This window comes from Camellia sinensis, chromosome 13 (genome assembly GCF_055761805.1).
Source record: "Camellia sinensis isolate YWXY chromosome 13, ASM5576180v1, whole genome shotgun sequence".
Lineage (NCBI taxonomy): Eukaryota > Viridiplantae > Streptophyta > Magnoliopsida > Ericales > Theaceae > Camellia > Camellia sinensis.
Window position 1 is genome coordinate 13,957,954 of NC_138973.1, and position 72,089 is coordinate 14,030,042.

The 72,089-nt window shown below is 33.3% G+C and overlaps 5 protein-coding genes across 40 annotated transcripts in view; 3 read left to right on the top strand and 2 right to left on the bottom strand.

Annotated features, from left to right (window-relative positions):
* The first annotated feature begins 9,759 nt into the window (after positions 1-9,759).
* On the top strand, positions 9,760-14,327 carry LOC114315920 (uncharacterized). 2 transcript variants are annotated; one of them, XM_082901514.1, is made up of 3 exons: positions 9,760-11,434; positions 11,603-11,747; positions 13,926-14,327. In XM_082901514.1, the coding sequence occupies exons 1-3, from the start codon at positions 10,897-10,899 to the stop codon at positions 13,927-13,929; spliced, it is 687 nt and encodes a 228-aa protein (XP_082757640.1). In that variant the 5' UTR covers positions 9,760-10,896; the 3' UTR covers positions 13,930-14,327. The 2 variants fall into 2 exon arrangements, with proteins under 2 accessions (XP_082757640.1, XP_082757639.1); XM_082901513.1 differs by having other exon boundaries at positions 10,657-11,434; positions 13,933-14,327.
* Positions 14,328-17,107: 2,780 nt separating this feature from the next.
* LOC114306636 (peptidyl-prolyl cis-trans isomerase CYP95) lies at positions 17,108-30,991 on the bottom strand. 33 transcript variants are annotated; one of them, XM_082901523.1, is made up of 17 exons: positions 30,901-30,949; positions 30,074-30,128; positions 29,880-29,963; positions 29,689-29,792; positions 29,084-29,163; positions 28,849-28,903; positions 28,538-28,626; positions 28,196-28,220; positions 27,772-27,810; positions 24,618-24,738; positions 24,298-24,425; positions 23,737-24,052; positions 22,609-22,730; positions 21,949-22,150; positions 21,152-21,859; positions 20,980-21,039; positions 17,108-17,780 (listed from the first exon to the last, which is right to left on the bottom strand). In XM_082901523.1, the coding sequence occupies exons 5-17, from the start codon at positions 29,156-29,158 to the stop codon at positions 17,465-17,467; spliced, it is 2,256 nt and encodes a 751-aa protein (XP_082757649.1). In that variant the 5' UTR covers positions 29,159-29,163; positions 29,689-29,792; positions 29,880-29,963; positions 30,074-30,128; positions 30,901-30,949; the 3' UTR covers positions 17,108-17,464. The 33 variants fall into 33 exon arrangements, with proteins under 33 accessions (XP_082757649.1, XP_082757651.1, XP_082757643.1 ...); XM_082901525.1 differs by having other exon boundaries at positions 29,084-29,166; positions 30,901-30,946; XM_082901517.1 differs by having other exon boundaries at positions 29,084-29,204; positions 30,901-30,946.
* A 5,617-nt stretch (positions 30,992-36,608) lies between these two features.
* LOC114306613 (ammonium transporter 2 member 5) lies at positions 36,609-38,800 on the bottom strand. The gene is made up of 3 exons (XM_028251880.2): positions 38,145-38,800; positions 37,633-37,918; positions 36,609-37,535 (listed from the first exon to the last, which is right to left on the bottom strand). Exons 1-3 carry the CDS (start codon positions 38,748-38,750, stop codon positions 36,991-36,993), a joined length of 1,437 nt encoding a protein of 478 aa, XP_028107681.1. The 5' UTR covers positions 38,751-38,800; the 3' UTR covers positions 36,609-36,990.
* Positions 38,801-42,289: 3,489 nt separating this feature from the next.
* MEF8S (Pentatricopeptide repeat (PPR) superfamily protein) lies at positions 42,290-47,750 on the top strand. Its single transcript, XM_028251903.2, has 2 exons — positions 42,290-44,942; positions 47,412-47,750. Exon 1 carries the CDS (start codon positions 42,495-42,497, stop codon positions 44,925-44,927), a length of 2,433 nt encoding a protein of 810 aa, XP_028107704.2. The 5' UTR covers positions 42,290-42,494; the 3' UTR covers positions 44,928-44,942; positions 47,412-47,750.
* A 21,878-nt stretch (positions 47,751-69,628) lies between these two features.
* DNMT2 (DNA methyltransferase-2) overlaps positions 69,629-72,089 on the top strand; it is a 6,104-nt gene continuing 3,643 nt past the window's right edge. Inside the window, exons 1-5 of one of the 3 annotated variants that reach the window (XM_028251901.2) lie at positions 69,629-69,842; positions 69,954-70,064; positions 71,341-71,434; positions 71,508-71,626; positions 71,762-71,884. In XM_028251901.2, coding sequence (XP_028107702.1) covers positions 69,762-69,842; positions 69,954-70,064; positions 71,341-71,434; positions 71,508-71,626; positions 71,762-71,884 — 528 coding nt within the window. In that variant the 5' untranslated portion in view covers positions 69,629-69,761. Of the gene's footprint in view, positions 69,843-69,953; positions 70,098-71,340; positions 71,435-71,507; positions 71,627-71,761; positions 71,885-72,089 lie in introns of all 3 variants that reach the window. The other 2 variants (XM_028251902.2, XM_082901544.1) reach the window with 2 other exon arrangements.

A 72,089-nucleotide genomic window follows, 5' to 3' on the forward strand; every position in this document is an offset into this window, starting at 1 on the left:
TTCTAATGTTTTAACATGCAGATTAACATTAAAAGCAGATTGTAAAAACGTAATTTTATAAATCTCTTTAACTGATAATTTTGGTATATTCCAACTTAAATCTAGTTTATTATTTTGTATTTCTAATTCTTCTTCATTAATTGCTAATCCTTGATTAGGTATTGAGGGCAAAGTTGTTGACCTAGAACTGACTGAAGAGTTACTTCTAAATAATCGACTCATTTTTCTTTAATTAAACTGTTTCACAAGAATCTTAATACATTGTCTAAATTTATCATGTTTTCACATACTAGGCTTTCACACATACCAATTTCGGAGGACCGCTAAAATCCAACACTGCCTAACCAAAGGACTGACCAAGGACAGGGACGAAAATTGGGTGGCTAGTAACAAAGTGGAAAACACAGATATAATTTTGACAGATTAAGATGACTGTAAACAGATTAATAGACAGAAAATAGAGTTGACTCAACAGAAGTAGCAAAGCAGTAAGCAAGAGATAGCAACATAACTTGGCTCTGATACCAAAAGGGATCGGAAACAGGAAGTAACACTAAAATAATAATAATAAACAGAAAACAGTAAACAGTTTAACAATAACTTCAAATAAACATTAATAAAACTTACAATTGTTTACTGGAATGAAGCAAGCAGTTTTTCAAAATACATAATTTGTAAACTGAAAACAATTTTATAAAATTACAGAGAAAGCTATTTTCTTGAGGAAGGAATGCTCGCAATTTTTCTAACTCTGTCTTATTCTTGACTGAAGATGCCCTTTTATAATCAAAAGAGACCACTGTTAGCCTTGTGAGTGAATAGTCTTGACTTGAAAGGAGCATCAGAAGCACATGGGAGTTGCCTGCTGCTTTCGCTGAGTGACTAAAGCTTTTACTGTGCTGAATTTGTCGATGGGATGAATCATGAATCATGATGAATAGTAATATTGACTTTTTGATGAATAGTGAACAGTAAAGTTGATTTTTTTGCTATTCATAGCTTGGAGGCATGTGAGAGGGAATCAATATAGATATATATATTAGCAGCTTTTCTCAAAAGACGAGTATTGATTGAAGCTGATAATTATAGCTATATAGAATCCAATGACTGAATTAAGCATATGGGTCCTGAGCATCTTGGAACTTGGGTCCATATATATGGATTTTGAGTAGTTGAACCTTTGAAAGAGTTTGAACTGTCTGAACCATCTTCTGAACTGCTGTTATCCGAGTTTGACTTGGCTTGGGCCATAAGGAGACGAGCCATTTGGAGGAGCTCATCTTTAGATGACTTGGACTTGGGCTTAACCTTTGATTTAGACTTATCCTTTGACTTGGGCTGGTCAGTACTGGGCTTTGCTGATTTGGAATTAATCTTTGAATTGGATGACTTGGGCTTGGAAGAACTGGATGATTGGCTTTCAAGATTGACTGGAGGAAGTTGGCTTCCTTGTGTTAATGGAACAGTTGGGTTCTGCAGAGCTTTAATCATGGCAGGTGTAGGGGCATGAATGTTGATTGGGAATTCAGTTTGAACAATTTCAACAATTTGTGGAATCTTGAAATTATCCCACTATTTAACCATATGTTGCCGGTAAAAAACATCATCAGAAATACCATATTGCCATTTGAATATCCAAGAGATTTTGTATTTGGATATAAAAATAAGTAATTGAGGAAATTTCCTTTTTCTAGGGAGTGAATGAGAAAATAGTGGAAAAATAGTTGACTTGATCCATAATGACTGATAGGAAGATTTCTGAAATGGCGCCATACTGAGTCCACCATCGCAGAAACCAAGTAGGTAATTCAGATTTGAACTTTTGATCAAATTGAAGAAACCAAGAGTGACTGTTTGACTCATTTTGATACAAGAGAACTTTGAACCAAGTATCAATGTAATCATAGTAATTGTATTGAATTGAATGACCAAGCAGATCTCGTAGTTGATAAGGAGAACCCTAATCAACCAAAGAAACAAAGTTGTGAATATAAAGTGAATGGTACACAATTTTACTTGTGTAAGTGTGATCATAAATGGCTTTAATCACAATTGACTGATGGTTGAACAAGATGTCTTTGTAGAAAGTAATTATTTTTTCTGGATGGAGAGGAATAAAATGCCATCCAGGAGGAAAATAGGATTTAACCAGATCATGAACAGTATGACTCTTTGGGTGACTAGGTTCTTTGAAAAAAAGATTAGTAGTGGTGGATTTAACATAATCAGATTGGGCTGATTTAATACGATTAGGAGGGTATGGAGTAACTGCTTGACTAGATGAAGCAAAAGGATCAGTAGTCAAAGCAGATGTATAATTAGGTTTAGGAATGTTACCAAGAATTTGGTAACGGTTAACCAATTCAGCAGGATAGTATTTCGTTACTAACTCTATGGGAGGCGGAACAAAAGGTTGACTAGTAGGGACCAAGGCTTTGGAAGGAGGCTGTGGACGAGACATCTGTGAAATAGAGGAGATAAATTAGCATCCACTGAGGATATCTAATTGATCAGTATGTTCATGTAAACAATTAATATAATGAGAAAGTTGTTGTTTCTGAGCTTTAATCCGATGAAATTGTATGTACTGGGCTCTTTTAGTAGGTAAATGGGTTGATTTGAGAAAGGCAAGGCGACGAACAGTATGTTTGACTAAGGTTTTATAGTGTTTAATCTGGTGTTTATGGTAAGGAATAGAGGGAATGGGCATGATGTAACTCACTATCCACCCTGTAAAAATTCTCGGGTAAGAAAATCAGGAATAGAATTTTGACAACCAGGTATATATTCAATTTCAAAATTAAAAATACTTAAAATAGATTGCCAACGAGCAAAAATTTGCTTACTAGCAAGATTTTGAACATCTTTTTCTAAAACATATTTAGCAGATTTGCAATCAACACGAAGTAAAAATTTTTGATTTAAAATATCATCTTGAAATTTACTAATACATAAAACAGTAGATAAAACATCTTGTTTAATAGTACTATAATTCTTTTGTGCTTTATTCCAGATACCAGAATGATAACGAACAATTTGTTCATATGACTAAGGAGTAATTTTCTAGAGAAGGATGTCACCATAACCAATATCAGAGGCATCAATTTGAATAATTTTGAATGAATTTTCAGTAGGAATACCAAGACAAGGAAGAGACTTGACATATTGTTTAACCTGTTTAACAATAGCAGTATGAGTAGAAGACTAAGGAGAAGGATTGTCTTTTAACCGATCAAACATAAGTTGACAAGTTTTCTTAAGGTCTTTGTAAAATTCAATGATTCTAAAAAACGTTGTAGTTGAGTTTTATCTAAGATTTCATCAGGAAATTTAGACGCATATTCAATGGAACGACTAATAGGTAAAATAGTATTCTGGTGAATATCATAACCTAAAAATCTGACTTTGGTTTAAAACAATTTAATCTTAGGAGCAGAAATGACTAGACCATGACTCTTAATGGTATAAAAGAATGCAGTAAGATGTTTCCAGTGTTCACTAACTGATTTTGAAAAAATAAGAATATCATCTATATCAACTATGGAGAAATGACTAAATGGATTGAAAATATCATTCATTATATTTTGAAATTCACTAAGAGCATTTTTTAACCCAAATTGCATGACATTCCATTCATAGTGACCAAAAGGCATAGTAAAAGCAGTTTTATATCTATCTTTAGGATGAATTTGCATTTGCCAAAAACCACTTTTTAAATCAAATTTACTAAAAATAGCAGCTTGACTAAGTCTTTTAATCAAATCTTTTTTATTAGGAATAGGATATCGAATCCATTCTAAAACTTTATTTAATGGTTTATAATTAATGACTAAGTGACGGACACCTCGTTCTAATTCAGCATATTTATTCACATAAAAAGCAGGACATGACTAAAGTGATTTACTTGGACTAATTATTCTATTTTTTAATAGTTCATTGATTTTTTTTTTTTTACACATTTCAAGTAATTCATAATTCATTTGAATAGGTCTAGATTTAGTAGGAATTTGACTTTCATGAAAATTCTTAATATATGGTACTGTGATTACATGTTTTTCTTATGCAAAAATGCAGTAGGTAAAGTAGAACAAACAGTAGTTTCTAATTTTAATTTAAATTCATTAATTTGAGAAATAATAACGGGATTAGTTAATTATTGATCAATTCGTTTGTAATTAATTTCTTCTTCAAGATATCTTAAATGACGAGTTAATCAATTAATCGTTTAAGAAATAGAACAATCTTTTAATTGATTTAATTCTAATATTTCAAGAAGAGATAAGAATTTAAAAGTAACAGGTTGACCTAAAACATAAGTAGTTATTCCTTCACTAGAGGTGGTAAATGGGTATAGTAAAAATATAAATGGTGTTCCTAAAATAGCTTTATCAGTCATGTTTTTAACCAAAACAAATGAAGTTTTAAAGCAAACATTATTTTGACATATATGAACTTTAGGTATTTTATATTTAATATGCATTTTACTACCATTAGCAGAAGTTAATTTTTCACGACATTTTTCATAATATTTAGTAGGGAGTAATCATTCTTGAATACAATTAAGATCGGCACCAATATCAATTAAAGCGATAACATCTAATTCAAAATTATTAACAACTATTTTAATTTTAGAATACCATTTTTGAATATGGATTTTATTAAGGAGATTTAATCTATTATCTTCATGATTATGAGATTGAGATTGATGTGATCGATTATCTAATAAAAGATTATCAGGGTTAGTAGGTTTATCAGATTCATGTTCAGATTCATTAGGAGAAACATTATTGGTTTGAAAATTATCTAAATTTTTATCAAGTTTTAATGCAATAATTTCATCTTCTAAATGTTGATCTTTATTTTGTAAATCTTTAATGGTTTGTTTAATCCAATTAATTTCTTGTTGTAAATCTTATAAGGTAACTTCTTTGTGTTTATTTTTAAATCTTTCTAAGGTTTTAGATAGACTAATAATAGGCTTATGAAACTTAGGTTTATGATTAGGTTTTTTAAAAAGTGTATATATATATTGTAATTGGCTTAAAATATATTAGTAGGAGTACCTATGAAATGTCTAACTATGGTATAGATTAATGTGTTAACACCATCAGGTTTATAGTAACCAATAGTTTCATCAAAGATAGGTAAATCATTTTCATCTTTTTTATTAACATGTAAAATAGATTCTCTTTGATCTTCAGTTAAGTATTTTTCCCACCAAGATTTGAGCATACTAGTAAAACCAGAAGTGATTAAAAAAGCAATTTCAGGTTGAGTGTAATCAGGGTAATTACTAAAATAACTATTTGCAACCATAGATAAATGATTTAACTTTTGAAGTATTTGATCTTCACTAAGACCATCAATATTCCATTCGTACAATTTTTTAGCAGATACAGAAAATTGATTATTAAGATTAGTTTCTTCATATTGGAGATCAGGAGGAGTAGGTCTAGAATACCAGTTTTTAGTAAGAGATGTAGGATTAGGCTTAGGATATTAAATTTTATTCAGATTAGAGGATTGAAATTGTTGAGCTAATTGATTAATTTCATCATCAGTTGTATTAGTTTCAGATTGATGAGAAACAGTATCGATACTAGGCTGTTGATTTAATACAGTAAGACATTTTTCAGTAGAAGGAGAGGCTTTCTCAGAAGTAGTTAATTTGGTAAGTAATTGTTCTATGGCTTTAACAGTAGTATTATCTTGAGTAACTAAACTATTTCGTTTGGAACGATAACTAGGTAGATTAAGCAAAGGTTGATCTAAGGATTGTTTAGTAGATTTATTATTAGCCGAATAATCATCTAAATTGGTTTCTATTTTATCTAATTGTTTACCAATTGTTTTTAAACAGTGACTAGTATAATTATTTTGTTCAATAACTTTTCTAATTTCAGGGTCAGTACTAGGCAGCTTAAAAGGAGCGGCTGGGACATCAGATCCTTGGTGTTCAATAATTATATTAAAGCCAAGTTATGTTGCTATCTCTTGTTTACTGCTTTGCTACTTCTGTTGAGTCAACTCTATTTTCTGTCTGTTAATCTGTTTCCAGTCGTCTTAATCTGTCAAAAATTATATCTGTGTTTTCCACTTTGTTACTAGCCACCCAATCTTTGTCCCTGTCCTTGGTCAGTCCTTTGGTTAGGCAGTGTTGGATTTTAGGGGTCCTCTGAAATGGGTATGTGTGAAAGCCTAGTATGTGAAAACATGATAAATTTAGTCAATGTATTAAGATTCTTGTTAAACAACTTAATTAAAGAAAAATGAGTCGATTATTTAGAAATAACTCTTCAGTCAATTCTAGGTCAACAACTTTGCCCTCAATACCTAATCAAGGATTAGTAATTAATGAAGAAGAATTAGAAATACAAAATAATAAACTAGATTTAAGTTGGAATATACCAAAATTATCAGTTAAAGAGATTTATAAAACTACGTTTTTACAATCTGCTTTTAATGTTAATATGCATGTTAAAACATTAGAACAAGTTTATACTTTAGAAAAGCCTAGAAAAACCTGTCACTTATTTGATGCTAACACTATTAAACGTCATTTAAAAACTGGTCACAATTTTATTCATTTAGGATTAATTCAAGTTGGAATCAAACCATTAACTCCACAAGGTAAAAATGTTTCTGTTTTATTATGTTTAAAAGATGCTCGTTTTATTGATTATAATGATAGTTTAATGGGTATGGTGGAAACTAGTCTTTACAAAAGACCTATTCATTTTAATTGTTTTCCTGATTTCACACTCGGTCTTAGAGATCCACACATATTAGATGCATTAATTTTAAATATTCAATTAAATGGTTCATTTACTAATATGAAAGAAAAAACTCATAATATTGCTTTAATTTATCGTGTCCATTATAAATGTATTAAAACCAATTTAAATGTTCAAGCTTTACATAAAAGTCCTAAGGATGAAACATTACTGATTCAAACTAGTAACAATGATACTAATATAAATATCCCTCAAATGATAGAATGGAAAGATATTACCCTCCCTGATCAATGGATTACGGTCAATGAAAATTACAAACATAATCAATAACAATCCACTAGTCAAGATATCCAAGATATTCAACAATTTACTGACGGTTTAGTCCGTATTAAATTTAATCGTAGTCAATCTTCTAGACATAGTACTTCTAGTATACCTACTGATGTTGAAACTGAAGATGAAATATTTAATACTCCTTTATTCCGAAAAAATAGTCAAATTAATCTCGGTCAACCCTCCCATAGTAAATTAAAAGGCATTGATAACTCTACCACTTCTCAAATTAGTAAACCTGTTTACTCTACTCACACACATTTACCTGAAAAAGATACTGTGAATCAAATAATTCTCTTACTCAAACTGATTTCGAAGTAATACCTCCAATAATTCCTCAATTAATGACAATTAGTAAATCTTTTGCTCCTGATCTTGATAAATTACATGCTGAATTTAAATCTAAAGAAAATAGGACTAAAAGACATGCTTATCGTGCTAAATATGATTCTACTCAATAATCTAAACTTACTAGAAAATGGTATGATTTTATGATTGAATATAGAATGGAAATTCCTTTCTTTGAATATTTAGACAACTATTACAAAAAGGTTAATACAATCACAAAACATAAATGGAAAACTTCTCCAAATACTTATGTTAGTTCTAGTCATCCTCCATTAACTAATATAATTATTGAACATCAAGGATCTGATGTCCCAGCCGCTCCTTTTAAGCTGCCTAGTACTGACCCTGAAATTAGAAAAGTTATTGAACAAAATAATTATACTAATTAATGTTCAAAAATAATTAGTAAACAATTAGATAAAATAGAAACCAATTTAGATGATTATTCGGCTAACAATACATCTACTAAACAATTCTTAGATCAACATTTGCTTAATCTACCAAGTAATCGTTCCAAACGAAATAGTTTAGTTACCCAAGATAATACTACTGTTAAAGCCATAAAACAATTACTTACCAAATTAACTACTTCTGAGAAAGCCTCTCCTTCTACTGAAAAATGTCTTACTGTATTAAATCAACAGCCTAGTATCGATACTGTTTCTCATCAATCTGAAACTAATACAACTGATGATGAAATTAATCAATTAGCTCAACAATTTCAATCCTCTAATCTGAATAAAATTCAATATCCTAAGCCTAATCCTACATCTCTTACTAAAAACTGGTATTCTAGACCTACTCCTCCTGATCTCCAATATGAAGAAACTAATCTTAATAATCAATTTTCTGTATCTACTAAAAAATTGTACGAATGGAATATTAATGGTCTTAGTGAAGATCAAATACTTCAAAAGTTAAATCATTTATCTATGGTTGCAAATAGTTATTTTAGTAATTACCCTGATTACACTCAACCTGAAATTGCTTTTTTAATCACTTCTGGTTTTACTGATATGCTCAAATCATGGTGGGAAAAATACTTAACTGAAGACCAAAGAGAATCTATTTTACATGCTAATTAAAAAGATGAAAATGATTTACCTATCTTTGATGAAACTATTGGTTACAATAAACCTGATAGTGTTAACACATTAATCTATACCATAGTTAGACATTTCATAGGTACTCCTACTAATATATTTTAAGCCAATTACAATATATATATATACACTTTTTAAAAAATGCCTAACTTATGTGGCTGTGAATGGATCCATCTTTGTGATTTGAAGACCTGTTGAACAAATTAGTTATATAAAAAATTATGTTTATTAAACAATGATAATTACTTAATTAGATTACAATTTTCTTTTCTCACTTCAAGAATCTGCACTTTTAGCGACCACTTTCTGCGACCAATATAAAAGTTGGTAGCGCAAAGTTACCTTTTAGCGACTAAATATTAATTAGTCGCAAATGATCATTATTTTTGGCGACCAAATATGAGTTGGTCGCAGAAGGTCATATTTTGGCGACTAAAAAATGAGTTGGTCGCAGAAAGTGGTATGGTTTTGGCGACCAAATACAAATTTGGACGCGGAAGGTCACATTTTGGCGACCAAAAAATAAGTTGGTCACGGAGAATCAAAAATAAGTTGGTTGTGGAATTGGCGACCAAAAGTTTGGTCGTCAAAAACTTATTTTTAGCAACAAAAAATATTTTAGTCGCTGTATATTGAGTTTTGACTACTAAAACAATGTAGTCGCCGAATGGAAAATATAAAAAAAAAAAAATTTCTTTTGGCGACCAAAATTTTTGTCGTCAAAAAACTTATTTTTAGCGACTAAAAATATTTTAGTCGCCGCATATTGATTTTTGGCTACTAAAACAATGTAGTCGCTGAATGAAAAATAAAAAATTATTTTTTATCTTTTGGCAACCAAAATTTTGGTCGCCAAAAAACTTATTTTTAGCGACTAAAAATATTTTAGTCGTCGTATATTGAATTTTGGCTACTAAAACAATTTAGTCGCCAAATGGAAAATAAAATATTACTTATTTTCTTTGGCGACCAAAATTTGGTCGCCAAAAGCTTATTTTCAGCAACCAAAAAAAGTTTTGTCGCCAAATTAGTACTTTTAGTGACTAATATTTTAGTCGCCGTTGATTGAGTTTTGGCGACTAAAAAAGTTTGTCGGCGAAGGTACATTTTCTGCGACTAATCTGGTCTTTTGGTCGCCAAAAGTTTGGGAGGGAAATTTGAAATGTGGGGGCAAGAATGGAAATTTTTTGCGACAAAAAAAATTTGGCCGCCGATTGTTAAACAACGTCACTCGTTTTTTTTTTTTTTTTGTCTTTTATGAGTTTTAATTTTTTTTATAAAAAGAATTAAATATTTATATTATACCTAACTAAACAAAAATTTAAAATTTAAAAATATATATAATTCACTCCACCATTAAAAAAAAATAAAAATCACTTGAGATTATTGTTTGAAAAAAATAATTACTTAAAAAGTATTTTTGTTGGGATCATCAGACCACTCGGTCTCTCTCTCTCTCTCTCTCTCTCTCTCTCTCTTCATCCTTTTCATTCTCTCATCTCTCCTTTATTTGTGCTCTCTCGATCCAGAAGCTTCTCATCACCGACCCCCTCACTCTCTCTCATCAACGACGGTGAGACTCTCTCTCTCTCTCTCTCCATTATTCTCTTTGATGAAAAAGGGACAATTAGCAGGGGTCTCTTCTCGTCGCCGATCCCCTTCACTTTCTCTCTTCTCGTTGTCGATCGGTCTCTCATAGTCGACATCCTATCCCCCTTTTTCTCTTCCTTTCTTGCATCTCTCTCCGGTGAATATCAGTTGACGAGGATCTAACATCTAACATCACATCAGTTGTCGATCGAGAATTGAAATTTTTAATATTTTGAGTCTTTTTTGTGAGAAATTATTTTGTTACTAATTTTGGAGAGAGAATTTTGACATATTGGACAGTAATGAAAAAAAATAGACTACTAATTTTTTCCCCTTTTTTGTTTTTATCAGTTTTCCTCTTATCTCTCTCTCTCTCAAAACAAAACACATTTTTGTCGCTAAATAAGATTAATTTGTGACAAATTATAAATTTTGTCACATATAATAAAAATAAAAATAAAAAGTAAAAGGTCAGGAAATTTATTTTTGTCAATAAATACTTCTTTTTATGTAAGAAAAAATTAAGTTTCATCATAAAAAAAAATCGTCTAAATTTGTTCGGATGGTGCTAAAATTTTGAGACTTTTGGTGAGGAAAAAATTTGTCACAAATTATAAAATTATTAGTAAGGAATATATTTTTGTCACCAATCAGTTTAAATATTTTGATATCATTTGGTGATGAGTATGTTTTCATGACCTATAATTTTTAATATTTTGAGATCTTTTGGTGGAAAAGTTATTTTATCACAAATTTTAGAGGGAGAATTTTGAAATATTGAGCAGCTAATGAAAAAAAATTTGGCTATTAATTTTCCCCCCTTTTTTGTGTTTTTATTAGTTCCCCTCCCCCCCATTTCTCTCTCCAAAAACACACTCCCTCTTCAGCTCCTCCTCACTATCCACTGTGCAGACCACTCCGTCAAGTCCCTCGACGAGTGGCAACTCAAGCGCTCCCTCACCGACTTCCTCAAATCCTCCTTCTCCCTCACCGTTCCCGAAGACGACATTGTCGTTCGCAAATTCAAGGACCTCAAGAAGCGCAAGCGCGATGATCCTGTCGCTCAGGGCGCTCTCTTCATCTGCGACCTAGGGTTTCTATTCAAGTTTTCCAGATCGGAAATTCTTCATGGTATAGATGGAGAAGACGATGTTAAGGAACGCGAGAAGAAGTTTCTGGACTGGAGAAGATCGGTTGTTGGTAAGACCGACGGGATTGAGTTGAATCTTGAAGGTGTTAAGTTTAGATTGACTGTTTCAGTTCCGGAATCGGATGATTTTGGAATGAGGAAAAAGTGGGAAGAGCTTAATGCGTTTGGTAATCGAGGTTTGTTCTTGATTCTATCCATAGTTTTGAATTTTTGATGCTTACTGGTCTTGCTGTCTACAATAATGGATTCAGTAATCTAACTCAATATTTTTTCTTCTAAATGCTTAATAATTTTGCGAGAACTACTGGTAATAATGGATGTATGTATGTGTTGTTTGGTTGTAGGATATTCAAGAGGTAGAAGGCAGCAGCAGCCTGATACAATTGTGTTGGAAGGTGTTCCATCTCGCTGGTTTGCTGAGCCAAGAGTTTCGTCTAAGCCTTCAATGCTGGTCACTCACACGATTTTTTCTGCATTTGGGAAGATAAGGTGTGTGTTAATGTCATGGTTTGTGCTATTTTTCTGTTTCCCTGATGCATTGCAATTCCATAATATTGTTCTTGTTGAATTTGTGGGGTGGTTGTGTTTTTTTGAGGCTTCTGACATTGAGTTCTGTTTTTATGCTTCAATGCACACATCATATTTGGGGTTATTTGATAAAAAAAAAAAATGATATTCACCAAAGATGGACTTATCTCTTGTAACTCTGAGACCACAAAGAAGACAGAGCCAATGTTAACCGTGTCATAAAGTCGAATTCGAACCAATTCTCTGCTACATGGTTCAGGCGAGTTCACAGATAGAGGGCCATGATCAACTCCCCTAGGAATAGAAAGTGTATTCTCCCAGTACCCTACATAACGTCGTTGGCTTGGTATTGAGACCTGTCCAATACATGCAGATCAATGAACTTCTAAACAAAATACTCATAACTACCAAAAGTCAAGACTGGCTAATGAATCTAATACCATCCTTTTTTATGTTCAATTTATTAATGTATAGATAGTTCAATATTAAGTAGCCCTAACCAACCCAAGGTTTCTTGGTTTGATTCTGCTAGTTGCCCACCCAAACCAAACCGACCCATACACGTCCCTATTCCTTAGTGAACCAATTTGGAAACTGAAAATGTGCAAACTGCTAAATTGCATTTCGTTGTCATTTACTTCACAAAGTCCTACATGATAGCCTTTTATACATAATATGACTTACTCCTTCATTATTGGTGGTCCGTTTATGTGCATACACTTGAAGAGCCTCCTCTGCTGACATGCCACTATAAACAAGGTAAGCAAATACCATCAAGCCTGTCCGACCTTTGCCAGCTTGCAAAATTTAAAAAAATGATACAAATATTAACACACACTGAAGACTTTAGTCACATTGAAGACTTTATGGAAGACTTTAGTCACATTAAAAAATGATGCAAAATTTTAGATAGCAACAAATATTTGGGGTTATTTGATAAAGCTGAAAATTCTTGTGCCGGTTAGTCACATTGAAGACTTTAAGTTTGCTCAAATCATATTTGAGCACAATTTTATTGGATTAGATTTAGTTTAGAAACTACCAACTACTTGGCTTGTTCTGGTGCCTTTCAAAGAACATTGATGAAATGGTGCATAGTGGTTGGTTTGATGTTTTTGGTTTCCTTAGTGTTGGTAAATGGAAGTTATAATAGTGGGATTTTAGAATTTTTTAATTGCTGAAATTTTGGGCTTTACCAGGGGTATCATGCTCTTTTCCCACTTGCATGTGCCTAGATTTCGAATTTCCATAAGAATGCTGATTGTTAGAAAAGTTATCAAGATAATATGGGTTTTGGTGCTCAAGGATGAGCTTCAGAATCTATCATGGGTTAGGAATATAAGATGGGTTTTCTTGTCTATTTATATGTAGGCACATGCAAGATAATATGGGTTGGTGCCATTTATATCATGGGTTGTCTATTTATAATATGGATTGTCTATTTATAATATGGGTTAGTGCTATTTATAATATGGATTGTCTATTTATATCATGGGTTGGTGCTCAAGGATGAGCTTCAGATAATATGGGTTTTCTTGTCTATTTATATATATTATGTGTTTATTTTTGCCTGTAACACAGAAACAAGTCCAGAAACACAGAAACCGATCACAAAATTTTATATAAGATTTTTTAAAAGTGGGTTCTCCCAACACTTAAAAATCTTATCCATATGTATTTTGTATTTGGTTTTTGTGTTGATAACAGAACTGAATAAAGAGAAAAAGATGAGAGAGAATTAGAATGAACTAAGACTTACCATAGTCTGTAGTTAGATGGTGTAGGGACCAAATGGTTGTGAAGTGGGTGATGCCTTTGTACACATAAAAGAGACCTATTTATACATCTTTGTTTTTATTCCATAATTTATCTTTCTTTTTCTGTCTATGGACATTTTATTCTATAATTTATCTCTCTCTATAGAGATACAACTTTATCTATTTTTACCATATCCTTAATTGTGTTTTTTGGCCTCCCAATCCATTCTATAATTTATCTAGTTTTTACCTTGTAACTCCTATGTAGATTATTTAGAGTGACATGTAACAAGGCATTGTGGTTTCACTAATAGATAGCTTTTGTTGGAAAATTGAGTATCTTATCTGTTTTACTAATTGATTTGTGTGTTTTTCTTTGCAGCTAGCAGAAGCACCAAAAGCACAATTTTCATGTGATTACAATGATCACCTTGCTCTTGTCCGGGCTTATGAGGGCTGGAAAGAAGTTGAAAGAGACGTAGCTAGATATGAATACTGCTAAAAGAATTTTCTTTCTGCTCAATCAATGAAAGCTATTGATGCTCTGGGAAAGGAGTTCTACTCTTCACTTAGGGAATATGTTTTAAATTTTAATGCTAGATGGATGTGAATTGGATGATTATATAGATTACAAGCAGATTTTTAATTGAAGGAATATGTAATTTGGAATTATTTGTGGAAGAAAATTTGTAATAGTTGCTAACTTTAATTAAATAGGTTTAGAATTAAATGATTTATATATTTTGTTGAATGTTCATGATTAAGGTGAATTGTTGGTTTGATTGATTTTTGTAAATTATAGATTGTATTGAATGGATTGGATAGATTATTATGAATTATAGGTTCATTTTGTTGTATGTTGGCGCAAACATTCTTTTTGGCTACCAAACTAAGATGTCGTAGAATGTCACAATTAGCGACTAAAATTTTTGGTCGTGAAATATTACAATTGGCGACCAAAATTTTTGGTCGTTACATGTCACAATTGGTGATCAAATTTTTTAGTCGTGGAATGTGATAATTGGCGACCAAATTTTTTGGTTGTGAAATGTGACAATTGGCGACTAACATGTTTGGTCAGAAATATGTTACTTTTCGCGACTAAAGTGTTTTAGCGACTAAATGGATTAGTCGCAATAATGATATATTTAGCAATCAAAAATTTGGTCAACAAATCTAATTTTTTCCCGACTAACAAAAGTTTTGGTCGCTAATTATTTTTGCCGACCCTCAATTGGCAACCAAAGTGGCGATCAAAAAAATTAGTCGCGGATAACTTTTGCAGACTAAAAATGAACTTTTAGCGACCAATTTTTTGATCGACAAAAGTATTATTTCTTGTAGGGTCTAAAAACAAAAAAAGGAAAAGAAAAGTTCACAACTATAATTTTTTAAAGGGGAAATCGGTCTAAGATCCCTCTCCCACTTTTCGTAATGGAAGAGATCCACAAAATTATTTTTTGATGTCTAAGGTCCTACACATATAACAGAGAAATTCCAGTCCTTTCATCTGACCCGTGTCGACGACCACCTCCGTGAAAACGTAGAGGCCACCATGGACGTCCCCTCCGACCATGGACGTGTGCTTCACGTAAAATAAACAGGCAAAAATGTAAAGAAACTTAGATTTGTAGATACCTGTTGGCTGTGGAGACGATTTTCTCGTTCACGCTCCTCAATTTCCTCCTGAATTGAAGTACATCAAAATCTGTACTCTTGAAATTAAATTAAAAAACTAAAAAAGGGAAGTAGTTTACCTGAAGTGCAAGAATGTGCCGTTGAGATTGCGACAGCTCTTCCTCCCTTTGTGCTTGTTGTCTTGCCAAAATCTGAAAACCGGAAGGTGAAAAAGAATAAAAAGACCATGACTACTTGGTGTTTTCTTGGCCGTAAGTGTCTATTTGAGCATAGAGAACATTTTGATTTAAAAGAACAAAACCCAGAGAGAATATATAAATGGAACTTCTCATAATATGCAGCTTTAGCAAACAACTAAAACAGCTAGGTAATTGCAACTTTAATGGGTTCGTGATAGTCAACGCAAGAGATGTCCATCCAATTGCACTGTGTTCACTCACATTTGTGTCCCTTTATGATTTTCTATTCTTCCCCCCCAGGGAGGATATTATATTTATGTAGTGAATTGAAAACATAGATATCAAAACACTTTGAAGCCAGCAAAAAATTTCTCTAGATTTTAGACAGAATTGAATTTCTCTGGATTAATTTTTTTTCCAGAGAAATTTGGTCTGAAATTTCTCTGGACCAATTTTCTCTGAACTGAAATTTCTCTGCACCAATTTTCTCTGGACTGAAATTTCTCTGGACCAATTTTCTCTGGACTGAAATTTCTCTAGATCAAGGTTGAGGGACCTTATGTCTGAAATTTCTCTGGACCAATTTTCTCTGGACTGAAATTTCTCTGGACCAATTTTCTCTGGACTGAAATTTCTCTAGATCAAGGTTGAGGGACCTTATGTCTGAAATTTCTCTGGACCAATTTTCTCTGGACTGAAATTTCTCTGGACCAATTTTCTCTGGACTGAAATTTCTCTGGACCAATTTTCTCTGGACTGAAATTTCTCTAGATCAAGGTTGAGGGACCTTATGTCTGAAATTTCTCTGGACCAATTTTCTCTGGACTGAAATTTCTCTGCACCAATTTTTTCTGGACTGAAATTTCTCTGGACCAATTTTCTCTGGACTGAAATTTCTCTAGATCAAGGTTGAGGGACCTTAGACATCATAAAAATATTTGATGTCCTTTATGTTATAAAATCATAATATCAAGGACCTTAAAAAAAAAACCCCTTTTTTAAATAATTTATCTAATTTTCATAGAAATATAAACCGATCATGTGGTCTTGAAATCCGTTATCAAATTTATTTTTTGCATAAATATGACAACTCAAATTAGATCCTCTAGCCTATTTCTTTGAACTAGAGACAAATTTGATCCATTGCAAAAATATGAAGATACCAATAAAATTTGTGCCCAAATAAAGTAAACAATTCTCCCTAATAATGCTATATATATTAATTAATATACTAACAAATAAAATAATATAATTTTAATAATTTTGAATATTTATAATTTATATAATAAATAAAATCATAATTTTAAAATAATAATATCATAACATACGTTAATATACTAATTAATATACTAATTGATACATGTAACACCACTGGTCAATTTTTTTTGCAATGACTTGCACTTGTTTTTTTCTAAAAACCAAATTCTCTCCAAGGAGAGTTTCTTCTTAAAATACAAAATTTATCATGCATGTTGTGGAAGAAGCAAAACAAAACAAATCATAAACTTCAATTTCAGAACCATCTGATTGCAATTTCAATGTAGATATAAAATGGAGGCCTAGAAACCATCATTCCAGAAGATCCAACACCAACTTCTTGACCTCAAACCATGCAATGAAGCAAAATGCAAATTCAATTTAAATGCTACCACAAAACAATAACAAAATTACTATAAAAGTAAAATCAGGGGCATGTTTTGATAATTAAAAAAAAAAATCAAATTTAAAAGCAGAAGCACACCACTGCTTATAGCACACCCAAATAAAACTTTACTTAAACGTCATTCCTGTTCACATAGATAAAATTGCAAACTAAGTACCTGGATTTTCTCTAATTAAAAAGGTTTTTAACCCTCAAATGACAGCCTAAGCAAATGGGCTATTAAGAACATCCACTGCCACAATTAACTGAAACATAATGTAACATCCATCATTATTCAACATACATCTCTCAAACATGTTCAACCTCCTAAACGGAGTCAAAACATCACCACAAGTCCATGCATCTTCAATCGTCGCGATCACCTCACACCTTGGATCCTTTATTCATCATGATCATTTCAAAGCTCGTCAAAACCACTGCTAGAATCATCAAAACACATCCTTACCTCTGGCCCGAGTCAGGAGAACCGTTTCCATACGAGACCAAACCCCCCTTCTCAGGGGGGCTTCCAGAAGATGACCTTGACCTGTCTTTGTTTGCCTGCTTAGGTGATTGCGAGTCAAGTGAGGACCTTGATATTGATGAGCTCCTGTTGCGAGGAGGTGACCTCTGCCTCTCAGCACGTGGGGATTCACGGAATCTAGATGTCTCGATAGGAGAATGGCTGCGGATAGGACTGCGGCTATAACGGCGGTCACGGTAGCGAATTGGGCTCCTTGATACAGGACTCCTTGTCCTGCTTATTCTGCTTCTGTATCTGCAAACCGGTGGTCACAGAGTATGAAGTTTTTCATTACGAAAAGAGATGAGAGAGCAATTATACTATACTGGTACCACTACAACTCAGTCAGGTTTAAACTAAAAGCCATTTGGAGTTGGTGCCTCTGTGAATTGGACTAAAAGATCACATTAGTAGAGAAGACCCATCTAAAATTTAAAAATAAAAAATAAATTCAAACAAACAATAGACCACAACAAGATAACTGAACTGAACCATCAGCTTGGCAGCACGTAAACTAACCAATAACAACTAATTAAAGCAATAATTTGCGTAATAGACAGTAAGATATATATATATATATATATATAATTAATAAAAAGGAGGTAATTCTATAAAAACATAATTTATATACAGAAAATTCATATAGAATGCTGTAGCAATTTCCTATAAAAGAAGAGATCGCCACAAGAATGATACACAAATCTCCCCATATATATGCTTGAATACTATATAAATAAAGACGGACACTCGTGCAAATACTTGGACCATGGAAGGAGGACCAATGAACCTATAGCAATCCCGGTCTTCCCCATCATTTACTTTGTTCCAGACTTGAGTTCCGTCATGGTTGTTGTTGTCTATATCTTGTTTCCGTCCTTTAAATCCTTTGAATTTGAGTTTTGGGACGTGTTGGGTGAATTTGGTATAGGTTGATTGTGAGTTGGAACAAATGATTGCTGTCCAGAATTTGGCTTCTTCGCTCGAGCGAGGCTCTTTGCGCTCAAGCGAGGCCTGGGTATTTGCTTCGTCGCTCGAGCGAGCTTTCTTGCACTCGAGCGAATATTGTGGGTCTTCAGGTTTTCTTTTAAGACGCAGCTTCCGCTCGAGCGAGCTTTCTGTCTTGTGTCTCTTGGCTTAAGTGAGGAGTCTTACGCTCGAGCGTTCGTCTGCGTCTGCATCTGGGTTGGACCTGAAGGTTCTTCGCTCGAGCGAGACTTTTGTCGCTCGAGCGAGCGAGCTCTATGTTTTGTGTTTCTTCACTCGAGCGAGGATTCTTACGCTCGAACGAGGTGTTTGTTGTGTCTGGTCGCTCAAGCGAGCCTCGAATATATCAGTTGCAGCAGCGTGTTTCTTCTTTAACTTTTCATCCCCTTTTTCCCTCAAAACCCTAGATCCAGCATACTCTCTCTCTATACACACGCTCTCTCTACAAATACACCTAGTTCTAGTGGTCTTCTACCCTAGTCTCTTTGTAAGAAAGGTAGAGCTTCGTGTGGGCTCCATTTTGATCCGAAAAGTTCTGGGTTTGGAGCATCTTTCAATTTTACTCTTCATCTTCTTGAGCTTCCACTTTGAGGTAGGGATAAACTACTCCTTGTCATGAGTTTTAACATAAATTTTAGTCATTTTGTATAAATGGTGAAGTTATAAAAATCTTGAAAAGTTAGGGTTTGATTTGATATATATAAAGAGGGGTTTTCAATTGTTGAGCCCCATGTGTATGTGAAACCTTGAAAAATTGAGTTATTGTTGTAGGATTGATGAAATTGAACCTTAGGGTTGATGTTCGAGGAAAAGGGGGGAATGCCCTAATAATGTTTAAATAATTAATTTGGAGAAATATGGAAATATAAAATTGAGTTGAAAATCACGAAATTGAGAAATTATGTGATTGAATGGTATAGTTGGACTGATTAATTACTCACCTATGAAATTGTTGATAATTTGTCTGTTTGATAAATTTATTATCTGTTTAGAAATAATTGTTTTGAGCTATCGGTGGAAGATAATTTTAATCGTTGTAGAGACTGTATGTTGATTAGGGAAAACTGAAACTAATCAATTGGGTTATGTCATTGAATATGACGGTTGAATTAACACATCAAATATGTGCCTAGATTGATCATGGTATATGATAAAGCATTTAAATACATTGCATATGTATCTTATTTGGGAGGAGATAGGGGATGTACTCGCAAACCTGTTTGGGAGGAGATAGGAGATGTACTCCATTGATAACTAAGTTGGCCGGAGTGTCCAGAGTGAAAGTCCCGAAATCTTAATTACGTTTGCATAACGTAGATAAATTGAAGTATTGAAGTGTTATTAATATGAGTTGTAGTCTCATTTTGAATTGAAGTATTGAAGTGGTAATAATATGAGTTGTTGTCTCATTATAAATTGATTGTGATTGAAGTGTTGATAGTATGAGTTGTAATCTCATTTTGAACTGTTTGGATAAACAATGAACCATATCTATGAATTGGATTGGATAATGAAACGGAAAGAGATTGAAACATGGTTGTGACTATGGATTGGTTATGGAAGAGATGTCCGTTGATTTATATGAGTTAAACATTTATCAAATGCTAATGTTTTAGTTAATTCTCATATTATGTTTAGCGTATCTCTACTGGGCTTTGGCTAACCCTATATGGGACATCATTTTTTAGGTACAGGTGATATGCCGCCTCCAAGGATATAGCTTGGGAGGTTGAGAAGCTAAAAGCTTATTTTTGTAGTTATCTTTTGTATTACATGTAATTCAAGCCAAGAGCTTAATCTGTTAAGAGTTAAAACTCTCTTTTGTTGAAACCAAGTGTTGACTTGGAAAGTTTGTAAGCCCATAGGGCATTTACTTTTGTTGTCAACATGTAATACTTTTTGTAAAGAATACTCTGATGCATGAATATATTTTATTTTCCTATGTCTATGGATATCATGAATGATTGAGTTATATGGATTTATTTTGAGGGCGTTACAGAACCGCATCCCAAACAATTGCACAGGAATACATCCCAACTCCCACAAGCAAGGATTCAATGCAATACAAGCATTTTGGCATGGACCTCCTCCCTACACCCTTTCTTCTTTAATTCAGTTAGCTAATGATTGGTCTGCGTTTTCCAATTCTACTACTATAAGCATATAACACCTTATCCTTCTAGAATTGTGATCGCTTTATTTCCATATTAGTAATTGCCGCATCCTGACAAGCATCCAATGAGTTTTTGCTAGTGTCATTTGGAGTCATGCATGCCTAACAAGTTCACAAAGCCTATGAACAGATCAATGAAACTAGAAGAGCATAAAAACTGGCCGCCCAAACTCAACTAGGGTGATTAATCAGCTTAGCAATTGATTGAAAAGCAAGCTGCTAATAATAATTAATAAATAACTGACATGAACTTTGAAGTGTGGATGTAAACTTAAGAAATGTAGGCAGATCACAGACCTTGGAGGAGTTCTCCCTCTGGGTGGGCTCCTGTAACGCCTAGGGGATCTCCGGTAGTATCTAGCAACACGAACGATCATCAACAGCAACAGTAAATAACGTTTCATAGAAAAACCACAACAATGCAAGTACTGGTCTTGCTAATGAATTTACAATACAGATCTGGTAATACCTGTCACGATCACTCCTGCCATAACGATAGGACCTCACAGGAGAACGATCTGGAGAACGATACCTGCGTGCATAAGCGAATCGCTCACTGAAACCCCTTCCCCTTCTGATGCGCTTAGGTGATCCATCTGGGGAAGGACTTCTTGATGAGCTCCTTCCACGATCAGAAATAGGAGACCTTGCTCTACGTCCTGCACTTACAGGACTCCTTGAATAGCTGCGATGAATATTCCTTGCAGGTGCCCTAACTGGACTCTTGCTAATGCTTCTCCTAGAAGGGGCCCTACCGGAGCTTCTGCTCACACTTCTTCGAGAAGACCTTACAGGGCTTCTGCTTACACTTCTTTTCACCACTCTTACAGGGCTTCTGCTCTCTGACTTCCGTGATAACTTCCTTGATGAGCTTCTTAGTGGGGTTCGGCTAAGTCTCCTTCGGGGTGGGGATGTTGTGGGACTCCTGCTAATGCTTCTTCCAGGCCGGGCTTGGAATGGACTCCTGCTGATGTTTCTTCCCTTCTTAACTCTTACAGGACTTCTGCTGACACTTCTCACGGGGCTTCTGCTGATACTCCTGCTTCGTCGAGAGACTTGTGGAGGGCTCTTATCCACACTGCGACTCCTGCTCACACTCTGGTTCTTGCTCAAACTTCTCTTGGGACTAATACTCATACTCTTGCTCATCGTCCTCTTAGGACTAATGCTACGGCTCCTGCTCATGAACTTCTGATAAAATACCATATCTGCAAGAATCCATAACAATAAACAATAACTGAAATGTAATAAGAATGGGAAGTAAACCTAGATTTTCCTCGGTGATCATCCACTACATCAGGCCTATCTGCACTTCTGTCAGACTTAGTTTCCACTTCTATTCCATTACTATGCCGCTGTCCATTTTCCTTCGGGTATTCACCCTCTTCTGTCTCAAATATATCAGTTGCCTCTCCCTTCTTACGAGGTATAGAAGCTGCTCCCTCAGCAGAAGGAAATTGATTTCCAACTACAGGAAGTCATAAAAAAAACAGCTGAGGCATTTAATAAAATTCTACAAAGGAGGAAAGGAAACAAAGAAGATTAGCATTCTATCTAAGAAAATTGAGATCTTGGTCACAAGCATCTTAGCAAATACTGTAACCTTAAAATCATCATTAAAAATAAGGGTAAATTACGCTAACAAAGTACATTACTTTGGCATCTCTTGGTGCCCTTCAATGATCCATATTGTCGGTGTTTTATCGTACAATAAAACAAATGCATACAAACCACTCATTTAAACTAATTTGCAAAGAAAAGAAAAGCACCAATTTTATATACATATATACTACATATTATACAAGACTCTTCTCAAATGCATGTGGACCACCATATGTAATACCTTTACTAAAACAAATGCAAAGAGATGGCGAGAAGCAGAACAGACTCAAATTTTAAAGGCATGGCATGGGTAAGGAATCATACCACTTGTCTGAACCTGGTTTTTATGCTTCCGATCTGGACCCTTAACATCAGCATCACCGTTATCATCTGATCTAGTTTCACTTTTACTCTCGCTCTCAGTATCAGTAAGACTATCAGATGCCCTTTCAAAATATAGCAAAAAGGGAGAACTTCAGCACAACATAACACTAAAAACAGCAACAGGAAACTTATTATTGCATCAAAAGATTTGAAACAGAAACAAGCAAAGCGGGAACAAAAATAGCAACATGTTCCTCCACCACTACCGGACCGGATAATACGAGCAAAGAGGGAACAAAAATATTAAACCAGAGAAAAAATAAATAAAGTCAAGCAATGAGCTTTGAGAAATGAAGATTAACAAAAACAAAAGTAGCACAAGTAACACTACTCTTTAATCAGTCAGCACCTCCATGCAGAGTCAGTTTAGAAGATTATTCATTTTACCATTAAGAACTTGAATAGAACATCACCATGCAACCTTAGTACAATTGGAATATGTGCATCAACGATTTGCTAATAATGTAAAATGGGAATATTCTCTCTGAGGCATCACTATAATCCAACGTGAAGCCACATACACCGTTGAAGGAATTTTCTACATCAAATGTCAAAAATGATCCATTGGTGCCTATTATTGGTATTTAGGGGTAGTTTGGGATGATCTAAATAAGTGCACTTTTTGACTTTTTATGAAATATGGGTTGAGTATGGGTTGGATTTGAAGTGATATGTTAGAGAAGTGATGTGACTTAAATAAGATGATGTGACTTAAATAGGATAGTGACTTTTTGACTTTTTGAATTTTTTTAGAGATGCCAAACTAAGCCTTAGTTACACCGATGGAGAAGTCATAATAACTCAAATTCAGAAAAGAACATGATTTAACAAATGGGAGAGACATAATGAGGTGAAAATAATTATGCAAATCTCAAAGATATGCATCTCTGTATCTAGCTAGGTCAAGGAGGTGAATTAGGGAGAGTCAAAAGATCAGAGTTTCACTTATCTAACTTCAGTAAGGAAAAAGTTTAAGTTCGGAGAGTTAGTAAATTACTAACAGTGCCTCTGGACAAAAAATGGAGAACAGACAACACACATTACAATAATTAACAATCACAGAACAACCTTTTTGATTGGCGCTTTGATCTCTTATCACGCCTCCTACGCTTTTTTTCATGCCGCTTGTCTCTCCTTTTTCCACGTTTATATCTGTCTCTCTTAGATGATCTCTTTCTCTTCTTGCGTCTGTCATCACTTGAAGAACTTAAGTGAGACGATGACGATGTATATGAATCAGAATCAGTATCAGATTCAGATGATTCCATCTCGCTATCCGAGGAAGTATCTGATTCAGTCGTATAATATCTTCTTCTCTTTTTCCTTCTGTCTCTTGAAGATTTCTTGTGCTTTCCCATTTTCAGTTTATTCACTTTCTTTTTCTCTGCACATCCCGATAACAAAATCAAGTAGTAAAACCCACTATATCATTTACATATACAGCTAATAAACAAAACAATGAAAAATCAGGAGGGGAAAAAAAACAGCTGGGACCTCCAAGTGGAATATTCTACAAGATGACCTTAAACATGTCACAACACATGAGACCACTAACAGGAATATTCTGCAAAACAACATTTCATGACAAGGCAGAATCAATTGCCAAAACAACAGCTCTCTGATTCTCACCCTCAAGGAATTCACCACAATTGATGATCTTCACAGTCACAGATGGCCTTCCATCTTCGTCACCCACAGTTTCCATCTTCTTCAGAACTTCTTGCCCTTGCACAAGTTTCCCAAAAACTACATACTTCCTGTCACGATATGCCACAATCAAAAAATTTAAGTAAGATGGAAATTTCTTATCATGCATCAAGCAAAAATGGAGTGTGCTACTTAGTGTTAACTTGTACAAAATAGAAATGTAGGTGCTCGAAGTTCAAACTAAATCCAATTCAACTGGGACAACTGGCATGCTATACTAACAACATTTCAGATAAACAAACCTGTCAAGCTGATGATTGGCCTCGAAGGTGATTATAAATAAAGAACCACGTGCATCGCGATCTGCCACTGCCATTGATAAAAGACCACGCTCATCATGCTTTAGCTTGGATGGTGGTTCATCTGAAATACAGCACAACTACCACCAGTTAATTGATGAGATAGATAAAAGGAGTAGACAGGTCTACATAAGAGATTCACCAAGTAAGAAAGCTCAACACAAAACACAACACACACCAAGAATGCATTTGTTGACCATCAAAAGTGATATTTGTACACAATGCCAAATTAGTTAGATATATACCTTGCACGCACGCACACAGGATCTAATCTCCTTCAATTCCAATATTACGAGAATCTATGCACATGAAACACATCGCATGACACAAAATTTGCACATCAAAATTTCACCTCAATGTGATAAAACTTTACATGAGAAACAAAAGAAAGGCACTTATGTAAAGGAGAAAAACAATGGACCATGGTTGTGGTTACAGTTATAATCAAAGCACATTTAATAACAACGGAAGCAAATATTGGGTTCCTCAAGGTTTTAAAAAGCGGCCGCAACCGTTACGTAACGTCGTTACGTAACGGTTGTGGTGGTTACCGCCACTCGTTACGGCCGCTTTTGTAGTGTGATTGAGATTCACAGGTGTGTCAGCCGTAGCGGCTACCGTAATGGTCGTAACAGTGCCGTAACAGCCATAACGGTCTGTTACACACCGTTATGTAACGGTTCCAAACTGTTTCTTTCGAAAAAAACAAAAAAAAAGCTAAAAATAGGAGAAGAAGGATAGAGAGAAGAGGGAAGATAAAGACAGAAGATAGAGGAGTAAGAGATAGACAGAGAGAAGATGGAAAATGAAGAACAAGTTATTGATTTGTTGAAACTGTAAGACCTATACTATTCTATTCACCTGCTATCACTCAACCATTTTGTTTGTGTGTCTATCTATATATTGTTCGAAATTAATAATAATAATAATAAGTGTGGTCATTATCTATTTGGCTTGGTTAAAATATATATATATATATATATTTAGACTTTTATTTATTCTCTTACTTTTGTCATTGTTTATCTTATATATAATAGTTAGTGATTGATTTTTTGCATAATATAAAGTCATTAATTATTAAAATAAAATGTAAAAAACGCAGCTTATAGTGATTTAAAAATATGAAATATATTGGATCACACTTAAAAATTTACAAAAATTGATCAATATTTATTTTAAATCCAATAAATATGATATCGAAAAAAAATATGCGTATCGGTAGGTTTTTTTTAAATTGTGCGAAAAATAAAAAAATTTACGGTTGCGGTTACCGCAACTATTACGCTACGGCCTTTACACCCCGCAACCGCACCACCGCCACAGTTACAGCGACCGCAACGGCTTTTCAGAACGTTACTGCCAATAATGCTGTGGAAATGGGCAGCTGGTGGACAGGAAAGTAGTCACTGCGGTGTTGGAAAAGGCAACACAAATGAAGTACCACCCACATACCTTAAAGTTCTGGGGATGGGAAAATAGTAGCAGCATAAGTGGAGACAGGTGACACACTCATGCAAAAGGTAGCTTACATGAACAATAATAACGGTAATGGCTAGTCTGGGTGCCCATTAAGCGACACAAGACACAATTAAGTTCTTTAAGAGGATTGAGATATGAGGGAGGGGCTAGTCATGGTTCACAGGCTTAACAGCCAACTTTTCATGCCGCCATACAAACATGTAATTCTAAATCAGTGTTAGAAAATTTATTTGTACACGAACCTATTGCAGAAAGAAGTTAACCAAGAAATATACCTATGTGGTCTAGTATCCAAAAGATTCAACTTTAAAGCTCCACTGATTTCCAACTTCACATGTTTTTTATAGTTAGAAATATGTGTAGCTAGTTTAACCACCTGATTTGCACTTGGTGATACTGGCTCAGCCAGTTTACCGTCTGATTTACTTCAGGCAACATCTTAAATATTCAAATACAGAAATAAGCCAGCCCAGCTAGCCTGTAAGTTGGAAACAATAAGTACCCAAAAGACTCAGATCTTCCACTAAAGTAGAAATTTCAGATCTATAAAGAAACAAATGGGGGGCCATTTCACTGCCCACCATTTTTTTTTTTATCGGCAACAAAAGAAAATGTTACTAAAATAAGAAAAGGCACAACAAGAGGACAAGAAGTAATTTATAAAAGGAATTTTTTTTTTATTATTGCAAAGTAAAAATATATATAATTATAAGGGAATGTTCCTGTATAATTATTATTATTATTTTACTTCCCAAAAAAATAACTATAATTACCAAAAATAACACCCACACTAAAAGGGGGGAAAGAATTGAAATATATTTTAGTTTTTGGGGGGTGCTGTATTTGTGTGTTTGAGGGGGGCAACTTTAGCAGACACAAGAAGCTCAATTCACCAAGCATTGATCCCAATTCTCAACTTCCTGGGTCAACTACATGAATCCATCTTCACAATCAAGTATTCGTCTATTCATGAAGCCATACTAGGCCCACCACTGCTTACATGAATATAAAAATAAATAATAATAATAATAATAATAAAATCAAATCAATGCAGTAAGAGATGCCATACTTTTTCATGCACCCTAACTTGCTATATAGAAAAATAAACATAAGTATACGCTGAATAAAACTGAAAAACTGAATAAAATGAAGAACAAAAAGCTGACAACCCCTGCCAACATTAAACAAGCACACTTTGAGCACATCAGGTACTAAATAGCATACAACTCAAAAAATCAAAATACGCATATACATTGGTAGATGTAATATCCATACACCCTACCGTTTTAAGAGACAAATACAATTGTCCAAATTTCATTGGGTTGAAGCTCCCATGCACCAAGAGTAAGATCAAAGTCAGCCCCAACCTTCACAGGCAATGCAAAAGGAAACCCATTTGCTCTCAAGATACAGATGATTTGTGGAATAAGAAATATATAGATCTCTGTGTCTGTGTGTGTTTTGGCCATCATTTTATTAATCATTTGAATCACACACCTAATAAGATGCTGCAGAAGCTCTATTCATTATTTACTTTAAAACAGGCATCTTGACTAGACCATCATGACAACTAAGAAATGGGGGCACACAGAAAACCAAGAATACATTAGTATCTCACCTGGAAACTTCTCTCCGTATATGCTTTCTCCGAAACTTCCTGCAAAATTTAAACAATGGATTAAGATGATCATTACCATTACCCTATTCAGTTTAAGTCACATAGTCAACTTTACCATCTTATGCAGTAATGCGGATGTATAAATAAGGCTGTAATAAACATGAAGATATTTGTGGACAAATTTCTTTAATATATAGTCAGGGTTAGTATGCAGAAAATTTAGGATTCTGACCACTTGAAAAGGTTAAATTGTCCTGCTCACCTTCTCAAATGCAGAAGCAAGATTTAAGCAAATTAATGGAATATTGATTATCAATACTTGACAAAGAAGGGACCCAAACAATAATTTTCCTGAAATTCGCATCCTCTAAACAATATAATGGTAAAAAATTAAAAAGGACTGTCAAACCCAAGGAATACATACCATCTCGTTTAAGAAAATCACCACCCTGCAGCATAAATAATAAGAATTAGTGAACTGGTAATTACAAAGTAAACCTTTACTACAAAACTGGGTTGGGTACTGCAAAGTTTAGTAAATTTCTTAGGATAGACAACTTAGTAAGCACAACCTTAAAACTACATCACAAGAAAAGCAGTCGTGACCATCAGCCCTGTATCCTACAGCATAAACAAGGATAGCTGACTAAAAGACAATTTTTAGGCCACATCTACGTCATTCTTAACCAGAAAAACTAAGCATGTAGGCAATCAATCACATTCTATCCATTGAAGCACTCTCAAGCATAAGAAACAAAGGACATACCTGAGCCATTGATCCTTTAATAATGGAATGGAAAAAGGATCCTTTGTAGTGGAGGGGTCTTCCAATCTTAGGACTAATTCCCTTCTCCCCTGTAAAATATGATATCTTTAAGTATCAGACACATAAAATAATCTCGACAACAAAATGGATTAGCATGCACAAAAGAAGTTACAAGTCAGACTTCATTTAAAAAAATACTGAAATGCAACAAATCAACAGTAAAACATGAAGCCACGAAAGAAAAATGACTCATTAGAAAGGGAGAAGCTTGTATTGGAAATTTTAACTTATGATACCAACAGAAGACTTACCTGTACAGAGTGCACGAAAATTTTCCGCAGTCTTGGGAGCAACATCAGAGAAAAGCTGTATCACCAAAGATCACCAATGAACTAATTGCAACCATTCAATTTTTGGGAATAAATATGACATTGAAAACAAAATATCAAAGGCTTTAGAAGAAACAATAAGAATTTCGACTTAATTGCATATGTAGAAAATATTTGACTTGATATTATAGTAGGTTAGTTCAAAATATAGAAATACCTCGAAAACCATCTTTTCAGCAGGATCGCCATCAATAGACACATCCAGAAAAACTAGGGGCAACTTCTTGCTCATTTTTTCTGCTAAAGGATCACAATATCACCACTATCATCACAATGATCTGATAGCAAAGATATGTATTACTAAGAACACCATTAATTCATAATATCATATTAGCAATTGAAAACAGAAGAGGGGAAAAAAAAAGAAATAAGAATGAAAGAGAACTTATGGGAAAAAATATGCAACAAACCAAACTTCTAATAGATTATTTCAAGATGAAACAAAAAATCACTTTACAGGAAATTCAAATGTCATTACACAGACAGTTCAAAATAATTAAGCACCCATACCATGCCAAGCATTACACATGTAACTATAGAGTGCAAAATGAATATTTAGAAGGGGGGGAAGAAGAAAAAAACTAGTTATTAGACAAACTGCATAGATTCCCACAGATACTTCCAATCCTCTATTACATGACATAAACAAAACTCTACAAAATGTTAGGTCAAAGCTATTTGAGGTTGGCTGGCTTAGTAAGAACATATCATCTACCAATGTGATTCATATCATAGAACATTGTGTCTCTTCAAGCCACATACCCTTTTAGTTACAGTCTCACCTGCCAACATATAAATTACTGCAAACCTGTGCAGACATTAAACAACAACTTCAGATCATAGTTCCTTCTCACCTTCATCCAAACCTTTAATTATGGGAAACAGAACACGTTAATCTACTTAAGCTTATAGAGTATCCAATCCAAGAGACTTAATTAATCACATCTATGTACCTCATGGTTAAATATTGGACTCTTGCATCATTTCCAGAAGAAATCACGTCAACAGAGTAGTAATCATAGCCCTCAAACATATATCTAAACATTAGCCGTTTGGAAAAGCAAAGACTCTATAAAGTGTTGACCCACTCGATGAACTGGATAATTCAAATAATACCCACATCCAAGTTATGAGAAAGGGTAATTACCTCATTGGTGAGCACCAGTCACAGCCAAATCAATGTAAGTAGTTCATAAAACAGTCTGTATATTGAGCAGAAAAACTGTAATTTTCCCATATATGACAAACCATATTGTCCCAAATAGGCTTTTAAGTTTTAAGTAATTTCCACTTCGTCACACACGGTATCATGAAGAAAAAATTAACAATAAAAAAAATAAAATAAGCTAATCTCGGGTATGTAGCATACGCAGCAAAAGGAAACTATCAAATTTAAGACAATCAAGGGCCCAAAATAACTCTTCATAAGCAAAAAAAGCATTCAACCAAGCCAACCGCAGAAGAAGCATTCAATTGGCAAAAAGATACAGATCAGCCTATGGCAATATCAACTCCTCAACCAAACACTCTTCACTATATAAATGTTATACATACAAATACCTATAGACCCATGCATTGATAAATAGACATATACACTTACTTATGTAATCAAGTTCCATATATATATATATATATACTTACATAATATCAAAACATGTGATTACAGGCGCTAATTGAAAAAAATCCCCAAACCCAGAACCCTATGAAATTCATTTACAAACACCACGTCGAAAACATGTGCATCATGATCATCGTAACACTAGAATCAACAACTAAAAGCAACATAATCAGATTCGCAACAGACAGACTACAGTACAAGAAAATTCACGAATTGATTGGGAAAATAGCAAGACAAAGGTGATGAGAAGTTCGAACAATTTGAGATTAATAGAGAGAGAAATTACATTTATAGATAAAAATATGAGCTTTTGCTAGATTGAATTTGAAACCCTAACCCTAGCTCTTTAACTTTACCTGAGACTGCAGCTCTACTAGTCTTGCTCCTCCACAGAAATGAAACGATGAGTGAGAGAGAGAGAGAAATATAAGCGGAACTCGCTGCCTCTACTTGTTTGTGTATTTACCTAACTACCCCCTAATTATATCTAGAATTACCGATTTTCTCTTTGATTGATATAATGACAAATTTGACCTTGTTTGTAATGTTTCCTTCAATAAATAAATAAAAAATTATGTACAATTTTATAATTAGTAAAACCAATCTTGAAAATATAACTAGTGGTGTGCAGAAAAAAATATTACAAAAAGGTGATAAATTTTATAAATATTAATAATTAAAATCATAAATATTTTAATTATTTTTTATTAATAATTTTTTAAAACCCCTCTTGAATAGTCATTTTTACTATTTTAAAAGTGATAGGACTCAACACAGTTGTCTCTCTTTGTCAATTTGGTCATTTTAATTTCAATTATATTAATTTTGACATTTTAAATTTTTATATCATATCAAGTTTAATTGATATTTTTCATTTGGAAACTGCATATAAATCAATGGCAACTGGTTAATTCAAAAAAAAAAAATGGACTACTTTAGAATTAGATGTTAACCCATCAATCATTTTGGATAGAGGAATGAACTATTTTGCCCTCAATTTTAATATAATTTTTGAAAAAAATTATTAATTAAACTAAGATTCACACAATGTGAAAAAAAAATCGAAGTTAAAATTGATAAAAATATAATTACAATGACCAAATTCAAATAAGAAACAAATTACAAAGCTTACCAATGTAATTTGAGCTTTATTTTCTAAAAAAATTTGTGTACAAACTTTCTTCCTCTTTTTTTTCCTTCCTCTTTTTACCGACTGTTTACATCAAATTGTATGATGATGTTTGAGAGAGTGAGTACTCCAAATAAGTCTATTGCTAGTTTAGTTTATGAACATTGCTATTTTAGTTTTAAAAAGTAGATTTACTTTAATGTTGTGACAATAATTCAAAATATCTAAAATAATTTTTTTCTTTACATTTTCTTTAATTATTAGCCAATCATCTCTATTATACATCACTAAATTTAGAAAGTCTAAATGAAAATCAAGAGGAACACAAGTAGTTGCACTAAAACATAAGCATCATGGTTGTTCTATAGGTATGGTCACACAACCTTACACACATTGCAACATGTTTTATCCTCCTTTGTGTTCTAATTTCTGCCTGGTATGCCTATCAAATGCATCAGTCATTACTTCTGTTCATGAGCTCACTGTATTATCTGTTTTTAAAAGCTTTTATTTTATTTTTATTTTTTTAATTTTGTCCACTGCAAATATACTACAAAAACCATGTATAAATATCTTCATATCATCCTAATGAATGAAAAAATAACAGAATAATTTATAAAAACAAAGGCAAAAGCAAAAGCAAAAGCAAAAGGCCCGTTTGTGGATTATATAGCAGTGATAAAAACACATCCAACATTGATTCTTTTAAAAAGAAACCTGTTACATTTGTTTGTCAACTACAATGCAATTGAAGTGTAATTAGTAACTTTGCTGCTTGTGATTTTGGAATGACTAGTCTATGATCTTGTAAGACGTACATCCTGGCCGCTTGCAAGCGCATACTGAACAGGCAGGCCGGGGAAACTGCATGTGAGAGCACCCGTGGCATACGTGAATGTGGCAACTTGGAAAGGTCATTGCCTATAAGTTTGGGTGCATTCCACTTGCCATCTCCCCAATTGAATAGATAGCCCTTGCAAGGCTCGCGTCACTCCCAGCATTGAAAAGAGGCAGCCTTATGTCAATATGAGCTCACCCAAATATCGTGATTTAACTGTTGCAAGCTCCTTGCTTTTCACTTGATTTCGGCCTATCGAAATCACAAGTTCGCACCAGCCTTTCCTTTGTGAACTCTAAATAGATTAAGCCACAAAATTGATCTGTTTTGATTAGTAAACTGTTCCAGACCTCCATCTGCCAGGATCTAAAGATTGAAACATCGCTATTGTGTGCACAATGTGCATGTTTTCCGACTTATTGGCGTGAAAGTCTCATTATTTAGTAAAGCTACATCATTTAGATCCAATTTCGCCTTTTTGTTAGATGTTTCTATGCCAAAACCAAAATTCTGATGAATTTGGCACGCAGAAAAAAATTTCAAATGATAACTAGTCCTACTAGTAACCATTAATTAGAAGCAACGATGGCTTTCTTAGAGTCACATGTAAACAAAAGAAAAGAACAAATTATTACACGAGACTTTTGTTAAAGATGTGTGTTATCTTACCCCATTTCTGAAGAGTTCGTTTCTATGACTTGAACCCTTGCTATCAGAAAATCTAACAACATGGATTCACAGGCGGAAAATAAAAATGTTTCCTCTATTGGCATTGTTTAAAAGTCCTAAAAGAATTATGAATGATGTAATATGATGAAGATTGTCTTACTTAAAATTATAGCAGGATGGAAATGAAATCATAATTACATTTAGGGTGCGTTTGTTTGGACGGACCGGATAAGGGGTATTGTAATCTATCGGACTATTAGTCCTGGGATACATTGTCCCGGGACTATTTGGTTAGACTACATTTGTATCCTATGTTTGTTTAGTCATGGGATTGTATGTCTGGATTAGACTATTTTTAGTTATCTAATGTTTGTTTGGGATATTATGGAGAATGATAAATGTTCAAATGACTATTTTATCATTTTCAATTATTTACTAAATAATAGCTGTAACAACCCTCGTTACTGTTTACCGATAAACTACTGATTACCGTTAAACTGACTGATAAGTGAACTGAATAAACTACTGAACTGATTGACTGAAATTGAAACTGAATTGACTGAGTATATCTGTTCAATTGTATGTCTATCTGTTTGATTGTTTGATTATCTGTTTGTGTTTTTATGTTTGAACTGCTAATTGAAGGCCTTATCGGCGGCCGAACCGGAAATCGATTAATGTTTCATGATCCTCATAATTTATAGGATTTTATGGTATATTTACCTGAAAACTGATTAGGTATGATTAAATTAGATTAAAATGAGCTTAATTGCATAGTTGGCCTTATTCACCATTTTGCCACCACTAGTGGACCACTAGCTTAGCACTCTTGAGACTCATTCCTTTCTATCAAAACACACCTCATCAGCCTTTTTGTTGTCTTCAACCGACCAAGGAAGAGAGTGAGGGAGAGTTGAATTGTTCTAGAGAATTGGCTTGGAAGACTTGAAGGGATCATAGGAGAATTGCCTAATTGGACTTCTATACTTGTAATTGAAGCTCTAGGTGAGGAATTCAACCTCTCATTATTGTGTTTAAGTGGATTCTTGCATTGTTCATGTCTAAATTGATGAATTGAGTCATGTTCTAGTCCTAGCATGTCAAATTGAAGCTCATTCCATGCATGCATGTTTGAATTGTTGAGTTGAGAGTTGATTTCATGGTAAAATGTTACATGCATGTTCATATTGTGTTTAAGTCCATGATTTCATCTTGTCCTTGGAAGAATTGGCTCACTAGAGCATGAAATTGAAGCTTTGAATTGAGTTAAACTCATGCATGTCATGTTTGAAATATTGTTCATGAAAATTGGTTTCAAATTGAGTTTATCTGAAACACCTTTGGGCTTTAATTTTGCAAATTAAGCTTTGAATCATGTTAAAGTATGAGTTTTGATGTGTTTTTTGGAAAATTGGCCCAAGAGGATCGAATTTATGGTTTGAAAACTTGGTTTTGAGCTTGAGGTTCAAATATGGAATTTCCAGAATCTGGACTCACGCTCGAGCGGGGTGACTGGCGCTCGAGCGTGGAAATCATGCTCCCAGTATTTTTGTTCTGTTTTGAATTCCGCTCGAGCGGAAAAAAAGTGACGCTCGAGCGGGAAACTGTGTCTCGCGCTCGAGCGGGTGTCGAGCGCCCAATCGAGCAGGATTTTCGCCTATCCAGCACTTTTGACTGTTTTGCAGAACGCTCGAGCGGGTAATCCTACGCTCGAGCGGAAACCTTTGTCTGCATTTCCGCTCGAGCGGAGTAACCTACGCTCGAGCGTGACCCCTGTTTTCTGAAAATTCTGAAAATGCTTTTAAAGTGCATGTTTACATCTTCATCATTCTATGCATCCTTAGGCCTAGTTTAAGACATCTTAAGGAGGATATAGTTGTAGAAACACACCGAGGCATTAAGGATTAAATTGTTATCTTTCCCAACTGTGTAGCTTAGCGTGTGCTCAATCTGTTAACTGTGTAGGGTTGGTGACTGGGGAGACGCGCTCTAGCTTTACTGTAGCCCAGAGCTCTGTGAGTAACGATTGTGTAAAAATATGTTCAAAAATGACTATTTTCTGAACAACTGAACTGTACTGTTTCTGAATTGAATACTGTTAATTGAATGAATGTATGTCCTGTATATTGAACTGTATTGTGGCATCCTTGGCACCTACTGTTTACTGTTACTGTTACAGAGATCTCTGTCGGTTCCCTTGTTAGAACCACTACTGTTTACTGACTGATGGCCATCACTACTGTTCGGTCTTTTAAGACCTACTGTTTACTGTACTGTTATGTTAATGGATGTATCACATATGACCGTACTGACTGAACGACTGAAATACTGAATCAATGAACTATTTTCATTACTGTAAGGACATTCATTCTTAACCCCTTTACGCATTGTGTTATTTACTGGGCTTTAGCTCACTGTTCATATATATATGTAGGTGTGTAGGCACCAGATCGCGGCTAGAAGCATTGAGATAGACTCCAGTTTTGTCAAGCCAACCTACGTGCCTCACTGCGAGGTTCTAAACCTGCCATGCTTTGGCTTAGGGGTCTTTTTTTTATTCTCCCCTTCTGTACTGTTTTGAGAGCTAAATAGAATGTGCTGTACTGTACTGTTAACAGGGATTGGATCCCTGATCGGGAAGATTGTATATTTGTACATACTGTTTTGTCTGACTGTATATCCTTGAATGAAAAGTCTTTTTGCATACAGACTGTCACAGCTCATTGGGCATTGTCTATTTATTGTATTGGCTTCCGCTAGCCCCTGTACTCTGTATTACTGTATTACTGTTAGGCAGGCCTTCGGTAATCTCGGATTACTGGCCTATTATGGGACTAAACCCATAGGGGTGGGTTTGGGTCGTGACAATAGCAATATTAAACATAGCTTTAATATTTTAATTATTTTTAGCTAGATTAAATAAAAATTTGTTTTATTTTATTTTTTGCACAATATTTTAATTATTTTAATTTATTATTTTCAATTAAATTAAATTTATAATTTATATTTCTTATTTAATATATAATTTTAAATTAACGACAATAAAAAATAATTTTATTTAATATATAAATTAAATTTTCAACAACACTAAAAAAATTTAATTTATAAGGCCATAATTTATAATTTATTATTTTTAAATAAATTTAATTTATAATTTATATTTTTTATTTAATATATAATTTTAAATTAACAACACTAAAAAAATAATTTAATTTAATATGTAAATTTAATTTTTTAACAACATTAAAAAAATTTAATTTATAAGGCCATAATTTATAATTTATTATTTTTAATTAAATTTAATTTATAATTTATAATTAAATTTTTTTATTTAATATATAATTTTAAATTAACAACACTAAAAAAATAATTTATAAATATTCGTAAGACTATTTTATCATTTTCTAATTATTTGCTAAGTAATAGCATGAGGGTAAAATGGACATTTCACAAAATAATTCCATGGGATACCAATCCCATGATTTCTATCCCACCTCCCCCATGGGATATGATAGTCCCTTATTTGTGGGACTAATAGTCCGGGAAGACTATTAGTCCGGGGCAAAAAAAATAAAACAAACAATACACTCCTAGTCCAGTGGAATTAATAGTCCAATCCCACCTCCTAATCCTTCCAAAACAAACACACCCCAAGGGTTTTATTACGTCACAAGGGAAACATGTCCTCTACTTGGAAACAAAATGGCATCACTTTACGAATGAAAACAAAAACAAGAAAAAGAATTATTGCTTAACACAGAGGACATGAGTCACTCTTAGAGCTTATGAGACCACAAAATGTGTATGGTTTCATATCATTTCAACTTGGCCAGCTTCCTTAGGCACCGCCACTTCAATATCATTATACGTCGAATACCTTGAATTCTCGGGTCTGTCACCTTGACCCCAAATAGCATAGGCTTCCTCACCATGCGCAGCTTCGTCACCGATCTCCATATCTTCTTCAGACATTCTCAGAGGCACGATAAGTTGCACCAGAAGACATATTAGGCTCGTGATGACAACATTAACTCCTATTACAAATAATATACCGATAATCTGAACCAGTACTTGTCGAACTCCTAGGGAGGCTTTTCCATCACCAGCGAAGCCATGGAATAACCCAACGTACTTGCCATACTTGCCGTAGAACAACTTACTTAGCTTTGGTTTAGCAAAGAGACCAGTGAGGATTCCTCCGAGGCTCCCTGCAATAGCGTGCGTGTGAAAAACACCCATTGTATCGTCGACTTTTTGAAGGAGCTCAGATTTTTTGTGGACTACCATCATGGTGAACCATGGAATGGAGCCCGAAAAAATTCCCATTATTATGGCTGCCCATCCTTGTACAACCCCTAAATAAAAAAGTGATTTTTTTTTCAAGTCATGTGAAGGTTTATAACATGTAAAAAAATATAACACATTTGTGAGTTCTCAAGTTAGTGAAAGTACCGGCTGCAGGGGTGATGCAAACTAAACCGGTTATCATGCCTTGTACTGCACCAATTACAGAAGGTTTACGAAAGAAGATGATGTCGAGGATGAGCCATGTCAGCAAGCTAGTTGCGGCACAAACGTGTGTGTTCAAGACAGCTAACGAGGCATCGATGCTAACAACATATGGGTCCCCTCCATTGAACCCGGTCCAACCCATCCATAGCAATCCCGCTCCTGCTAACATCAAAAGGATGTTGTTTGGGGGAAATCTTTCCCTGTCTTTCGTTAAACGAGGACCAACCTGCAATGTAAAAAATAAAATTAAACTGGTGTATTCAAAAGGCGATATTAGCATCAATTCAAAACACGAGGCTGTAATTGGGTATGATAGATACTACATAGGCATTTCAAAATTGTTTTTGCTTTCAAAAGCAAAAAATTACTTGAAACAAATATTACTATAAGAACATTCAAGAGAAGGCAAAAAATGGAGGAAAATATAAAAGAAAAAAGCTAGTATTCGATACCCAATATGCTGCGGTGAAACCGGCTACTCCAGAAGATAAATGGATGACATAACCACCGGAATAATCTATGACTCCCAACTCTGCTAGAAAACCTTGTGGACACCAAATGCTATATGCTCCAACGGTGTATGAAAAGGTTAGCCACAAAGGCACAAAAAGCATCCACGCATAAAAATTCATCCGACCCAACAAGGCCCCGGCAATCAAAATCAAAGTGATAGCTGCGAAAACAAATTGGAAAAACACCATCGTCGCGTTGGGAAACATCCCCTGAAAGGTCTGGTGGAGGAGGTATCCTTGGTCCAATGCAAGATTTGCCTTTCCCCAGATTGGAATGAGTTGATCACCAAAAGACATTCGATATCCCCACCCAACCCAACAAACTAGAACACAAGCAAAAGCATAGAGAGCCATAAAAGCTGAATTCACAGCCCATTTCTTCTTCACAGCCCCTCCATACAAAATTATCAGGCCCGGGACACTTTGGAGCCCGACAAGTGTCGCTGCAACGAGCTGCCACGCATTGTCACCCTTGTTCATCCATTCAGGGCTCGCATCATCGGGTATCAAGTTTGAAGGGAGAGGAGTGAAGGCGGTAGAATTCATCACTTATTGCTCTGAAAACTAGCCGGCAACAATCTATATACGATGGTTGTGTTTTTCAGGTCATGATGCTTTGGGATTATATATAGCTTAGAATTGGATGAGTTGATTCCGATGAAAAAAGCTGTCACTGCGAAGCTATCTTTGTTGTCATTGATAAAGCTTTTTGTTAACATGTTTTTTAGTTTGTTTTTGCCATTGGTCTCTTCGCTAAGATACGTTTCAAAACTTTGGTATATACTTATGATACAACATTTGAATGACAATTACAATGTATTCACCCAAAAAGACAATTACAATGTAATAATGTTGTTGGGACATCAAATTAGTATCTCCAGCATACTCATTTTCCATAGAAATTGGCACCAGGTTGTTTATTATTTTAATGAATGTAGATTTTGTCTTTTTGGATGCTTTAGCTTTGTGACCATACATTTCCTTCAAAGAAATTCACAAGCATGAAACATAATGCAACTACCTGGATAACATAATACATAATTGGCCCAACCAAGCAAAATGGGATGAGTTCTTGGATTTCCATCTAAAAGTACTTGTTTAGACATGCTGTTCACGTAACCAAACAGTAGCATAGTACCGTTTCATAACATGAAATTGCAGATTTAACTCTCTATAGAGAAGTTTGATATTTTTGCGATGTTTATTTTCTTTCATTATAGAAATTGTATATAGTTGTTGTTTAGGCTTGTGGTGGTTGTTAGGGTGGGTGACTGTTGATTTTAATTATGGTTGGACTTCATTGTTCAATTTGATGTAATGCTTCTCATATCAGATCACATATTTGGCTATCTCCAAATAAATTGTTTTTTTTAACTTACAAACCTAAAGCTAACAAACCTGTTTGGTTTGGCTAAATCTAATCCAAATAACCACTTTGCAGATTTGTGTAAAGACAATTTTACCACAATAGTTTGAGAAATTCAATCATGGTCTTTTTAAAAACAAGGGCTTCACAACACTATAAAAATAATGTGGTAATTTCTCACAAAAAAATAAAATAAAATAAAAGTTTAAAAAGACCAACAAAACTTTCTTCGAAACAAAAAAATAACTCTTTAACAATTACCAAATTCATTAACCTATTTTAGATTTAAGATTAAAAAAAAAAAATTACTAAAAAATAATTGCCAAACCCTACCTTAGTGGAATACATACACCAACAAATTCTCAAGTTCTTTTTTTTTTAATCAATTAAAATAAAATAAATCATGTATCTCAAAGAGCATTCTAAAAATTAAATGTGTAGTATAGAAATTTAATGTGACATCTAAATAAATATTGCCCATACATATATATTTTGGGACACTTTTTCATAATTCTCTTTTTATCTACTTATATTTCATTTAGTCCATATTATTTTTTTATATTCCAATAAGTCTTATGAGCGATATAGTTACCAAAATACCCCTAATAATATTCACATTTACAGTGTGAATGTTTCATGACGTGAATGTTCACACCATCAATGTGTATGTTAACATGTCAATATGAATGTTTACACTGTCAATGTGTACATTCACACGTCAATGTGAATATTCACATTATAAAATAAGAATGTTCACATCACCAAATTGCTAACCGTTCAAAAAATATTTGTAACGGTAAAAATGTCCATAAAATACTTTAAATATGAAAATTAGGATTTGGTAGATCAAATGTTCAAATAATAGAACTTATTGGAATAAAAGAATATTTTATAGACTAATTGAGATACAAACACTTGAAAAAATGATTTTCTAATAAATTTTCCATATATTTTCTGGATAATTTTTATAATATTATTTTTTCTTATTGCGTAATATAGTTGATTGGAATAAAGTGGTGTATGCAACCTTTACACCAAATGTTAATAAAATTTTACTATTATTTTTGGAAAAAGTTTTACACTATTTTTTTTTTTTTTGGGTCCCTCACTCACTATCCATAGCACTTGTAGCTCTGGTCAGATAATTAATTTTAATTATTATTAATTTTTTAAAAATTAGGGGTGTACATGCATCAGATTGGTTCAATTTTAGAATAAAACCATTTCTTATAATTTCAGAAAAATTAAAATCGTAACCGAACCGTTAACCTATGAAACTAGACTGGGACCGAACCATAGAAATTGGTTTTGTTCGGTTTGATTTACGATTCTAGAAATTTTATATAACAATAAATATGATAAGTATTTTATGTTAATAAACAAATTAATAATAATTAGTTTGGCTAAATTAGTTAGAGTTTTTTAATTTCACAATGATGGTTAGTATTCAAATTTTATAAGAAACAATTTATATTTTAAATTTTTTTATAAAAAAAATATAAAAAACAATAAACAATAAACAAATATACCATGGTTCGGTTCGAAATCATAACCAAAGTCTTGGAATCCATAAATGGACCTATTTTTTTTTTTTTTATAGATATATCATTTTTAGAATTAAAATCAGATCTGTAACTAAAAAAATAAACGGAGCTGCTACGTAACTTGAAAAACGCTTGGCCCGAAATGGCTTGAATTCAAAATGACGTCGTTTTGGAGTTTTTTTTTTTTTTTTTTTTTCTTTCTTTCTCTTTTCTCATCTGTTTCTTCTCTCTTTCTTCTTCTTATTATGTTCAATGAACAGTGTTCATTTCTCCATTTCTTCATCTCTTTCTCTCCCTCTGTTCACAATCACCAAATTGAAATCATTTTTTTTTTTTTTTTTTTTTTGCCGGTCAACAATCTACAAAGAAGAAAAAGAAAGAAGAGAAGAGGAGATACATTATCAATCAGCCACCAGTTTTCCAATCAAACCCAAAAATCTAAATCAAAACCAAACATCAACGACAACAACACATCATCATCATCATCATCAACACACACAGATACACAGATAAAGAGAGCCAACAGTCTACCAATCAAACCCAAAAATCAAAATCAAAATCAAAATCAAAATCAAACATCAACAACAACACATCATCATCATCAACACACATAGATACATAGAGAAAGAGAGCCAACAGTCTACCAATCAGACCAAAAAATCTAAATCAAAACCAAATATCAACAACAACACATCATTATCATCATCATCATCATCAACACACACAGATACAGAGAGAGAGAGGTACACAGATCTATGCTGGTGATAACGCCGGTGATTGTGCTCTGGTGCTCATCTTCCCTGTTCTCTCTTCCTCTCTTGCCAGTGACGGCAGTGCCGGCGATGGTGCTTTGGTGCTCTCTCTTTCCCCTCCCTCTTCTCTCTTCCTCTCTCTTTTTCTCTTTTGCTTTCTTCTTTCTCTTTATCTTTTTGTTTCAGCGATATAAGCGGGAAAAGGAAAAAAAAAAAAAAAAAACCAAAACGACGTCATTTTAGATATTCGAACTATCTTGAGCCAAGTGCTCCTCAAGCTACCAAGAATTATCCAAAAATAAAATAAAATCAACGATTTAAATCGGATTGGATCGATTTACCGACTCATTGATTTTTTGAACAGTCCTATTTAAAATTATTTTCCCATTAAACTATTGGGCCTCTTACAAAAGGCACATGATCATTTCTGGCCCAGATAGTGTGTGTATATATATATTCTTCTATATGTATATATTGATTCAGGGTTTAACGTTGTAGGAGGAAGCAACTGATGGGTTTTACTTCTCCATTGCAACGCCTCTAATTCTCTTCTGTGCTCTCTGGAATCTCTGAAACGAGGTTCTGAGACTCGCTAATCTGAGTTAACCAGGACGATTTCGACTCACAAATGTACAGAAAGAGAGCTACACTCCTCACCATCAACTCTGTTACATTCGCAGCCTTGTCTGAGGTACGTAGATCACGCAATTCCTTGTATTCTATTAAAGCCTTTGGGTTTGTGAGAAATCTCAGCACTGCAACTGAAAGATTTGATTTTCAAAACCCTAATGGGTCTACTGGTGAAAAATGTGTAGAATATCAACAAAACCCTAGCGGGGTTTATGGTGAAAATCCAAACCATGTAGAGTTTCAGCAAAATCCAAATGGGTTTTATAAGGGAAACGCAATAGGGGTTCAGAAAAGCCCTAGAATTGGATTTCAAAATAACCCTGTTGGGCAAAATGGGAATTTTTCTAGTGGGTATTGTAGAGAAAGCAACAGAAATGAATTTCAGGGGAACCCAATTGAGCAAAAGGGGAACTTTAGGAGTAATTATGGTGGATATAACATGGAGAGTTTGGGGACTTCACTGAAAAGTTCAAATGGGTTGTCTGGAGAGCACATGAGTGTACAAAATCCATATGGGTCTTATAGAGAAGGGCAATTAGTAGTTCAACAGAATCCAAATGGATTTCATGGACAGAGTAAGTTAGGGTTTTCAGGAAGAGTGAATGGGCATTATGGAGAAAGTGTTGGACAATTTCAGCGGAGTGCAAGTGATGATTACTCAGGAAACACTGGAGTGTCTCAGCAGAAGACAAATAACTACTCCCTGGGAAACACGAGAACTACCCAACAAAGTCCTGATAACTATTACTCGCGAGGCACCGAAATGTCTCAGCAGTACCCACACAACTATTCCAGGAGCAAGGATGGAACTAATTGGCAAAATCCAAGTGTGAGTGGTCATTACTCAGGAAACACTGGAGTATCTCAACAAAACCCAATTAACCCTTACATGGGAAACACAGGAATGACCCAACAATACCCTGGTAACTATCGCCCAGGAAGCACCGGAATATATCAGCATGGCACGGGTACCCAGTATGCAGGCAGCGATGGAGTGTACCAGCAAAGCACAAGTGGGTACCTTGGAGAGAGTGCTGGAACTCCAAATAGGTATGCAATGCAAAATATTGGAGAAGATCGTCAGAACCCGAGTGGAATTTACAATGCTAATACTAATGCTGAGACTTACCAGAATATGTCAAACGAGTTGCAGAGTGGAATGATGGATTCTCAAGTATCAAATGATTATAAAGCTGGTGGAGAATCAGTTGAAGCTGCAGAAAGTAGACAATATAGTGGCACTGTTGAGGAGTTGGATGGTTTTTGCAAGGAGGGCAAACTGAAGGAAGTTGTGGAATTGTTGGGATTATTAGAGGGGAAGCATATCCCAGTGGATTTGCCCCGATACCTAATGTTGATGAAGGCATGTGGGGAGGCCAAAGCTCTACAGGAAGCAAAATATGTTCACGAGCACCTCATGAGATCAGTTTCCATTCCAGAAGTCAGCACTTATAACAGGATCCTAGAGATGTATGGAAAATGTGGTTCCATGGATGATGCATTTACAGTGTTTGATAAAATGCCACGGCGCAATCTGACTTCTTGGGACACCATGATAACTTGGCTTGCCAATAATGGTCATGGAGAGGATGCTATTGAATTGTTCACTCAATTCAAGAAAGCAGGACTGAAACCTGATGGGGAAATGTTTTTTAGGGTCTTTTCTGCTTGCAGTGTCTTGGGGGATGTAATTGAGGGAATGTTGCACTTTGAATCTATGAGAAAGGATTATGGCATTGTTCCATTGATGGAGCATTATGTGAGTGTAGTGGACATGCTCGGAAGTGCAGGGTATTTGGATGAAGCGTTGGAGTTCGTTGAAAAAATGCCAGTGGAACCGAGTGTAGAAGTTTGGGAAACTTTGATGAATCTTGGTAGAGTTCATGGGAACACAGAGCTTGGCGATCGTTGTGCTGAGCTTGTTGAGCTCATGGACCCCTCTCGCTTGAATGAGCAATCGAAGTCGGGCCTTATACAAGTGAAAGCTCCAGACCTTGCAAAAGAAAAGGAGAAGAAGAAATTGGCAAATGAAAATCTTCTTGCAGTCAGGAGTAGGGTTCATGAGTATAGAGCTGGAGACAGATCTCACCCTGAGAATGATAGGATCTATGCACAACTTAGGGGGATGAGGGAGCAGATGAAAGAAGCTGGTTATGTGGCAGAGACTAGATTTGTGCTCCATGACATAGACCAAGAAGGTAAAGAGGAAGCTCTTCTTGCTCATAGCGAGAGACTTGCTGTTGCTTATGGTTTCCTAACCACCCCTGCTCGTGCGCAAATTCGGATAATCAAGAACCTTCGTGTTTGTGGTGACTGCCATAGTGCATTGAAGATCATTTCAAAGCTGGTTGGCAGGGAACTTATCATACGAGATGCTAAGAGGTTTCACCATTTCAAAGATGGATTGTGTTCTTGCCGTGATTATTGGTGAATGAATCCTTTTGAGGTACTATTTATCAATTCTCCTATCAATCTTTTCCTAGATTTAACTATGGATATGGATATACTTTTTGGCAAGGACATCAATGTTATATTAAGATGGATTTTCTTATCTCATTTTTCTTTTTTTGTATTTATGTAATTTGTTGGTTTAATTGGTCATGGTCTGCTAATCAAGTTTCGATTTTCTATCTTCAGCTTTTCTATGGTTCCCACACAAACTTTTTTTCTTCTTATTTTTATTTTATAACCTCACTGTTTTGTGTTGAAACTTCAAATATGATTAACTATTGACAAAATTTATTAAAATATGATGGCAAGATAAGTGCTCATTTGGTATCATTTTTGGGTTTCTTGTCCATTCTCAACAAAAAAAAAAAAAAAAAAAAAAAAAAAAGAAAAGGAAAATGACATGGAAAGCTTGTTTGGCAAATTGTTTCTAAAAAAGTTTTTGGGAAAATTTTCTGAAGACACTCCATCCATTTTAGGCAATACTTCTGAGTTGGTTTTTTGAATTTTTGGAAATTGTTTTTGCACATAAATGGAAACAATGGGTGTTTTCGAACTTTTCATTGCTTGTGTTTCTGAATTGGGCTCTGGTAATTGCAATTGGATGCCAATATAGTAGTGTATGTTGAAAACTTGGGTTTTGTACTCTTTTGAATCAATATCTACTTATTTTGGACATTTGTTTAAATTTAAAGCAGACCTTCATTACTTGGGGTTGGTTTATGGCTGTGCTAATCCTTATTTGAACCCAATATTTTATATATATGTGTATATAATTTTTTTTGTTTCCAATCTCACTATGTCAACACTGCATGCTTTTTCCTCTTCAATATTTGCAAATTTGATTTTTTTGGGGAGTTAAAATTGATGTCACACTGGAAGCCCCGGTAGTGATTATTGAACTTAAAGATACTCTGTCACTACTTTGACCTTTCTTTTTTCTTTTCTTTTTTTGATAACTGGGAACCGTGTCCTAGGTAGGGTCCTTTGGGCCAACCTAGGAGCGTAGACCCAAGAATCAAGCGACTCCCCCTAATCACATGATTTGGGCAAACGAGAGGTGCCGACAATCGAACATAAGTCGTGCATGTGGGTGAGCAAATCCTCTGCCAACTATCCTACCATTGCTTTCTGTTGCCAATATTGCTTTATTTCTTTTCCAAACATATCTTAAGACATTATTGGTCTATTCTCTTATCCAAACATATCTTAAGACGTTATTGTCTATTCTGCCTGGAAGAGAAAACACTAAAATGTGGGCTTGGATTAAAGAAACCTTAATAGTAGGCCTTCTATGTAGTGTGACATTTGACTAGTTTTGTTGATTTGAGTATAGGTTGCAATGCTATCAATTAAAGTGGGTCGTGCTAATGACCGCTCAATGGTTGTTCGTTAAGAAATATATGATGCTAGAAAAACTAGAATTCACATATTCCCATGCACTTGTTTATACATTTTAAATATATTTCAATACATTTTTTACATGCATACCAAATAAGAAGGAAAATTCTATTCTTATATAAAGTTCATACGAAAAAATTGACAAGGATGATGTGACAATGCCATTATTGTAAATAAATCCATCTTCAATGATGTTTTGTTTTGAAATGAAAGGTTCACAATAAGCCGCATCATTATGTATGAATTTTTTGTTTGTATAGCATTACTCAAATAAGAAATGTTATCATTTACATTGAAGCTAAAAATTTAGATACATTCTGATTCTTTTACTTTTCAAAGAAGGAAAAAAAAAAATGGAGGTGGAAGAGTTAGGTGCATTCTGGTTCAAATTTAAGCACCTAAAATGTCGAGTTTGGTGGAATGCATACACTGGTGTTATTGGTGTTTCGCTGGTGGTGATGGTATAATATATGCCCATGGTTTTCATTTGTTGTTTCTTGTACTGGGCCTTAACGCACCAACTTGATCCTAGCTCTCCGTCCTCGAGGATTATTTTCAGTGGGACGATAACTTATCCAGTCCAGATAAGATATCCAATCCCCATTTGCAACCCAAACACCGGATAAGTCGGCCTCTAGGATTAATATTCCAATCCTCCCCACCCCCTTCTCATCCCTGTACCAAACAAACGTATATGAGCCGGTAAGTGTTACTAAATTATGCAAATACTAAAAATCTTATAATGTAAATGACATGAACACAAAAACAGGATTGACTTTGTCAGTCTGTATCCACCTAGCTGCTTGAGTGAGAAAATTTCAGTATACCTAAAAGCCCAATTATCCACCTGTATTTTGAGTTAATCACATTGTAGTGTATTGTTGGAGGCATCCAGACTAAGAATGGGGCTCACAATGAGCTAATCACATTGTGCTTATGGTTGTCACTTTCTTCAGCTAATGACATTATTGTGCTATACTGAAGTTTTCACCAAATTATTAGTGTCTATTATACTATAATTAGGGTTATACTCTGTTTTTGATGTAACGTGGGATTTGATTTGCAGATACATTTAATTTAGATCTTACCAGAAAAAAGAACCACAAGCATGCCTTACAAGGAAACTGATGAGGAGAGTGATAAAGTGCACGTATGAAGCATCTTGCAAGCGACTTAAATTTTTTCATGAGGTTTGAATAGCCTGAGCCTTTTGCATTTGCATTAATGGCGAGGTGAATAGTACTTAGATGTCATGCAGCGAGGTTCTGAATTATTTATTAACCTGCTGTTTGGAAACTTATTATTTCTTGGTCTAGTCACTAGCCTGATATAATTTATTAACCTGTTGTCAATATATTGAAAACTCTTCAATTTATATTACGAGTATACATGATTCGAATCCGAAGTTCAGAGATGATCATTGCTTGCCTGTGAACTTGTTATTGTTACCATATGTGGAATGAATGAGAATCAACTTTGAATGCCGTGTTCTACGCAATATACAGGAGGGCTATGTGTAATTCAGTGGTGAACTTTCAAATTTTGTTTAAATATATATGAAATTTTGTTTAAAAGTTTTGGATTTTAACAAAATGACCCCAGTGTTTGGAGCTATTCATTGTTTAGTGGTGTCAATTTTAACAAAATGACCCCAATGAATCTAGATAAATATTATATATATCACATATATTTGGAGCTATTCATTGTTTAGTGGTGTCAATTTTAGTTCAGTGTTCATTCATTCAATTGTTGCATCAACGCTTCATTCCCTAACAACTATTGTTGCATTGCCATTGATGCATTCTTTCATTTGTTCTCTTTTTCTCCCTCTGAATGACCCCGCTGAGGGGAATTCCTGACTACGCCACTGACAATATATATATATATATATAATGAATAACAATGGAGTTGGAAAACTTGCCTAGTGGTATGCAAAAAAAAAAGAGTAGAAGGCTGTGTTTGGTTGCGTTTTCAAAATATATTTCTGCTCTCCCATTTGCGCTTGACGTTTGGATACAATTTTCTAAATATAGTTCCACCATACAGTTCAAAATGCATTTGCACATTCCGTTTGGTAGATTTCTCCGTTCATTTCTCCACTATGAAAAGCTTCCAGACGTACATCTCTCTCTTCTGTCAAAATCTTCCAAATGGTGAGCATGAGGGAAGCAAGTTTTCAAATGGCGTGCATAAGGATAGCCAAAGCTCAGTCTGAATTTTAATCTTGCTGGAAGTTGGGAATAGGCGCAGTCGGTTGACCGGCCGGATGACCTACCGGTTGACCCCTGGTTGACCGAATTGGCGCCTTCAATTCGTTAGAGAACCTGTGAATCAGCCTCAAAGAGAATGTCACTCCCATTACACATATCACTAGAAGAACTGCCATTACAACCCTGAGCAAACACTGAGTCACCATCGCGACTCCAATCAAAAACTCGAATAAGAAAAAAATTCAAAAAGGAGATGCAAAAATCAAGGTTCTTTGGGCTGTAAACAAGCTTCCAAAGCGAGATCTAGCTTTCTCCGATCATGTACTCGATGCTAGAAGAGTACAATGCTAGAAGAAAGAGAAATGAGAGAGAAATAGAATGGAGTAGAGCTGAGAAGGAAATATATATATATAGATAGAGAGAGAGAGAGATGGATAGATATATAAAGATAAATGCAAGTATTAGAGAGAGAATGGAAGTATATATCTATATATATATATATATAGAGAGAGAGAGAGAGCAATGGAGAAGTTTGGAGGAGGAAGGTAAAGTAAGGAGATCTGCAGGTTTTAAGTGGATAAATTATACATTTTTTTTACTCTCATCCTCCAAGTTTCTATCTTGGTTTCTTTTTTATTTTTTTAGTTACAATTATTTCAAACTTTAGAAGCTATTTAGCATATTTATTTGATATAAATTAAATAAGTGAACCTATCTAAATGAGTGTATATCTGAATCATATCATCTTTTTATTTTTTTATACATTTTTTCTTAAAATAGTTAAAATATATATTTATTTAAATTATTCCAAACAATTCTTTACTTGAATCTCATTTAAAAATAGATAATTTTAATTAAACTATTTGTTACAATTTTAACTTTTGCCTTTAATTAACTTGAAATAACATATTTGACGTTTGAAAAACAAATTATTTGAAAAAACAAACTAATTGAAAAAAATTATTTGGAAAAACAAATTAATTGAAAAAAAATTATTAATTCATTTTCTGAATTGAATTTTAAAAAGAGTTTGATTATGAATGTTGATCAAAAATTTCAATTGAGTTTTGAGTTGTGTGTTTGATTATGATTTATAGCTTTTTGAATTAAGTTTTGAAAACTCATAAAAAAAATCATAACCAAACAAATTTTCTTACTTCACATGTCACATTAAACTTTCAGAACTCAATTCCACACTTAATTCAAAACTCAATTCAAAACTCTATTAAAAAATTATAACCAAACAAATTTTCTACACTCAAATCATAATTTCAAAACTTACAAATTCAAAATACAACTCCTATTCTCAAATCATATTTAAAATACTCTACCAAACGCTACCGAAAACTTTCTAGTGAACTCTCTTTGAAATTTCAATTAGCTGTTCAAATCTAGCCATGTTGGTTTGATACTTTTATAAGAACTATGCTGGCTTAATGATTTTAGGCATGAGTTGTATATGTAAATATACATTCAAAAAAAAAAAAATGGGGTCTATTTTCTAGGTTCTTTCTTAGTGTGAAAATTTTAATTTTGTTATTTTTATTGATTTACTTAGTTTTTAGTTTATTTTTTCAAATTAGAAGTGGTGCATGCTTGGTGAGATTGACCATACTTATAAGATTGAGACACAAAAATAATAAATGAGGAAATAAGGATGGTCTTTGTTTGCCAACGTTATTGTAAACAAAACCTTACTTCCAATCTAATAAATATATGTTTAGCAAAGTTCAATATAGAGACTCTTTATATACTTATTTTTCCCTCGTAAATTAAATATGATGATGGTGTCATTACATCCAATTTGTAACTAAACCCAGTTTAACATTTACATTCAAAGTTTAAGGAGAGAACAGACATGTTTTTTTATGTGCAAGATTCTTTTCTGAATAATTCTAAAACTGTTAACAAAAATTTATTTTGTAAACTTTTAATAAATATTTATTTATATACTTATTTTTTTATGTGCAATCTTTTTTTTTTTTTTTTTTGGGGGGGGGGGGGGGGGTTCAGTAGTGCATGCTTTGGGCTATACATTTATATTTGTTCTTCATTGGACCTCATAGTTTAATACTAGAGGGAAAAATGCAATGGCAATTTTATAAATAAATAAATAAATACGAACAAACAAAATTAGTAAAGAAATAAGAATAAAATAAATTGGTAAATTACCCTCGTCTTTTCAATTATGTTTAACTTCAGCCTCTTATCTACATTTCTTTTCACTTTAACCATTCATTTGTAAATATATATATATATATATATATTAATATTTTAAAGGAAACTTATACCTGAAAAGGTTATTTAGGAGATATCATAATTTTCTAGTCATTTATTTTATTTTTATTTATCATTTCAATCATTTTCTTTGATCCGAGCACCACATTTAAGTAAAAAGGGGTTTTTAATTCCAAACCTTATGGGAGTTTCAATATGTCAATCCTAATTTTCTGATTTTTTGATTAAAAAAAAAAAAAACCTTAACATCTATTGATTTGGTCAAAATTTTCTGATCAGTATTTATTAACTTTTTTCAATCCACATGTCTTTTCACATGCCTACATTTATTGATTTGGTCAAAATCTTCTAATCAGCATTTAAAATCTCCTCATACAAATAACTATAGATACAATCCATGCATAGTTATTGCAGTACCTATTTCAACTTCTCTCATACACTATGGTTAGTGATAAGATTGTTAAATTATTTTTATAAAAAATCTTAAAAAATATAATTTATACATTAAAAAATCTAAAACAAATACAAATATCTATAATTATTCCATGCATAACACGGGTGATAGGCTATCTATACTATATATTAAGCAAAATGAGGTTTTTTAACCCCAAGCCTTGTAGGAGCTCCAATCTGCCAATCTAAATTTCTTATTTTTTTATTTAAAAAAAAAATCTTGTAGTGTTTATTAACATCTCCCAACTCTCAAGTCTTACCCTCATAATAACACTTTAATGCATTAAGAACAAGCATAAAAAAAATTCTTTGAAATCCAGCACATATGAATTCCTTGAAAAATCCTAACACATATGATTATTATCCCTCATAATAACACTTTAATACATTAAGAACAAACATAAAAAAAATTTCTTGAAAAGTCCAATACATATGATTATTATCAAAATATTAAACTTTAATATAATATAAAAAAGGAAAAAAAGAAGACATTTAAAAAAAAAATTAAAAATCACAATTCACATATATAGATAATTGTAAACACAATAAAATAGGAGAGCATTCATGTATACACGTTTTTTTTATAAGATCTCCTCTATTATAATAAGATAGCACTTTATTTCTCTCATCTTATAATCTATATATATATTATATTATATATTATCTATCTATACTATATATTAAGCAAAATAGAGTTTTTAATCCGCAAGGTCTGTGGGAGCTCCAGTATGCTAATCCTAATTTTCTAATTTTTTGTTTTTTTTTAAAAAAAAATTAACCTTAACATTTATTAACTTTTTTCAACCCACAAGATTTTTTGACTTCTCTCATAATTACTGCAGTACCTTTTCCAAAACAAATAATTTGTATATTAAAAAAAAATTAAAACAAATATAAATATCTATATCTATATCTATCTATTTATTTATATCTATCTCTAACCCACAAATCTCTATCCCACAAGTTTTGTGGGAGTTCCAATATCTTAACCAACCTTAATTTCTTAATTTTTTTGAAAAAAAAAAACTTAGCACTTATTAAATTCTTCCAAGTCTTTTTAACTTTTCCAATACACACACTCTTTTTAATTTTTCACATACCTATTGCAAACAGTGAGTCTCCTTCTTGACTTCTCACTTCTATACTTTCAACTTTAGTGACCACGTATGCAAACAGTATGCTTTCTTTTTGTTTTCTCCTTCTTGACTTTTCCTTTTGTTTACTGTTTTAATATTGTAGTTAGATAGCGCATAAAAATATTTGTGATTTGTTTAGCGAATAAAAAATTATAATATGATTTTTTAATATGATTGAAGTTAGATAAATATAAACCCTCATAAAGAGAAAAATGTGATTATAATTAGTTGAATGATTCTTTTTTTTTAATGTGATTGTAGTTAATTTAATAGTTTTTTTTTCATTTATTTATTTTATTATGGGAAAAATGTGATGTGATTGTAGTTTGTTCAATGGCTCTTTTTTTTAATATGATTATTGTAGTTAGTTTAATGGTTTTTTTTTAACGTTATTTAATATTTTTATTTACTATTTTAATTTTATTTTTAATATGATTAAAGTTAAATAAACGTAAACACTCACAAAGAAAAAAATGTGATTATAATGTGATGTGATCGTAGTTTGTTTAGTGACTCTTTTTTTAATATGATTGTTGTAGTTAGTTCAATGAGTTTTTTTTTTAATGTTATTTAATCTTTATATTTACTATTTTAATTTTGTTTTTAATATGATTGAAATTAGATAAATAAAATACTCACAAAGAAAAAAATGTGATTGTAGTTAGTTCAATGGTTCTTTTTTTTTAATGTGATTGTAGTTAGTCAATGGTTTTTTTTTTCATTTATTTATTTATTTTATTGTGGGAAAAATGTAATGTGATTGTAGTTTGTTCAATAAATTTTTTTTTAATGTGATTTAATCTTTTATTTACTGTTTTAATGGTTTTTCTTTACAATTATTTATGAAAAAAATATGATTGTAGTTAGATAGCATAAAAATATTTGTGATTTGTTTTGATTTTTTTTCTGATTTAATTTTTAAAGTACCAATTATTGATAATGATTAAATTGTATTTTGAAAAAAAAATATAATTGATTTTTTTAACTCACTGTATTTTTTGAAAAAAAATTATTGTATTTTTTTAACTATTAATTCACTTAATTTGTAATTTGATTTTTAACTCACTGTATTTTTTGAAAAAAAAAATGGATTGTACTCATTAGGGTCACATAACGTACCAATTATTGATGATGATTAGATTGTATTTTGACCAAAAAAAATTATAATTTATCTTTTTTAACTCACTATGTTTTTTGAAAAATAAATTATTATTTTTTTAATTATCAATTGATTTAATTTGTGATTGATTTTTTTAATTATTGATGATGATTAGATAGCATTGAAAAAATTATGATTTGTATGATTGAAGTTATCTCATTTTGTTGAAGTTATCTTACATGCCTGCATTTATTGATTTGGTCAAAATTTCCTGATCAGCATTTAAAATCCTCTAATACAAATAATTATAGATACAATCTGTGTATGGTTACTGGAGTACCCTTTTCAACTTCTCTCATATACTATGATTAATGATAAGATTATTAAATTATTTTTATAAAAAAAATATTAAAAAACATAATTTATATATTAAAAAAAATCTAAAACAAATATAAATATCTATAATTATCTCGTGCATAGCACGGGTGATAGGCTAGTACTATATATTAAGCAAAAGGGAGTTTTTAACCCCCAAGGCCTGTGAGAGCTTCAATATCCCAATCTGAATTTTCTATATTTTTTATTTTTTATTTAAAAAAAATCTCAGCATTTATTAATTTGGTCATAATTCCCTGATTAGCATTTATTAACTTTTTTTAATTACATGTCTTTCCACATGTCTGCATTTATTGATTTGATCAAAATCTCTGATCAGTATTTAAAATCCCCTCATACAAATAATTATAGATACAGTCCGTGCATAGTTACTACAGTAGCGTTTTTTAAAAAAAAATTATTTAAAAAAAAATTCAACATTTATTAACTTTTTTCAATCTACATGTCTTTCCACATGTTTGCATTTATTGATTTGATCAAAATCCCTGATCAGTATTTAAAATCCCCTCATACAAATAATTATAGATACAACCCGTGTATAATTACTGCATTAGCCTTTTTAATTTCTCATATACACTATGGTTAGTGATAAGATTGTTAAATTATTTTTATAAAAAATCTTTAAAAATATAATTTATTTAAATATTTATAATTATCCCGTGCATAGCACGGGTGATAGGCTAGTATACTATATAAGCAAAAAGGGGGTTTTAATGAAAAGAGTTAACAGAGCTCTAAATGCTCAATCCAAATTTCTTGATTTTTTAATTTAAAAAAATAATTAATAAATCACACTAACATTTTTTTTTTAAACAAAGAATATATTTTTTATTCCTAAAATCATTCCTTCATTACCATCAAATAAGGAAGGAGTTTTTCAATTAAGAAAAATTAATTAATAAATCACATACTCAAAAAAAGAGTTTTCCAATTAAAAAATTAATAAATATTTCGTCGTAAAATAATTTATATAATTAAAATTCCGTAACATGTTTTTTTTCCCCCTTCCACCATGGCCATTACTACTTAACGTATATATCAAATTCTCAACTCAGAAAACATTAATAGGGTTACGTTAATAGAGTTTCTTCAAGATTCAAATTCTCAACTCAATTTGTTTTTTTTTTTAAATTTTTTAATAATGAAAATACTAAGTGTCATCGTGTGTTGCATTTTAATTAGTTTATAATTAAATTTATGGAGTTTTATAATAATTCCTTAAATTATGCTACCATAATTACCATTTCAAATTATTTCCCTAATTTATGTTTACCATACCATATTTATTTTCAAAATTGCTTCAGTAAGATTGCATTAAAGCATGATTTTGATACATTCATACATACACATATACACATTTGAAACATAATAAATTATTTACCTTAAAATTTAAACATTATTGCTTGATTCTTTAATATGACATGAGCTTCTCTCCAATCCTCCATTGGACTGGAGAGATGTTGTTGGGCCTTGTGGGCTTACTTTTGGACTCATTTTGATAATACGAACCATTCATATTTTAAGATTCGTCAAGTATATCATCTCTGTAAAAATTCTAGTCGATCAAATGACGGCAACCATGTGTTTGTATGAGTTTTGTATGAAAAAAATGGATGATGAGAAAATAAACGATTCATACGAAATTAGTCTAAACACATGATTTTTGTTATCTGATCGACTTGATTTTTCGCATGAATGATATACTCGACAAACCTTAAATGTAGACGTTTGAATCATCAAAACGGGGCCCAAACATTGGCCCATTGAATGTTTAATCTAATATAAGAACTCCCAAACTAGCTCATACCGGCCATAAATCGATAAATTATTATATAATTTATACATAATGTTTAAATTTATTATTATCAAATATTTTTACTAAGATTAAAACTAGGGAGACTCTATCTTAGATAATTTTAATATATGAATGTATGTAACTATTTATTTCATAATGTTTGACATAAATATATAATTTTTTACCTAAGTTCAAATTTTTTAATAGATATGCATAAAATATGTTCATATTTTTTATTTAAAAAATAAAAAAACATACTTATAGATATTTATTTACCAATTTAATAAATAAATAGGTCAAATGATTCATAAGGTGGGCACACATCAAGACAATTTTTAATGATTAAGAGAATGTCATGTTTGTAATGCCCCAACCATTTACATGTTATCGATATTGTCCGCTTTAGGCCACGCCTGCACGAATTTGTTCTTCCCAGTGAGTTATCCATCTCATAACTACTCTAGCCTAAGCACGCTTAACTGGAGAGTTTTGCTAGAGATTTCACCACTCTAGAAAATGCCTCGATACTATATAAGGGTTCATGTTTTTACTTTTTGTGACAATCCTCACCACTGATTAGTGCTAATCTATGATTAAGCATGTTAACTGACTGATTGACTGAAATTCTGAACTGATTGATTGAGTGTATTAGTTTAAATGCATGTCTATCTGTTGACTGCTAAATTATCTGTTCGTGTATTATGTATAAACTGCAAATTGAAGGGCTTATCAGCGGCCGAATCTGAAATTGATTAGTGTTTTGTGCCAGTAAGAATTTATGTGATTTTATGGTATATTTAATTGAAATTTGATTTTGTATGTTTAAATTAGATTAAATAATGCAAATTTACAAGAGTTGGACTTATTCACCAAATTGTCATGCTTAGTGGGCCACTTTCTCTAACACCTTGAGGCTTGAGTACACTTAGACATACCTTTTGCTCAGCCATTTTGAAGACACAACCAACTAGAGAGAAAGATGCAGGAGAAATTGAGTTCATCTAGGCATTTAGCTTGGAGACTTGAAGATATTGAGGGTTAATTGCATAATTGAGCCTCTAGACTTGAAATTGAGGAACCTAGGTAAGGATTTCATCATTTTAATTGTGAAATCAAGTTAGTTCTTGCATGGTTCTTGGAAGATTAGAGTTTTAAAGCCAAGAATTGGCTTAATATGTTGAATTGAGTAGGAATTTTTGCATGCATATTTATATTGTTGAATTTTGAAGTTGTTTCATGAGGATTTCTTAATGCATGTTCATATTTTGAGTCTTGATCCATGAACTCACCATGTTTTGAAGTTAAACATTGCATTTGATCTTGTTTTGTAGCATTGGTGTTCCTAGGAACCCATGCATGTGTGGAATTTGCATTGTTCTTCATGTTCATGAAAACCTCTTTGAAATTTGTGTTTAATTGAACTACCTTTGGGCTTTGATTTTGCAAATTAATCTTAAAAATATGTCATATTATGAGTTTACAAGTGTTTTCCAGAAAATTAGCCCAAAAGGATCGATTTTGGTACATTTAAAGTTGAGTTTTGAGCTTGAGGTTCAAATATGGAAATTCCAGATTTTGGACTCACGCTCGAGCGGGGAACTCCACGCTCGAGCGTATGAACTGGGTTCATGCAATCCGCTCGAGCGAGGAAAGTAACGCTCGAGCGGGAAATGCGTGTATCTAGTACTTTGCATGTGTTTACAGTCCGCTTGAGCGGGGAAGTGCACGCTCGGCCGAGGACTTGTGTCTCACGCTCGAGCGGGTATCAAGCGCCCATCGAGCGTGAAATTTGTACATCCAGTACTTTTACCGTAGTTTACAGTCCGCTCGAGCAGAGGAATCCAAGCTCGAGCGGATCCCTTTTGTCTGCATGTCCGCTCAAGCGGAGAAAGCCACGCTCGAGCGGGTGTAACAACCTTTACCACTGTTTACCGATTAACCACTAATTACTGCTAAACTGAGACTGATTATGATGGGTAATTGAATTGATTGAAATACTAAACTGACAGACTGAAATCTGAAACTGATTGATTGAGTATATCTGTTTGAATTGCTATCTGTTTGACTGTTTGATTATCTGTTCATGTTTTTATGTTTAAGCTACTAGTTGAAGGCCTTATCGGCGGCCGAACCAGAAATTGATTGATGTTTTACGATCTTTGGAATTTATATGATTTTATGGCATATTTATCTGAAATGTGTTTTGGTATGATTAAATTAGTTGAAATAAAGCTAAATTACATGAATTAGATTAATTAAGGTTGAATAGCATTGTTAGGATTATTTACAATAGTGCCATTGTTAGTGGGCCATGTAGGCTAAACATATTTGAGCCTTTTTACACTCAAACAAACATTTCATCAGCTCATTTCCTCACCACCACCGACGACAGAGAGAGAAAGTGAGAGAGTTAAATTGTCCTTGTTGATTTGCTTAGAAACTTGAAGGAATTGAAGTGTAGATTGCAAATTGAGCTTGTGTATCTTGCATTGAAGACCTAAGGTAGATCATTGACCTTCTTCATTGTGTATTTGAGTTTATTCTTGCATGATTAATGGGTCTTTAGTGACCTAAGGCTTGAATTGGCTCAATAGTGTTGAATTAGAGCTCAATTGTTGCATGCATGCTTATATCCTAGCATTTTGAGGGTCACTAGATGGAATTTGGTACATGCATGTTCATATTATTGGTATAGCCCATGATTTCATCATGTTTTGGAAAGAATTGGCTCAATTGAGCTAGCTTTTGAAGCTTTGAAGTTGTTGAATTCATGCATGTTACATATTCAGCATGTGTTTTGAAATGTTAGTTAAAATTGGGTTTAATTCCCTCACCTTTGGGCCTTGATTTTACAAATTAAGCTTTGAATCATGTTAAACTATGAGTTTTGAAGTGTTTTTCAGGAAATGGGCCCAAAGGAATCGAATTTGACACATTTGAAGTTGAATTTGAGCTTGAGGTTCAAATATGGGAATTCCAGATTTTGAACTCACGCTTGAGCGGAGTGACTGGCGCTCGAGCGTGAAATTCGTGCTCCCAGTATTTTGCACTGTTTTGGTGTCCGCTCGAGCGGGGTAATTGACGCGCGAGCGTGACCTTGTTTCTTACGCTCGAGCGGATGTCGAGCGCCCAATCGAGCGTGATTTTCACCTATCCAGCACTTTTAACTGTTTTGCAGTATGCTTGAGCGTCTAAGTCTGCACTCGAGAGGAAACCTTTGTCTGCATTTCTGCTCGAGCGGAGTAATCGACGCTCGAGCTGGAACCCTATTTTCTGAAAATTCTGAAAATGCTTTTAAAGTGCATCTTTGCATCCTCATTTCACCCTAGGCATTCTTAGGCCTAGTTTAAAGTATCTTAACGAGGATATAGATGTAGAACCACACCGAGTCAAGATAGGGATTAAGTTATTATCTTTCCTAACTGTGTAGCTTAGTGTGTGTTTAATCTGTTAACTGTATAGGGTTGGCAACTGGGGACGCGCTCTAGTCTAACTATAGCCTGGAACTCTGTGAGTAACAACTGTGTAAAGATATGTTTAAAAATGATTATCTTCTGAACAATTGAACTGTACTATTTCTGAATTGATACTATTAATAGAATGAATGTATGTCCTCTATTCTAAACTGTATTGTGGCATCCTTAGCAACTACTGTTACTGACTGTTATTGTTACAGAGATCTCTGTTGGTTCCCTTGTTGGAACCACTACTGTTTACTGATTGATGGCCATCATTGACTGTTCGGTCTTTCAAGACCTACTGTTTACTGTACTGTTATGCTAATGGATGTACCACATATGACTGCACTGACTGAACGACTGAAATACTGATTTAATGAACTGTTTTCATTACTGTAAGGACATTCATTCTAAACCTCTTTACGCATCTTGTTATTCACTGGGCTTTAGCTCACTGCTCATAAATATATGTAGGTGTACAGGCACCAGACCGCGGCTAGTAGCGTCGGGGTAAGCTCCAGTTTTGTCAAGCCAACCACTGTGCCTCACTGCGAGGTTCTGAGCCTGTCAAGCTATGGCTTAGGGGTGTTTTAATTTCCCCCATCTGTCTCTGTAACTGTTTTGTTAACTGTATAGACTGTATAGACTGTTACTGTACTGTTTAATAGGGATTAGGTCCCTGATCTGAATGATTATAAATGTTGTACATACTGTTCTGCACTGTGTGTATATATATATGTATGCATGAAAAGTCTTTTTGGCATACAGACTGTCACAGCTCATTAGACATTATTTACTGTATTGGCTTCCCCTAGGCCCCTGTACTCTGTTTTACTGTATTACTGTTAAGCAGGCCTTCGGTAATCTCGGATTACTGGCCGGTTACGGTGCTAAACCCATAGGGGCAGGTTTAAGTCGTGACAGCGGGACCCCTGTTTCAGCAAAATTTTGAAAAGTGTTTAAAATTGCAGCTTTGCATCCTCATTCCATCCTAGGCATTCTTAGGCCTAGTTTAAGATATCTTAATGAGGATATTGATGTAGAACCACACCGAGGAAAATTAGGGATTAAGTTATTATTTCCCAATTGTGTAGGTTAGTTTGTGTTCGTTCTGTAACTGTGTAGGGTTGGCATTCGAGGACACGTACTAGCTTATCTGTAGCCCAGAACTCTGTGAGTAACAATGTTGTAAAGATATGTTCAATTGAGATTATTTTCTGAACAAATGACTGTACTACATTATGAAATGACACTGTTTACTGAATGAATGTTTGTCCTATTTGTGAACTGTATTCGTGGCATCCATAGCAATTTACTGTTACTGAACTGTTACTGCTACTGTTACAGAGATCTCTATCGGTTACCATGTTGGAACCACTACTATTTACTGATATGATGGCCATCGACTGACTGTTCGATCTGTTAAGACCTACTGTACTGTTTGCTATGGGATATACCACTTATGACTGCTATGATCGAATAATTGATATATTGTTTAAACGACTGTTTAAAATACTAAAAGGACATTCATTCTTAACCTCTTTACACAACTGTTATTCACTGGGTTTTAGCTCACTGTTTATATATATATGTAGGTGTCTAGGCACCGGATCGGGAGCGTTGGGTTAAACTCCTTTTTTGTCAAGCCAACCACTGTGCCTCACTGTGAGGTTCCATGTACCGCCAAGCCAAGGCTGCTTTGGGGCGTTTTAGATTTTCCCCTTTTTGTCTCTGTATTGTATAGACTGTATAGACTCGTACTGTACTGTTATGGTAGGGATTGGGTCCCTAACCCGAATGTTTGTATATATTTGTATAGTACTGTTTTGTTCTGAATGTGAATATGTTTTAAAAAAAAAGTCTTTTTTGCATACAGACTGTCATAGCTCGTTGGACATCTTTTAATTACTGTTTTAGCTTCTGCCAGCCTCTGTACTCTGTATTACTGTTTTACTGTTAAGCAGGCTTTCAGTAATCTCGGATTACTGGCCGGTTATGGTGCTAAATCCATAGGGGCGGGTTTGGGTCGTGACACTTTTATAGCTCAGGAACTTCCTCTCTATTCCCGATGTGGGACACTGGGATATTACAATCCACCCTCCTTAGGGATGCACGTCTCCGTACAGTAGCTTGTCAGCTTGCAAGCCCGCCTACATGCACCGAGAGACGCCAGGGGCCCACACTCGGTACTCCGAAAAGTCGATTCTGATATCATTTGTAATGCCCCAACCCTTTACATGTCATCGATATTGTCCGCTTTGGACTACGCCCGCACAGATTTGTTCTTCCCAGTGGGTCACTTATCCCAAAACTACTCAAACCTAAGCACGCTTAACTAAGGAGTTCTACTAGGGATCTCACAACTCTGAAAAAGACCTCGATACTATATAAGGGCCCAGGTTTTTACTTTTATAACTAAGGAACTCCCTCTCTATTCCCAATGTGGGACACCGGGACATTATAATGTTAGCATAAATATATAAGTCATTTATGTTAATTGATTATAAATCATTTTTACAAGAGAGCTTTTTTAGTAAATTCACTCTCTAAGAGTCCTATTTCATTAGACCCATAGTGTTTTGTAATTTTTCATTAGGTCCTATTTTATACTAAAAGACTGAAAAACCTTCAAACAAACACGCGCCTATCTTTGAATCAAATAGTCATCTCTCTCTTCCATTTTTTTCTTGCAGAAAATCATGTACAATATCTCCACTATTAAAAAAATCCAAAACCGAATTCCATATCGTCTCAACGCCTAGAAGACTCTCCTTATCACATCGTCGCATCGTCTTCTTCGTCATCTCTACGCCGTTAGTCGCTGAAATCATAGAAATCACCATTGTTGAACATTTGTAAGTTCTATCTTCATCAAAATCACCATCGACGACCATTTGTGACAACGCAATCATCGAAATGGGCAAAAAACGTAAGTAATCTAATCATTCTTGTATGCAAACCCTAAATCTCTTCTTCAACAAACAACATTGTAAACTTTCACCAATATCTCCTATTTCTATTCATACAATATATGAAACTTCATATTGTTATTGTTCATGCTCTAATCATTAATTTAAACCCTCAATTCCTATCCCCAATTATATGGGTTTTTTCACCCAAAAACATTACAGTTGCCATTATGTTGTGTTTAAATCTGTGAACATTCAAATGGATTGAAAGACGTTAGGTCAATCAAATTATTTCAGATGTTATTGTTATTGTTGTTGAAAGATGTAAATATTCACATGAAATTGAAAATTGTTGGGCAAGCAAATTGTTTTAGTTGTTGTTGTTGAACGATATGAACATTCACTTGGATTGAAAGATGTTGAGCTAATCAAATTACTTCAGATGTTATTGTTGTTGTCGTTGAAAGATATGAACATCCACATGGAATTGAAAATTGTTAGGCAAGCAAATTGTTTCAGTTGTTGTTAAAAGATGTGAACATTCATATGGATTAAAATATGTTGGGCCAATCAGATTATTTCAAATGTTATTGGTGTTGTTGTTGAAAGATGTAAACATTTACATGAAATTGAAAATTGTTGGACACACAAATTATTTCAGTTGTTGTTGTTATTGTTGAAAGATGTGAACATTCACATGGATTAAAAAATGTTGGGCCAATCAAATTGTTTCAGATGTTATTGTTGTTGTTGTTGAAAGATGTGAACATTCACATGGATTGAAAATGTTTGGCCAATTAAATTGTTGTTGTTAACCGTGGTGAACATTCACATGAAAACAAATAATCATGGTCCAATTTCCTTGTATCAGATGTTGTTGTGATATATAATTATATTGTGAACATTCACAACATGTGTAAATTAATTAGACACTTTGTGAACAATCACCACTATATTTAGATGAAATATATCACTTTTGTTATCCCATATTTGAAACCATATTTCAATTTTGAGGTTGTACTATAAAATTGACATAACATGATTGTAGTAAGTCTGTTCATTGTTGACCAAATTAGTACTGTGAATATTCACAACATCCTTTAATCTATTTGGGTTAACATTCATATGTTCTTGAATGTTGTTCATCAATGTACAAACACACATTGACTTTTACACGCACACACACACTATGCACATTGTGTTTTTGTTGACACAGTGAACATTCACATCCATGGACAGATATGGATATTCGTATCCATGCACACAACTGTAGACATTCACAACCATGCACACAACTGTGAACATTCACATATATGCCAATGTTGTGAATGTTTACATTTGTGCCATTATTTTAATCACATAAGCCTTGTCTTAATTTTTTTTATGCTTTATTTTGCAAATATTGCACAGAAGAAAACCTCAAAGCGAAAAAGAGATGAGTACTATGTCAAAGAAGAAAAGCCCATATGCAAATACTAGCAACAATGTTGACATGAGGCGGGTTGACCCACCGTTTGTGTCTTTCCATTCTCCAACCATTCCACCGTTATCGAAGTGTTGTCAGCTACTAGAACCATACTCCAACGAAGAAGAAACAACGTTGTGAACATTTCTATATATCAGAGTGTATCAACTCAACATGGAGACCGAATGTAAGCACCTTTTTTCCCTTTTTTTGTGTAATCAAATTACATTTTTTTCTGTCCCAATGCAAACTTTCTCACATGTTGCCATTATTATTTTTGGTCCTTGTTGTTCATGATTTTACTGTTATTTTTCCTATTTTTGTTGTTGTTGGTATTGTTGATATTATGTAAACTCCCAAATTTGTTGCTTTCTTAGAAAACAAAAAATTGTCGTTGTTTTGGATGTTGTTATTGTTGTTGTTGTTGTTGGCATGATGTCAACATTCACATGGGGACATGTCCTGAATAAATTTGTTACATGATTGTGAACATTGTGTCAAGCAAATCTCCAAATAAAAACGTTTCTTCTACTTGTAGTTCGATTTTGACGTGAACCTTGACATTGTGAGCATTAATGTTGTTCATATTTGTCCACTTATTATTCACATCACAGTTGTGTACACTGAAAATATGTGGTTTGTGGGTAATGAATGGGTGATGCTGTTATGTTGTTTGGTTGTTTATAGTCACTATGAATATTCACATTGGTGTTATTTGCTTATAAATATGTACATATAATCATTGTCTTACTGTGAATTGTTGTAACCAAATGTTGATGTGAACTTTAACTTTTTCTTCTATACACATAGACATACCTAATATTATATGGATGTGTAAATATTAACATTCGCTGTAACCACTATTATTTGTGCCCTAGTAGTAATGTGAATATTCACATCCCCAATCATGTGAATGCTCACATTGCTATGTTTGCCACTTAAATAGCACTTTATTGCTTTTACTTATATGAATATTGTTGAATGTGAACATCCACACTGATTAATGATGTGCTGATGTCAATGTACATGCCTACCCTACCAATTCTATTGAAATCAAATTTAATGTTCATACAAACACTTACTATTTGTGCATGCCCATGTAACAGATGTTGCAACTAAATTTTGCACAAAAAAGAAGAGGGATGAGTATCATGTTAAAGAAGAGAGCATGCCTCTAGAGAGCAACACCCACATCAACATACGACATGCCAATTATCGATCAAACATTACAAGCTTATTAAAACCGATGAGAAGCACCAAGTTCTCGGATTTTCAGCTGGACTACTTGAGGCAAACTTTGTTGTTCAATAGTTGGGGTTGTCCACCATTCACTAGCTATACCAGAATACAGTGCTAGTTTTTTTTTTTTTTTGATAACTTGCAGTTAAAAACACTTGACAAAATATATATAAATCAATGATATACTTCTCACGTACCTATGTGTTTTGATAGTATATTTGGTGTTGATGTGTTGCATGTGCTAAACACTATAGACTGTGAACATTCACATCTGTTTTCTTATGTTGAAGTTTGTGTGAATGTTTACATCTTAATTTATATTCAATAAATGTGAATGTTTAAATTATGTCTTATGTTTATTGTGGTTGACTACAGATGTTAATATTCACATTATACATTAATTAGATGTATGATCATATTAGAATAAACGTGAATCTTCACGTCTATTTATTGCATTGTGAATATTCACATCAAACTGTGGTTGACTACAAATGTTAATATTCACATTATACATTAATTAGGTGTACAACCCTTGAACAAACATATTATAATTAATGTAAATCTTCGCATTTATTTATTGCATTGTGAATATTCACATCATGTTTGTGTCTAAAACAAAATGGTCCTTGAATATTCATATCATCAATATTGCATAATGGTGATGAACACAACGAAAACATATACACCATTCAATATTATATAAAAGTGTAAATATTAACATTAATTGACAATACATATGACAAAATTTTAGTACAAAAAACCAGAAATCTAGAAACAAAAAAAACCCATAAAATCTCAAACTCTCCAAAAACAAAAAAACCATCACCCACATTCTCATCTTTATCATTATCACTACCCATGCAATTCCAACATTACATCAATCCAACAACAACCTCTACATGTTGAACCCTTATTGATTTGGCAAGCAAGAACATACTTTGAAGCTCATCATCACTGTCCAAAATAACACTTATTAATCCTAAGTAGCCGATAGAACAATGAAACACAATCAGTAGATAACGCGCTCCATTTTTCACACGCACGCTCCATGAAAAGTTAATAAGACAGAGCTCGCACCACATTTATTACAATAGTACTACACACATATGAGCACACCAACAACATAAATGTATCCATCTGCTGCAAAAATACAAAAACAAGGAAATGAATAAACACATTATAGCCAATGATATGTGAACATTTACATTATTCATATATTCTGAATTATCTAGCCTAACAGAGATGAAACAAAACAAGGAAGTGAATATTCACATCATTTTTGTATCTAAATAAACGTTGTGGCTTGTGATTATATGATTGAATACAATGGTCTGATGTGAACTTTAACATTTTGCATAGTGGCAATGAACACAGTGAAAATATATACACTATTCAATGTTATACGGATGTGTGAATATTCACACTGATTGATAAAACAAATGACAAATTTCCATTGTAGATAATGTGAATATTAACACTGATTAATAATGAGGATAACAAAAAAATCAAAATAATTGTATATGCAACTTTTCACCACTAATCCACCACAATCAATTTGTTTAAACAACTGCATATACATCTCCATTAAATATTCGAAACTCAAACAACAAAAATATACATGCATTACTAGTAAAAAAATTAGAACCTTATTCATTAAACATGCGCTTGCATTACCCATGTATTCGAAAAAATGCACATGAATAAAAAACAGAGCATGCAATCCTTCACATAAATGAACATGCATTCATAAACAAAATGATACTAACCTTGAGAAAGAAATTATGTAATCGTTCTCCACCTCCGATCAACGACTAATCTCCAACAATTACGTAACGAACCAAAGCACACAAAAATACCGAACTACGAAAACGAACACACTGACGGACAGAAACCCGTCGTCTTCGTCTTTTCTCCCACGGTACAGAAACTCGTCGTCGTCTTCTCTCCACTGCACTGAAACCCTACTACAATGAAATCCTACCATAAACGGTCGACATTGATTAACTGAATCAGAATCATCAATATGAATAACGCTAACAAACAAAACAGAAACGTGTATTTTCTTTTTTTGTGTATGTTATGTATCAACATAATACATAAGGGTATAATAGTCCAAAAAAATATGGAATTAGAAAAAAAGGATTTCATGGAATAAAAGTACAAACATATAGGACTAATTAGGTTATAAATTTCCTTTATGGACTTATTGGGTTAGAACATCCTTAAATGAGATTTATCAATAAAAAACCCTTTTTACAACACATTTTGGATAAATTTTATATTATTATTTAATTTTAAAACTAATTTTTGATTATTTATTTATACTCGTGCATAATACTACCAATGCCACTTTACTGGTTCTTAACTTAAAGTAAAAATAAAACAAACTAAGATTTTTTTTAAAAAAAGTGATGTTTTTTATTTTTTTATTTGGTACCTTCAGAATAAAAAAAATTGCTAAATTTATAGGTTATTGACACAACAAAATTAAAATGAATGTAACTAAAATTTTAAAAATAAAAGTGATACTATTTTTTTTTTATTTAGTTGCTTCAAAATACAAAATTTGTTGAAATTTATAGTTTATTGACACAAGACAAAATTAAGAAATGAAAAGGTGATCCCTTGATTTTTTTATTTTTATTTTTTAATTAAGTATCTTTAGAATACAAAATTTTTTAAAAATTATTAATAGTAGACACAAAATAGAGTTAAATTTGCATAATAAAATATCATAAATGCTTATTTTTTAACTACACAAAATTTAAATTTTTTTAAAAAAATTATAGTTGACATTTAACTCTTATCTAATTTTTAACTTACTACATCTCAATTTTTATTTTTGAGTTTTTTTTTTATTATTTTTTTAAATACAACTTTTAAAAAATTATAGCTGACATTTCAGTTTTATCTAATTTTTAAACTACTAACTTCTTTTGTTATTCTATTATTATAGTTATATTATTTTTTTTCCAGGTTTATCTTATTTTATTTTTGAATTTTTAAATTTCAATTTATTTCTTTTTTCTTTTTAATTTTCATTTGATGTTTACTGAATTTTTCTTTACCTCATTTTTCTAAAATTTATTTAATTTTCTCTTTCTATATTCTTATAGTTCATCCTCAAATTTAAACTTGATTTTTTTTTTTTTTTATCTTTATCTTATATTTACAAAATCCACTCTTGCTCTTAATTTTCAATTGAGTTTATTCTTTTTTGAAAATTTATATAATTTTCTCTTTCTATAATTATCTTCAAATTTAAACTTAATTTTTTTTTATTTTTTTATTTTTTATCTTTACCTTATATTTATAGAATTCCACTCTTACACTTCCTTTTCAATTGAGTTTATTCAATTGAGTGTATTTAAAAAAAAATTAATTAGTTCTGCATATTTATATAAACATAGTGAAATCACTCAAATCTATTATTTAAATAACCATCTAAATTAATATCATAGTATTTAGTTAATTTTTAGGGGAATTGACCAGTAAATCTTGTTTTGAAGACTTGTAATTCATAAGGCCTTAAATATTTTTTTGGTGATTGAGTGGTCCCTTAAATTATTTGTTGACTATTTTGCCATTGTTAGTACAATTGGGGGCAGGTGGCGTGGTTATGTAATGGGAAGGTAGTGGGGTGTTTGTATGTCACATTGTTCGAAAAGCGCACTAATAGCTTTTTAAAAGTTTGGTTATTTTTAACACGCGCAGTGTGGGATGTGAATTCCTTACTAGTTGTTTTTTGACGCGTGACGTGAAGATATGCAGTAATTTAATCAAATTGGGTCTGCCACGTTGTAGTGTCACATGTCACGTTTAGAAAAAGTACATTAAGGAGTTTTTATGTATAGGGAATGTGGTGAGGTGTTTGCGTGTCACGTTATTCGAAAAGTACGCTAGTAGCTTTTTAAAGTTTGGTTATTTTTAACATGCATGCGGCATGCGACGTGAATTTCTTACCAATTATTTTTTGGCATGTGACATGAAGACACACAGTAATTCAATCAAATTGGGTTCGCCACGTCACGTTTAGGAAAAATACACTAAGGATTTTTTTGTTCGTTTGAGTGTCCAGTTATATCTACCACGTTGTTACATTTGGAAGTAATAGTTTTAGCTTAAAAGCAAAAAAAAAAGAATCACTAAAAAAATAAAAAAAAAACCTATAACCTATATCAAAAAGTCAAATATTTCATTTTTTCTCTACTTTTTGCATATTTTTTCGTAAAAAATTAAAAAGTTATTCAAAACATACAAATTTTTTTTACCTCATATTTTAACCAAAAAGTCAAAAAGTTACTAAGCTTGTTCTTAAACGAGGCCTAAGAATGAGTAAAAAATTTAGAGTGTCGCATCATATCTGTTACGTTGTCCCATTGTTGGAGTGTTATAATAATACTTGCCATATTAGAGTATCCCACAAACTTTCTCAATTAAGTAGTGAGGGTATATCTGTCTAACTAATACCCATCTACGTTTGAAAAATGATTTGCTAGTTACACACTATACCTAATAAGGACTCCTCAATCGACCATTTAAAACGTGAGACGAGATAGTACGGAAGTTCTCAAAATAGGACTTTCCAATAAATTTTTCTAATTTTTAACATATTTAATATTGTTTACCACATTTTATTACTTAATCGTCTATAACACGAGTTTACGCGGTAATACTTGTTGCATTTGTGTGATGAAATTCTATGACAAGCTACTCAAATCATTTGTACCAAAGGAAAAAGCTACTCAAATCATTAAAAATGATTAGTTAAAAAATTAAGGTTTTTTAACTAAAAAACCCAATAAACATGGACAAATAATTAATCAATATTCATAATTGAGGGCTAAATTGAAACATATGGTATGAGAGACTGAAATAAATCAATATTCATAATTGAGGGCTAAATTGAAACGTACGGTATGAGAGACACTGAAATAAAAGTAGAGGGGCCAACAGTGTAATTTGCGATTTTACAAAGACCGATCTTTTACGTTGACAGTGAAGACCCAAAACGAGCTATGGTGGAGGAGAGTTCAAGCAACCACCACCAAGACCAACCATGGAGGGTCCTTGAATTCTACAGTGGTATTGGTGGCATGGTACTCCTATTCTCTCTCTCTCTCTATACATATACATTTCTATATGCTACATATGTATATACAGTGTGTGCTTGTGTAATTTAGTTCAAGCTTCTTCTTTTATGGCGGCAGAGATACTCGATCATGAAGGCTGGTGTGAACGCAACGATTGTCGAAGCTTTCGACATCAACGACGTAGCAAATGATGTTTATGAGTACAATTTTGGCCACCGACCCTACCAGGTATATTGTCTTCTATCTCACAATTAACATTCGGTATTTATTGTTGACGAATTCTAGATACATACACATAGAGAGAGAATGTATGTATGTATGTATCAATTATGGTTATCATGGTTTAAACTATGGTCTCTCCTTGTCTGTCATGCCTGTAAGGTGTTTGTTCTTTGGTCTCTGAATAAACGTTTGAAGGAAAGAAAGACAGAAAAGAGAGAAATTGTAGGGTAACGGTTATTTAGATCATTTGTTTGGCTTGGCTTGGATGGATGGATGGGGCAAGATTCTCATTGCTTGTAAACCATATTTTATGTGAGGGATGGTAACTCAACCCAAAATTTTCAGTTACAATACTTGTCTGCCCGACCGTGGGTTCGTGTTATTGTTAGGGGGAAGGGTAGGTTTGAGGGGATAAACAACAAACCTGACAAGGGTTGGAGGTATTTACCCCCAGCTACAATGAATCCATATCCTCTATAGTGAGTTTTCCTAGAGTGATCTTAAAGTGATTTTTTGAATGACGGAAATTTAATTCTACAAACATTGAAGGTACAATAGGACTAAGTTGAGAGTACAATAGTATTAATAATCACTTTAAAAAAAACATTCAACCATACAAAAAATCACGTTACGAAAAATCACTCTAGACTCAACTACAACAGCCACCACCCTGTCACAGATTTGGAGAGGGGCACCCCTCCCTTAGGGCTAAGTCAGAGAAGTGGCACCATCTTTTACCATCAAAAGAACTCATATCATCACGTTTTGTTTACTTTTGCCTATTGTCTAAGCCAAGTCATCATCTGTCAAAGGAACTCATATCATCATCTATTTTTTACTTTTGGCTATTGTCTAAGCCATTCATATTTTACTATGCTAAAATTTAAAAGTTTTGGTGACCTGTTAGCAGCCCTTTGCATTGATTTATTTTTATTTAATCCTTCCTCACTGTTTCACAAATTTGTGAAGGGGCACCCCTCCCATGGGCTAAGTAGGGAAAGTGGCACCCCTCCGAACCTTGAATCATATGTCAATATATGCCTAGGTCCAGCCTTTTATTTAATTATTTATTTATTCTCTTAATTTAAAAAAAAAAATGTAATACCCATTTATCTTGTCCACTATATGGAGGATTTTGGGTTTTCCGCTATTAAACATTAATTTGTTGTTTAGCCCTTGGCTGCTAAGAAATACTGATCACCCATGATCGCATTTGACCAGTTATTTATTAGAGCTTATCTAAAATGTGTTATGGTCAATATTACTTTTTTGCTGAGTTTAGGGTAACATTCAAACCCTGAGTGCTGCTGATCTTGACAGCTATCGTGCTCATGCATGGCTTCTTTCTCCTCCGTGTCAACCTTACACTCGGCAAGGTAAAATTCTTCTATCCTCTGCTTGTTAATTTCATTTTGATTGGCAAACTGTTCTCAAACTGTTATTATTTAGGTCTTCAAAAGGGCTCGGCTGATGCTCGGGCATCTTCTTTTCTCAAAATTCTTGAACTTATACCAGAAACTTCTCAACCTCCTCTCATGATATTTGTGGAGAATGTTGTAGGGTTTGAGGTTTGTATAGAAAACTTTTATCTCAATAAATAAATTCAGTTCCCTTTACATATATATTATTAACACTTTTTTTGTTTCTTGTTTTCTTGTTTTATCTTTTTTTTCTCTCTCTTTTTTCATGTGTATGTGTTGCAGACATCTGATACGCATAGAATAATGATTGAGATATTGGCAAAAGGTGATTTTGTTACACAGGAGTTCATTCTGAGCCCATTGCAATTTGGTGTGCCCTATTCTAGGCCACGTTACTTCTGTCTGGTAGCTTCTCTTTCTATATATATATATATATATCTATTTACATGTAGGTAGGTGTGGGTTTGTTTGTTTGTGATTCTTTGAATGGTTTGTACATGGAGTCTGTTAGTTTATTTGGTGTTAAATTTTTTAGTCCCTAGTTATATGATTGTCCTTTTAAGTGAGTAGTGGCTATTCCCTTGTAAGATGTAGAAAAGGCGTAGAAGAG

Bases quoted from the DNA above. Each gene is read 5' to 3' on its own strand.
- LOC114306636 (XM_028251904.2), bottom strand. From the start codon at position 29,158: ATGAGCAAGAAGTTGCCCCTAGTTTTTCTGGATGTGTCTATTGATGGC. The intron at 22,151-22,608 runs GTATGATTCCTT...GACTTCCTGTAG, and splicing joins AAACCAGGTTCAGACAAGTG to TTGGAAATCAATTTCCTTCT. The intron at 21,040-21,151 runs GTATTACCAGAT...TCGTGTTGCTAG, and splicing joins GGCAGGAGTGATCGTGACAG to ATACTACCGGAGATCCCCTA.
- LOC114315920 (XM_082901513.1), top strand. From the start codon at position 10,897: ATGAAAAAAAATTTGGCTATTAATTTTCCCCCCTTTTTTGTGTTTTTA. The intron at 11,435-11,602 runs GTTTGTTCTTGA...GTTTGGTTGTAG, and splicing joins TAATGCGTTTGGTAATCGAG to GATATTCAAGAGGTAGAAGG. The intron at 11,748-13,932 runs GTGTGTGTTAAT...TGCAGCTAGCAG, and splicing joins TCTGCATTTGGGAAGATAAG to AAGCACCAAAAGCACAATTT.
- LOC114306613 (XM_028251880.2), bottom strand. From the start codon at position 38,750: ATGAATTCTACCGCCTTCACTCCTCTCCCTTCAAACTTGATACCCGAT. The intron at 37,919-38,144 runs GTATCGAATACT...TTTACATTGCAG, and splicing joins GTTTCACCGCAGCATATTGG to GTTGGTCCTCGTTTAACGAA. The intron at 37,536-37,632 runs GTACTTTCACTA...TTTTTTATTTAG, and splicing joins TTGCATCACCCCTGCAGCCG to GGGTTGTACAAGGATGGGCA.
- MEF8S (XM_028251903.2), top strand. From the start codon at position 42,495: ATGTACAGAAAGAGAGCTACACTCCTCACCATCAACTCTGTTACATTC.